At 40.3% G+C, this 69,839-nt stretch overlaps 7 protein-coding genes across 9 annotated transcripts in view; 3 read left to right on the top strand and 4 right to left on the bottom strand.

Moving 5' to 3' along the window:
* Positions 1-8,865, top strand: part of LOC306824028 (uncharacterized protein) — a gene marked incomplete at its 5' end in the record, with an annotated part of 14,701 nt that extends 5,836 nt beyond the window's left edge. The window contains 7 exons of the mRNA XM_079343985.1: positions 3,703-3,975; positions 4,404-4,736; positions 5,428-5,679; positions 6,159-6,443; positions 6,569-6,683; positions 6,941-7,010; positions 8,142-8,865. Coding sequence (XP_079200111.1) covers positions 3,703-3,975; positions 4,404-4,736; positions 5,428-5,679; positions 6,159-6,443; positions 6,569-6,683; positions 6,941-7,010; positions 8,142-8,486 — 1,673 coding nt within the window. The 3' untranslated portion in view covers positions 8,487-8,865. The remainder of the gene's footprint in view (positions 1-3,702; positions 3,976-4,403; positions 4,737-5,427; positions 5,680-6,158; positions 6,444-6,568; positions 6,684-6,940; positions 7,011-8,141) is intronic.
* A 1,375-nt stretch (positions 8,866-10,240) lies between these two features.
* Positions 10,241-12,115, top strand: irgq2 (immunity-related GTPase family, q2). Its single transcript, XM_079344447.1, has 2 exons — positions 10,241-10,342; positions 10,830-12,115. Exon 2 carries the CDS (start codon positions 10,832-10,834, stop codon positions 11,969-11,971), a length of 1,140 nt encoding a protein of 379 aa, XP_079200573.1. The 5' UTR covers positions 10,241-10,342; positions 10,830-10,831; the 3' UTR covers positions 11,972-12,115.
* A 33-nt stretch (positions 12,116-12,148) lies between these two features.
* On the top strand, positions 12,149-23,338 carry LOC306823757 (B-cell receptor CD22). The gene is made up of 17 exons (XM_079343573.1): positions 12,149-12,453; positions 13,255-13,322; positions 13,436-13,837; positions 14,628-14,906; positions 15,501-15,755; positions 15,920-16,183; positions 16,311-16,607; positions 17,250-17,543; positions 18,285-18,554; positions 19,444-19,713; positions 19,894-19,969; positions 20,055-20,118; positions 20,219-20,361; positions 20,581-20,638; positions 22,118-22,212; positions 22,305-22,374; positions 23,119-23,338. The coding sequence occupies exons 2-17, from the start codon at positions 13,274-13,276 to the stop codon at positions 23,335-23,337; spliced, it is 3,105 nt and encodes a 1,034-aa protein (XP_079199699.1). The 5' UTR covers positions 12,149-12,453; positions 13,255-13,273; the 3' UTR covers position 23,338.
* Positions 23,339-23,345: 7 nt separating this feature from the next.
* LOC306823758 (myelin-associated glycoprotein-like) lies at positions 23,346-33,449 on the bottom strand. Of its 2 annotated transcripts, XM_079343574.1 has the most exons (13): positions 33,360-33,449; positions 30,571-30,664; positions 30,406-30,448; positions 29,006-29,074; positions 28,394-28,762; positions 28,013-28,309; positions 26,686-26,943; positions 26,341-26,601; positions 25,484-25,750; positions 25,088-25,384; positions 24,900-24,993; positions 24,615-24,684; positions 23,346-24,493 (listed from the first exon to the last, which is right to left on the bottom strand). In XM_079343574.1, the coding sequence occupies exons 4-13, from the start codon at positions 29,049-29,051 to the stop codon at positions 24,182-24,184; spliced, it is 2,271 nt and encodes a 756-aa protein (XP_079199700.1). In that variant the 5' UTR covers positions 29,052-29,074; positions 30,406-30,448; positions 30,571-30,664; positions 33,360-33,449; the 3' UTR covers positions 23,346-24,181. The 2 variants fall into 2 exon arrangements, with proteins under 2 accessions (XP_079199700.1, XP_079199701.1); XM_079343575.1 differs by lacking the exons at positions 30,406-30,448; positions 30,571-30,664; positions 33,360-33,449 and adding an exon at positions 29,333-29,436.
* On the bottom strand, positions 31,540-59,505 carry phldb3 (pleckstrin homology-like domain, family B, member 3). 2 transcript variants are annotated; one of them, XM_079343576.1, is made up of 15 exons: positions 59,485-59,505; positions 52,839-52,987; positions 52,534-52,644; positions 51,796-51,933; positions 51,270-51,398; positions 46,525-46,701; positions 42,192-42,302; positions 40,195-40,296; positions 39,519-39,603; positions 38,841-39,000; positions 38,366-38,447; positions 37,853-38,002; positions 37,333-37,543; positions 35,993-36,078; positions 31,540-34,141 (listed from the first exon to the last, which is right to left on the bottom strand). In XM_079343576.1, the coding sequence occupies exons 2-15, from the start codon at positions 52,983-52,985 to the stop codon at positions 34,007-34,009; spliced, it is 1,824 nt and encodes a 607-aa protein (XP_079199702.1). In that variant the 5' UTR covers positions 52,986-52,987; positions 59,485-59,505; the 3' UTR covers positions 31,540-34,006. The 2 variants fall into 2 exon arrangements, with proteins under 2 accessions (XP_079199702.1, XP_079199703.1); XM_079343577.1 differs by lacking the exon at positions 59,485-59,505 and having other exon boundaries at positions 37,333-37,540; positions 52,839-53,172.
* Positions 59,506-64,318: 4,813 nt separating this feature from the next.
* Positions 64,319-68,614, bottom strand: ethe1 (ETHE1 persulfide dioxygenase). Its single transcript, XM_079343591.1, has 7 exons — positions 67,995-68,614; positions 67,157-67,301; positions 66,635-66,783; positions 66,267-66,396; positions 66,020-66,109; positions 65,020-65,136; positions 64,319-64,904 (listed from the first exon to the last, which is right to left on the bottom strand). The coding sequence occupies exons 1-7, from the start codon at positions 68,208-68,210 to the stop codon at positions 64,858-64,860; spliced, it is 894 nt and encodes a 297-aa protein (XP_079199717.1). The 5' UTR covers positions 68,211-68,614; the 3' UTR covers positions 64,319-64,857.
* Positions 68,615-69,439: 825 nt separating this feature from the next.
* Positions 69,440-69,839, bottom strand: part of LOC306824487 (chymotrypsinogen B) — a gene marked incomplete at its 5' end in the record, with an annotated part of 5,619 nt that continues 5,219 nt past the window's right edge. The window contains one exon of the mRNA XM_079344661.1: positions 69,440-69,505. Coding sequence (XP_079200787.1) covers positions 69,455-69,505 — 51 coding nt within the window. The 3' untranslated portion in view covers positions 69,440-69,454. The remainder of the gene's footprint in view (positions 69,506-69,839) is intronic.

The raw sequence follows: 69,839 nt of genomic DNA, 5'->3' as shown, positions 1-69,839 counted from the left end.
ATCGTCTTTGGAAAAATTGCAAATGAAAGCTGTTGCTAGCTTAAGTTTTTATTATTATTATTTGTTTTTGCTTTTTAGAAGAATTCAAGAGTAAATCAGTGTTGATGTCTTATACAGGATTTTATATTTTACATATCAGAATGTACATCTTTATGTGCTGTTAAACTTTGAATGTTCACATTTTATATGAATACTTTATTTTTTAAAGGCTTGCAGCTGAATTTCTTTATTTTTATTGCCATTGTTTGTATAGAGACTTTTTTGTGATTTGTTTGTGATAATGTGGTTGGTCTATGTTTTATTTGTTTTTGTGTTTTTAAGGTTTCTGTATAATCTTTCTGTAGAGTCGTGTCAGGCTCTTATTAATATTTGTCAAGAAAATAACTTTACATAAAATATGATTATCAAAACACGTTTACGTTTTTGTTATTTTTTGTTACAGTAGTAAAGTGCAACATGAAGGTTTATGAGACTAAAAACATTTCACAAATCAAACAAAGAAGTGCTATATTAGAGTCCGACGCTAAAATGGTGAAACAATGTGAATGCAAACTGCACAGCATTATACACTTTATAGTATGTTATATTGTGTACTGTTGGTTAATCAACTGCAAACTTTCCCTGTCTTAATATTTTGCATCTGTAAGTCATGATTTGGTACAAACAACAATCACAAAATATTCTCCTCAATGGAATTTGTTTCCAAAAAAGGATATAAGATTCGCTGCATAATATTGTGTAAAATGCAGTCATGGTGGCTTTTAAAGAAATGCAACAACTGCCTACGTGACAATTTCTGCATAATGAAGGTAAAAAGGAAGAAAGAAGTGAGAGGAAGAGTCTGTTGAGAGCCGAGTGACTCTGCAGACAGTGGAGAGAGAAGAGAAGAGGAAACAGACAAACAGGTACCACGCATCATTTACTTTATTTTTTAGTTTGACTAATGGCTGGAAATGGTTGCTGGTTTCAGTTTCTTCAGTAATATAAATAAGGTCCAGATTACCGTAAATTCCGTACTATTGAGCGCACCTGGATATAAGCCGCACCGGCTAAAAATAAGTAAATCAATGTATTTGTACATATATAAGCCGCACTTGATTATAAGCCGCAGGTGTCCACGCTATAACAAGAGCTATTTACACAGACGTAGGCTACCGGTAACATCCGCAAATACTGTAGCGTCCGTACGGACGTTAAAGGACGACGAGAGCGTTCAAATAATAACTTTTACTTAACCCGATCACTGTCGGCCGTGACCACGCCGTTTACAGCAGAGAGCAACACATAACTTGCCGTAACAATCCAACTCTCTCCCCCAGCGTTCTCTCATACAGCCACTCAACACGTTCGCGCTGGTGCATTCACTGACTCTCCACATAATCGGAATTATGAACACATTATCAACTACTGACTTTACAACATGAACTGTTACAATACGAAGCCTAGCCGACGGTGTCTGTAACACGGCTGATGAAAAAGATGACCGTAATATATTTCACAAGAAAAAGTCCATCCATTCACTGCCTCAGAATGACTTCATTACTCACTTCCTCAGTCTCTGTTGTCGCTGTCAGTGTCATCTTAACGTGCAGCAGCTCTGTTAGCTTCTTTGACAGCCAGGTCGATCGCCTTTAACTTGAAAGCTACATCATATGTATTTCTCCGTGTGTTTTCCATCATGAGGGTGCGTGCATGAAGCGCAAAATGACTGATATTAAGATCCGACGTGACGAAGTCAAATGTTTTTGCGGCAGAAGCTCATTGTCCCCCATAAAAAATCCATGCATTAGCCGCACCGGAGTAGAAGCCGCAGTGCTCGAAGTGTGGGAAAAAAGTAGCGGCTTATAGTCCGGAATTTACGGTAATAAAAAAAAAAAAAAAAAAAAAAAAGCTTTTTTCTGAGAATAAAAGGAATAGTAGTTGTACTGTGCTTCATAGAAGAGTTTAGGGTGAAGATGAGGTCATTAAATATATCTGAGGTTCTGTTTGTCACAGTAAGGGATCAGTGCTTCAGTGGCACAGAGCAGGGTATGTGCAGTGACAGAAATGTATGACTTCCGACCAGCTGTCTAGATGTTTTAACTATTTAGAGTCTGTATTGAACGTCTGCCGAGTTCGCAAAGTTCTCCACATAAAAGTAAGAGAATAGCTGCACTCAGGGGAAATGGGTGACCAAAGTTTAAACAAGTATGTTTGAGTAACCAAATGTGCAACATCCTGTTTTAAGCTCTGTGTACTAAACTGTGGAAGTATCGGTTCATCAGCTGAATTTCTGACAAGTTTCACTGTAGCTTTAGAGTGAAACTTGTCCTACAGAGAAGAACGATCAATTAGCATTTATGTTTACATTAAAATCGCCTTTTCTGTTCTGTCTGGGGTGCTTTCACTAAAATAGTAGGCTATTGGTTCTAACAATGTCGATTTGACATCATTGTTTACTTGTCATGCTCAAGGGCCATGACAAATATGAGAAAGGACACCAGTTCACTTCATAATAACAACTTATGGTAACAAAGTAAACTAATGACCTTAGAACAACAAACATAGAGTGTGTCCGTCAGTAAGGTCAGCAGTGTAGATGTGTGGCATGAATGAAGTGTGGGGTGTTGTGAAGTTAAGTGTAACAGTGTGCTAAATGTGCAAGTGATGATTCTGTGGCATGAGAGAGAGAGGTCAGACTTTTATGCCCTGACAGCAACAGCCCACATGCTCTACATTGGACCAGCCCAATCATCTCGTAATAAGGAGACAGACCCAAAAAAGTAATAGCTGTTTTTAAAACCAAGGCAGTGACTGTCACATACTGCATCCAATAAAGTAGTTCTTAGTTTAATCTTCGTGTAAGGGTCCCCCTTACAGTAATTTATGACTGAAGAGATGGACGAGGGACTTGAATAATGCAAAGACTGGGGAGATGTACTGTGGAGACTGAGTTTCCTCTTGAGCTCAAACTCGAGCCTCTGAGGTAGGCAAATGTTTTTTCATGAAGCATAGTGAAAATGTAACTTCCTGTATTAATGTCTGTGCCGCCAGCTACTGTATAAGGCTTTTTTTCTTGTCCGCTTCAGTTACTACCAAACTTCCTGTTTTTAGGGGTTTTAAAGTTCTTCAAAAAGATTTTGGAGCTCTTCCGTCGCAATCAACCGTAATAGGATGTTTCTCCTGATCTGGGTGATCCTGCTCTTCACTGTGGAAAATAACGATGCCCGCACAGGTATGGAGTTAAACTATAACGCTGTCTTGTTTTCTGCTCCTTTTAATTTTCTTACACAGCTGAAGAATGTTTTACCTGTTTAAAGCTAATTAAAATATCAGTCTTGCACATCAATAAAATAATGTGCAAATCTTTAAATATGTAATGTTTTGAATGAATTTTGCTCATTTTCATCTGTATTTTACTGTCTTTGGTTGTATTCAAAGAGGAACAAGGTGTTAGTGAAATGGCAAATTCATATTAGCCTCATACATTAGGAAATAGTTGATAAAACGTGTCACATCGCCTTGTTTGACCTCACAGAGTTTAGCAACATTTCAGTGCAGTTCATTCTGTCAGTACTAGAAGTCCCGATATATACTATACTATACTACGTACTTTTTAAAATCTTCCTTTACTCCTGTTTTTATTTTCAGGTGCAAACACCCAAAACATAGCAGCAGAGGCCGGACTCTGTGTTGTGATACCCTGTCATTTTTCTGATCAAGGCTACAAATTGGAAAATGCAATTTGGTACAAATGTGAAGATAAAGGAGAATGCACAGAATCTGATATAATAATCCGCTTGAATAAAACCGACCAACACTCTCAGTCAAAGTTGGCTGGACGAGTATCGCTTCTCGAGCCTGTTCTGAGTCAGAGGAACTGCAGCATCGTCATCAATGACCTCAACAAGTCAGACTCTGGATTGTATCAGCTGAAAGTCCTGAATGGAACGACAAACGTACTCACTGATCACAAAGCAACTATCACTGTCGAAGGTGAGAAAAGATATATGTCAAATGCTCTGTGTTCACTGAGGATGTCTCTATATTGTTGATGAAATAGTGTTTGGCTTTTATCAGCTTCTATTGGAGTGGAAACGTGAAAACAACACTAAAAAGCAAGAAAGCAAAAGCTTCTGTTTACCAACAAGGCAGTTTGCTCTACAAATACATCAAACACCAAAATATTAAAAAAAATCCCTCTCGCCTACACTGTCAAACCACAGGAGAAAGATAATGTATTGGTTGTACGATAAAAATCCTTATTGTTTCTTTTGTTTGTTTTTATATAGCTGCTTAAGATAATTACCTCTACCACTCCTTCTGTTTTTTTATTTTGATATAAATGTATCAGTCAAATTTGAAGTCAGCAGAAACCTGCATGAGTTTTATTCTTCTGTATATTTGCTCCCACTGTTCTACAGATCTGAGTCAGAAGCCCACTTTGACCATTCCCCAAACCACAGAGGGACAGCAAACCACGCTGACCTGCACTGCTCCTGGTCTCTGCTCTGGGCCTGCTCCTCAGTTTTCCTGGACTTGGAGAACACCAGGAAAGAATGTAACTCCTCCCACAGGAATCGCCACAGGAGTCACCACAGGAATCACCACAGGAATCACCACAGGAATCACCACAGGGCAAAGCTCCACTATCACCTTTACATCCTCTGCCACACACCACAACATGGAGGTCACCTGCAAAGTCACCTTCAGAAACAACTCAACTACGGAGAAGACTGAGATTTTAAAAGTGAACTGTAAGTAAAACAAAATGAATTTAGTACAGTTTAAAATGACCTTTACTTTGAAAAAAGTGAAATAAAGATTCCCTACAGCTTACTGCAGGTGTTCTGAAAACTTAAGCCTATTACCTGAAGATGATTCTTTGGGCCATTTATCATCTGGATAAAGGTCCCCAATATGTTTTTGCTAACATTCTCTGAAGTCTTTCATGTTATATGTGTATATTTTCTTTCTTTTTTTTTATTTTTATAACCATTGCCTGTATGAAGCCCACAACCAAACTGAAGGTTGTAGGGTTCAAGCCCCAGCTCCGGGAGTCACATGTTTGATGTGTCTTTGGGCAAGACACTTTAACCCAAGTTGCTCCCACTGCTTCGTCTGCAGTCTGCAGTGTGACGGGTGTCAATGAGTAGGTGTGACCTGCGGTGTGAATTGTCAGACGATGAGAAAAGTGCTATATCAGCTCAAGTCCATTTAACATTTTTCTGGAAAACAGCTGAAGTACAAACGATGTGTCACACAGATCTGACTTCTCATTCAGACACGTATGGTGTCTTATTGTGTTGGATATGTTTTTGCGATCGATGATTGAGGCCTTATAAGAAGTTTTGTCTCAGAAGTTTTTGTTTGCTCAAATTTTCAGGTTAATTACAGACAGATTTGTGTGATTTTTTTCTAAAAATCTTTCCAAATTTTGTCTCCAAGATGGCATGAAACCAAAGATCACTGGAAAGACAACCGTGACAAAGGGCGACACTTTGAATCTGACCTGCAGTGTTGACAGCTTCCCTTCTTCTGACATCACATGGACTAAACACGGATCAGATGAAACCCTAAACACTGGATCAGCCACACTCGTCATCAATATGGTGAATTTGAATCATTCAGGACTGTACACCTGTACGGGGAAAAATCTCAACACCACTGTGAAGGAAGACGTGAACGTTACCATAATGAGTAAGCACACAGTTTGTATTTTAGGACCTGAAGCTAGATATTCTACTAATTTAAAAAAAAAAAGAACAACCTTTTCTTAACATCCTTAAAATAATGTGTATGACTTTGTATAATGAACTCTGAAAGTTTTAATATTTAAATTGCACGTCTTGGTGGATTAACTCACATTTAAAGACTTTGACAGTGAAATAAGGATTTCATGTAACTCTTTAGGGAAATACAATATCTTTGTCTATGTGATTACCAGAATCCTTTTTAATTTGATCTCTCTCAGGTCTGCTGATAGAGGCGTAGAAGATAGTTTAATTTATATTGTTTTTTTTATTATTTTTTTATTCAAATGTGAGTTGATCTCAAATATCTGAAAGACACTTAAGAGAGAACTCATACTTCGAATCTAACTTGCAGTCTTGGACATATGATTGTTTTCTACCGACTGCCCTTCAGTTGATGTTGATGTTTTTTTTTTTTTTTTGCAGAGCGGCCATTGATCCTGAACAGCTCTGGATGCATTAATGACTTAAAGACTCTGACCTGTACATGTATCAGCAGACGGGACCCCTTACCCGCCATCAAATGGCCACTGTTGGCGAGCTACACAGAGTTTATTGTCATTACCCAAACATCCAAGGACACAGTCAACAGCACATTCATCCTCGCAGTAAACAACCAAAGTATTGCTGATGTCGAGTGTGTCAGCGGCAGTGAAAATGAACAAGTAACAAAGACACTCATCATAATGAAAGAAGAACCAAAAAGTGAAGGTGCCAGATCTTCTCTTTAATCTGCTCTCTATTCACAAAGCCTTCGATCAAGCTGCAGAGAAAAATGCTTAAAAAATAAATGTGCCGTCAAAATAGTTTCTAACATACTTTTCTTTTGATTCCAGGACAAGTCATTTTGAAACTGCTCCGAGATTTTGCACGGCTCGATATTCTCATTGCCTTTTTGATTGGTGCTCTCCTTTCGACAGTCATTTGCTGTTTGGTGAGAACATGCCACAGGTACACCAAGAAGTGCTTGTTCTTCTTTTATTTCCTCATTTTCCTCTCTTGTTTTTCTCCATGTCGAGACTTTCTGCACACATACTGTATATTGTCATTTCATGAAGGAACTGAAATTGATTAGCAGTAATGGAAATGTGTTTATGAATTGGTTTTTGTGGCTTAAACCATGATTGAATTCTGAAGCCTGACTTGAAGAATCTGTGGCTGTCATTCGGATGTAAATGCTTATCACAGTTTTTTTTTTAAAACCTCAGGAAAAAACACAGGACCAATGGATATCTGGCTGAGACTCTGGAGATGGTGACAAGTCAAGAAGCGCCACTGGTAATCACTTTCTAGTTAAAGCCTGAACATCTAGGAGATGCAACTTTTCTGACACCTAGTGGTAAAACTGAAAACTGCCTCAAAATCAACCGTAGTTCAAGAGCTAAAAGATACTCCTGAAAGAAAAAACGTTTTTGTATTTCAATCAGTGGAGTGAAGCTGTGGAACTCCAGCAATGTCCAGACATGAAGCCGATTAAAAAAGTTTTTAAAAATGTGGTTTTCACGACTGCCGTGATAATCAACAGATGTTTACAGGGATTATTGTTTGAATATTTTTTATCTTTTAAGATGTTTTTTTTGTCTCTTTCCTTCTGTGTTCTTCACTTTTATTCTTTTGCTTCTCTAGATAGGAAAGAGTTCACATGTAGATATGTGTATGTATGTGTATGTTAGGGGCTGGACAATATATCGACTTTTTAAGATATATCAATATACTGTATTTTCAAACAAGAAAACAATATTGTAAATATCCATACAGTTTAATGTTGTATTGAAAAACCCATTATAGAGCTGCCAGTGTGTCTTTTTCTCCTCGTTGATGATGACTGACTGTCCCTCTTAACTCAGCTCCTCCTCTCTGCCTTTTATTATATTTAAGTAACATTTTTATTTTATCCAATTTCATTTGTTTTTACTGTATATTATATATTAATATATATATATATATCAATTATCGCCATTCAGTTAAACAATATAGAGATATGAGCTTTCGTCCACATCGCCCAGCATGTGTACTGTATATACATAAGAATCAGATGCAACCATATTTAAACTTATAAAAACATAATGTTTATACCAAGATCACTTTAATATGTATGAATTAATGGAGAAGGGGTGGGATTAAATAAGTTTATACTTCTTCCCACTCCCTTTCAGACGTGTTACTTGATGTAGAAAGTATCTGAGAGCTTCTTTTGTATGTCGTTCATTGTTTGTAAATGTTACTTTTTTCCTCTCTTTCTGTCTCAGTTTTTTCTTTCCGTCTCTCTATTTTCCTTTCTTTAATTTTATGTGGCCGATATAAACAGATGAACAAAGCTGAATAAGCTCTTTGAGTTTATTTACATATTTAATCAGGATTGTTGCTGTTGTACCTGATAAATAACTCTTACCGTGTCGCACCTGACAGATACTTGTTGATCAAGAAGTGGAAAATGCTCAGGCCGTGGACCAAGAGGCACCTGAAGAAGGTGACGATGTGGCAGCGGGGAAATCCGATGTGAATTATTCCAACCTGGATTTCTCCCGGGTCAAAAAAAGGACTGTTGCAGAGGATGGGAGGACACAGGAAACAGAGACAGAGTATGCTGAAATTAAAAAAGAAGAGGTGGAGGCAAGGCTAGATGAAGAAGGCAAAGAGGAGATGACAGGAGAAGATTTTGAGTTTGAGACAGATGGCAGGGAAGATGAGGATGTGGCTGTGTATTCCAATGTGGAGGACATAATGGGTCAGGGAAATGAAAGTGATGCTTAAGTGTTGAGGATGACTTCTGTAATGTGTTCTGACATGATGGCTTCATTTTCCTGTTTGCAGTTTCGGCTACAGCACAGTGACTTTTTTTTTTTTACCCAGAGTTTCAGACAGTAGAACAACCTATTGTTTAATCTTTGTAGAGAAATAAGCTATTTTTTCCAATAGCACTGTTTCCACAATAGTACAAATCACACGTGTTCCTGAATCCCTAAAGAACAGAAAATGATATGGAAATCTTTCAAGTACAAGTTCTCAAACTTTCTTCATTTTATATTGCATAATGATTATTTTAGCACGCAAACCTGTACTGTTGGTTTTGACAGTGAATTATTGTACACTGTATAATGTTGCACTGACTGTTGTAAAAAACTGAAGCTTCTTTTTTTTTATATATATATATGATTTTTTGTGTCATATACGTATTATTGGCAATTTGTTACCCTGACACATAGTGTTTGAAACGGGTACTGCAGTCCAAAGTCATCACATTGGACAGAGCTGCTCACGTGCATTGTTATGTTGCTGTCATGGAAGCTTCGCTCCTCAAATGTCGTTGTACTTAAACCTGCAACAATGACAATCTATTCTACCTAAACCAGTGTTGACACATCACCCAGAACATATAGACTTTGCGTAAGTTCTAAAGTTCACTATTTACACTTAATGTTTGATTTTTTTTATTATTATTTTTTTTTATTTGTACAGTTAACATGCCTTTTATCTCCAGCTCACTGCACCCAGGCGTTACAGTTAGTTAGAAAGCCTGTGCAGTGGAACTGTGCACCTTCAAGCTTGAATTTCCCTCAGGATCAATAAAGTATCTATCTATCTATCTATCTATCTATCTATCTATCTATCTATCTATCTATCTATCTATCTATCTATCTATCTATCTATCTATCTATCTATCTATCTAACTGATTTACTATCACAGTTAAAAGACCAATACAATCAGCTGTATTTCAGTGGTAAGTCATGTGAGCTCTTTATTTAAGTTTGAAGCTGTATATTTAATCTACAACAATGTTCCCTCCCATGAGGCCAGAAATCATTTGGGGGATGTTGGCCAAAAATAGCACCTGAGGTTTGAGATGTTTTGAATAGTTACTTCCTCTTAAACCAGATGAAAGAAAAAAAACATCTGCGACTTGACTCATACAGTGCATTTCTCTCATGCAGTATGCGTTCCCCCTTTTACTCTTTTACGATAACTTTGTTCCTCTTTATTGACAATGCCCCTTTTAAGCATTTACAAGAAACTGCGTTTTTTGTAACAACTTTAATAGTTAAAGAAAAGGAAATCTAACCGTCATATCGCAGATTGTGCTGCTTGTATGATAACAGGGAGTAAAACATACTTGCATTTCCAGTGTGTGAACAATATAAATCAAGGACCACATATTGATGCCTAAATAATGATTGTTGACCATTTGGATAGTGAGGAAAAAGGGGATTCTTGTTTTGCAAATAAATTTGTTTTTAAGTTAATGTTTTGCCAAAATAGCGATGTTGTCTTTATAATCATGTTTTTGCTTTATAAATGTGATAAGCTCTGCAGAACTTAAATAAATGTAAAGAAGCGATAATGCTTTACATGTCTGGATGTCCGTTTGTTGTACTTGTAAACATTCTGTGAGAAGGCTTGTGCATGAACACAAGCAGTACACAATAAGCACGTGTGCTGAAAGTGAATGTGGATTAAGGCTAAGCTAACAGGATTACAATGTTCCACTTGTGGAGCAGACACTTTAAATAGATCAAGCTGACTCTGTCGGTGCTTTGGGACTGCAGAAGAATCTGCATTTGAAACTGAGAAGTATTTTAACCACATTGGTGCACCTTTGCCAGATCAGGAGGTGAGTGTCTGCAATATTTTGTTAAACGATTTAAACTAGTGATAAAAAGATAATATTGATTGGTTGAGAGTTTGTAAACTGCAGGGAAATTACTGATTATATTTAAACTTTTATATGATTAACTAACAGCTACAAATGTAAAACATCACGTTTCTGATTTTTTGTAGGGGATACCTTGTTATATATTTTTATTCATGGACCATCAGGTTGAGTGTAAACAAGATGTTTACTAGTGCTGAATAAGCAGGTTCCATCCCACGTTGGATGATTCACTGACTTCCAGGCTTTATGTAGGAGGGTGTAAATGATCGTGTTTGCCATTTTCATTTATTTGTGTTGGTGTTTTGTTGTTGTTAGTCTATTAGCACACTTGCTAAATGATTGTTTTGTTGATCTGATCAGAAAAATTATGTGAACTACAGTTGATAATTGCAAATTAGCCAAAACTTCAAACGACTTACAGGAACGCTTTTTTGTCTTTATGCAGAAATGGCTGATGTTTTCAAAGGCCTCAATCTTCTTGAGACCCTCAAAGAGTCCATAGACAACAACAAGTTATCAGATGTCAAAGATGCAGTGGAAGATCTCCTGATCAGTAGGATCAACTTAGCTGTGTTGGGGGACCGTGAGGATGGAAAAGCCACCTTCATAAACTCCCTCAGTGGCCTCAGTCCTGGGGATGAAGGAGCGGCTCCATCTCCATCCCCTGTTGCTCCGGAGGAACTGACAAGCTACCCGAACCCTAAACACCCGGATTTTCGCCTGTGGGATCTACCACCTGTCCCTTCAACCTCTCCTTTTGAACATGAGGGATACATGGAGAGGGTGAAGTTCCTCCGTTACAACGCCGTCTTCATGACATTCACACAGACACCCCGAGCTAACTCTGTGAAGGTGTTCCTGGAGGCCCGTTCTCTGCAGCGACAAACTGTATATTTTGTTCTCCTGGCTTCAGAGAAAGACACAGAAAAAAGCCTTGAAGAAAAGAGAAAAGCCAGTGTGGAGGTGCTGAAATCACAAGGTGTTCCTCAGCCTAAAGTCTACCTGGTAAGACCCTCTACCCTGGAGAAGTCTGACTTCCCTGGCCTGTTGGAGGAGATGGGAAGAGACCTCCCAGAAATCCGAGCCCATGCCCTTCTTTTGGCTCTCCCGACGCTAACCTCCACATTGGTCACTCAGAAAAAGGACGCATTCAAAGCACTTGTGTGGGCAGCTGCATCACTATCTGGTGGGGTGTCAGCTATTCCTGTTCCCTTTGTGGCCTCCATGGTGGACTCAAGTGTGGCAATGCGGATTTTAACAAAAGCACAATTATCTCTGTGTCTTGACAATGAATCAGTCGAGCGTCTGGCCCGACAGCGAGGTATCGAACCCACGCGACTTAAGGGGCTGCGGACTTGTGAACTGTCAGTGGAGGTCACGAAAGGTGAGGTGAAAAGGCGTCTAGCAGCTGCAGAAAAGGACATGGCCACAGTTTCTTCTAAGTTTGTGGAGATGGCAATGCCGAGACACGCCCGTTCTGTCAGCCGCTCCTTTGCTGCCATGCTGCAGGCCCTAAATGGCGCAATTGATGAAATGGCGGCTGATGCTGACAAGATAGTGGCTGCTGCTGTTGGGGAGGAGAAGTGAACTGAACTGTTTTTTTCACTGTTTCCTGTTTATGCATCGTTCATCTCATCTTGAATGTTTTGGTTAAGACAAAGTACAACAATACTTTGAAAATCTTTTGACAAGTGTTTTCTCTTTTAATGAGTGTGAAAGGATGTGGTTAAATCTGTGTACGCTTGCATTCTGCAAAATATATTCCAAGAACTGTAAGCTGCTCTGTGCCTGTTAAAAGACTTGGCCCACCCCGAACAGTCTCTTTCACTATCAGCAGAAACGTGAGATTAGAGGAAGTGAGAGGACGTTCAAACACATGCTTACTACAGAAGCCAAGAAGAACTCAATAATATATAATCGGTTAAACTATAAACAACTGTGCGCTGTCAGCTTGCATGATTGCACATGCAAATTTTTACAAGATTCTGTAAAAACTTCCATTTTTAAATCTCATCTTAGTTGGTGAGGAAGGGCGTAAGCCCTGAACTTCTATAAGTGGATCCTCTGAGGTAAGAATGAGTTTATATTCGTTAAAATATTATATATATATATATATATATATATAATATAATCTAAAATATTTATTGTATTTGAATGCATGATATGAAAGTACTCAATTTTGTCTTAAAACATCATCTCAATCTTCAAGGTGTTTAAATCTAGTTTTGATTCCAAATAAAAATGTTAATGAATTTCCCATATTTTAATAAATCTTTCTAAAACAAATGTTGAAGTCCCATGTACACTTGGAATTTAATGGCGTTGATAACTATTTCCGTGACCAAACTGCCAAATCTATGAAATACATTAACATGTAATTTAAGTCAGTGTATTGAACGTACAGTGTACATCAGAGTATACTCTGGTTGGCACATTATAGGTACAGTATGTGGCAACGCTGGTGAGGTCGACTGAAGTGATTTAAATAAATCGGAGATTTTTATTTTTATTTTAAGCAGCTGTGAACTTGAGAGTGCAGTACAAAATTTAAATCAAAATATCTGTTTTCTTTTGTTTACTTCAACTGAATGATCAATTCTGCTGGCTGTGTAAGAAAAACGTTTTTATTTCTTGCTGTTTGCTTCACTTGAGAATTCATCAATCTTGATATGAGAAAATAAATCCCAAATACTCAGAAAAAGAGGAACAAGAAACACTTGACTAGCAGATTTGCAGTAAAAAAATAAAAGAGCACACTGTGTGTGTGTGTGTGTGGGGGGGGGGGGGGGGGGGGGGGGGGGGTTGGCGGGCTGGTTAGATACATACTACTGAACAAAGTTTACGATCAATATCTTTGATTCATAATACAGACTGAAGTGCTACTTAAAGATGAACGCACAGACATTCGGGTGCTTGGTATTCCTTGCAGTGATAAAAGGTAGGATTGGATTATTCCATTATGATACACATTATAAAATTTACTTTCAAAAAACATTTGAGTATTGTTCAGAGAAAAATACCTGACTTTCAACTTGTCTTTCAACACCACAGAGTTTTCCTCAGAGTCACCCCCCTTCATACTAGAAGAAGGTTCACTGACGGCTATTGAGGGATCCTGCATTGAAATCAAGTGCATTGTAACTCTGCCTATCAGTGATAATCATGCACACTGGTTTTGGATTAAGGATGCAACATACAACGACTCGAAGAAAGAATTTGTGGGCACTGTAATTAACAGCTCAGATAGTAAGATACGTCCTGTAAGTGGAGACTACGCTAACAGGGTGACATATACTGGCTCACCATCTTCAACCTGGAACCAGAACTCACTGTTCAGCATTTTAATCTGCAACCTGAGCAAATCTGACAACGGGGATTATAATTTCAGATTTGTAAGAAATAATTCATTTGAGAGATGGATAACTAAACCAGGTGTAGTCCTAACAGTAAAAGGTAAGTAAAAAGTCTAATGGATATCCTGAAAAAATACAAAACAGCATGAGATAACTTAAAATTGAGGGGCAGGTATGATTATATTACCTAATGTAAATTAAGATTAAACTAATGTCACATAAAAAAACTAGTGTCACAATACTACAGGTAGAGTCTGTAGTATCTGTCACATTTTGATGATTGGGTCACAAGTTGGAATATGTGAAAATAATAAAGACAAAATACACATTAAATGAGTATTCGTTTCCTTGTATCCTCGTCTTACCTGTCCTGTGTGACCTCACCTTGATAACATTTATGCTAAAGTATAGATGTTTCTGAAAAGAGGCGCTAACTGCACCTGTCCTACTGCAGTATATAACTAACTAACTTTATATTTACCTGACCCAACTACAAACAAGCTCTTCAAACTCACTCGCTTTAAAACATTACTTCTTTAGCTTTCTGACTTTTTAGAGTCAGAAGTCAGGGACAATGAGAGAGGGGAATGACATGAGGGAGAGAAGCCAAAAGTTAGAGTTGAACCTGGGCGGCCCGCTTCGTGGACTATAGCCTCTGTACATAATGTAGGATACGCGCCCTAACCACGAGTCCAACCACACCCAAGTCCTGATTACTTTTTCCAAATAAGCAATAAAACTCATTTTTAAGTCAAGAAGTAAGTAGGTCAGCACCGAAGATAATGTTCATGGTTATACTGTTTCATTGCTTACAATTGCTTTTCTGCACATTCAACGTTACATTTATGTATTTCTGTTTGCTTCGTCTCATTTTCTTTCTTTTTTTCCAGACAACCCATGTCCAATCACTTTTGAGAAACCACCTGTTGTAAATGAATCCGGTGTGAGCTTGCTCAGATGCTCCACTTTAAGTTCATGTTCTTCAGACCTCAAAATTGAAGGATTGCCAAAAGGGCCTTTAACAATGGCTTTAGACACAGAGGGAAACCAGAAACATTTCTCTACCAATTTGTCAGTGACCTGGAAGGACGATGGGAAAGAGTTTTCATGTCAAACAGAAGATAACAAGGACACCTATTTGATTCAGAATATCAGCTTGACTGTCAAATGTAAGTTCATGATTGCATTGTTCAGTAGAGTCTACTGTCATCTATTAACCATATAGACTACTATTTACAGTGACTATGTTAAATACAGTTACCGTCTATCTTGAATCCTTCTCTGAAACCAACCTTCACCAAAAATGTAAGAGCCGAGAACTGTTTAAGAGGTTTTTCATAACAGGGGTTAAAAAAAGGTTGGCTCTTTGTGTTGTGTGATCCGCTTCAGCGCCTGGAGCAGAAATAGAACAATAATTTTTATGAGCACATTATGATATTGTTTTAACATTCATCCAAATGGTCCATGTGCGTGTGATGGGTCGGGGACTCTTCTATGAAATAGGGGTAGGAATTGCATGCTAACTCACATCCCTACGAAATACAGTATGTGACCCATGATACAGAAATTCTGTATTGATATATTGCAAGTCAATCATATGTAATATATTTAGAAACGATTATGTTAGATCACATGATAGTTTTTGCTGCTACTGAAATCAAAGTAAACATTACAAATTGTTTTGTATTGGATTTCCTTAAACATCAACCAATGTGTATGCTGCAAGACGATTTCTCCTTACCGTTTTGAATTTGTTGACACAGATGCTCCAAAGGAAATATCAGCTGTAAGTTTGCCGGAGAGAGGCACGGTCAAGGAAGGACAATCTGTTACTCTCACCTGCTTGGCCAAAGGAAATCCAGATCCCACCTTTACCTGGTCTAAAAATGAACTGAAGCATCAAGGGTCAGAATGGACGTTCAGCTCAATAAAAGCCTCAGAAAGTGGAGGTTACCGATGTGAAGCTAATAACACACATGGCATACTTCCATCAGATCCAGTCACAATTGATGTTCAGTGTGAGTACGCCATATGTTCATCGATAAATGACTTTATCTTAATTCGGTTTTGACTCAAATATCAATACAAATGTTTATACATATAAACAATACAGACATACTTGCGCTTGTGTATTTTTATTAGATTGTCATCGTAGATAAACGAAATACATCTTCTGTTTCAGATGCACCTGTAGTTGAGGTGAAGACTTCAAAGACTTCATATCTTTACACTTTTACGAAAAAAGAGAAGATGACTTTAACATGCAATCTCCGACAAAGCAATCCAAAACCTACATCCTATGTTTGGTTCAAAAATAATACCCGTATTGGGCAGCAAGTAAATTATGTTAAATATATGATACCTGATGACGCTGGTTTCTACAAATGCCAAGCCACCAACACAGTTGGTACTGGAACATCAACAGAGCTTCAGATAGTCGTTCGATGTAAGTCTCACAAATCCTTGTACTACATGTATGTCTGCTAACTGTTGACGCCAGAGACAAAAACACCCCAAAACAAATACAATGTTTAACCATAGAAAACACACTTAAACTCTTTACTCTCTTTCAGACAGCCCAAGGAAGACAAACATTTCCATCAGTGAAAAGGATACCAAAGTGAAAGTGGCTCAATCGCTGATATTTACCTGCAGTACTGATGCCTATCCTTCCCCTACAAGCTTCTACTGGTACCGTCAGGACAAAATCAAAGGGACTGACTCCTCACTGTCTAAGTCTTATGAAACTAAAGAAAACAGTCTACGATTGGAGAGTGTACAAAGAACAGATGAAGCATGTTATACGTGTAACGCCTTCAATGACATCGGTGCAGGGGAAAGTAGCAAACCTGTGTGCATACAAGTTCTCTGTAAGTAATTGTGAGGCAGATTTTTATAATTCTCTTTTTTTTTTTTACTTATACTTGTAGAATATACAGTTCCATTTTAGCTCTTTCCTATTTTAAATGTATAAAGTTCCACATTCGGGAAATACTCTTTAAGTTTCTTGATGAAAAGATCTAAACACGCATTAATATAAATGACGAAAGATGCTTGTGGGTTAGCTTAGCCTAGCATGAGACAGCTGGCCAAACGCTGCATCTTGAAAGATCCTAAGTTAACCTTTGTATCTCTATCTCTCTTTGAATTTGTGCAAAACAAAGTGGAAAAGTGACATTTCGCCATTTCAGTTTCTTAAAGAATTGTGTGCTATAATACGTGTTAACAAGTGAAATATAGAAATAATTAATAGCTTACATTATGGTGTAGTTTTGGACCAATCCAGGCTGGTTGTTTCCGTCTTTTTGCTGAGCTAACCTCGTACTGTTTGTGCCCAGACAATGGACATACATAAGATTGATCAGGTGTCATTCTTTTCATCTAACTATTAAAAAGGAAGCACATAAGCTCAAGTTGCAAACTGTTTTTTTAGACAAAAATGAAACTGCTGCTTTAATATCGCAGCATTTCTTTTACAAACAACTAAATCAATGGCTGCTTCCCCTCTGCAGATTCGCCGACCACCCCAATGTTGTCCATGGATGCTGTTGTCATTGAAGGTCAGCTCATCACCATCAGCTGCACTGTCGAAAGCTCCCCTCCGTCACAGCTCACCTTGGTCATGGCTTCCACATCAGACCCTACATCTCCAAAACGGGTTTCCACTCATTCTAACAATCACTGGCGGACCAACAATCTTCAACACAAATTTAATGTCACTTCAGCCGACAAAGGCTTTTACACCTGTGAGGCAGAGAACAGCATCGGATCGAACAAAAGTGAGAAAAAGGAGCTGGTGGTGAAATGTGAGTTATTCAGCATATTATTGTCTTTTTGCTTATGAATCAAATTAAAAAAAACCGTTTCCAAATGTCAACTATCTATGTTCGAATAGACAGTTTGTAATCTACTCCTGCCTGGGGTGTTTGGTTATCTGATGACTTGTGATTCTAATCTTAAAATCATGTTAAAAAAAACAAGACAATACCTAACACAGAGCAGATGATCATGCATTTACAAAACCTGTGTTGATATTTTAACAAGAACTTTGAGTCATTTGTCTTTCTTAATTACATTTGTATTACACCACATTTATTTTAATAAAGTTTTACTTGGAAGATTCTTATTGAACATTCTAACACTTGATCAACCAGGAAAACCAGATGAATTGTTATGGTGGACCAGACAGTGAACCTGATGGTTAACTTTTGGGGACAGAGATAATGGAGTTTAATAAAGATTGAATAGTTTCATTCTTAGTGAGATACCATGTCAATGATGGAAGCTTGTCTTCCAACTATGTAAAGCCTTTGTTTTAAACAGTAAAATAAAAATGACCAGAAAAGCGAACTTGAAGTTATGAAGATGGGTTTCTACTTATAAAGTATTGATTAGATTGGCTCACTTTTTTAAGTAAATAGGAAAATAGGATTCCAACAATGGATGTGTGATAAATGTTTAATAGTTTAAAGTTTTCACATTTTGTTGAGATGAAACATACACAGTATGAGTGACACTATGTTAAGACTTTTTTTTTTTTTTTGCAGATCATCCAAAAGACGTGAACGTAAAAGCTGACCCAGATTTTGTCGTTAATGAAAACAGCTTATTGACACTGCACTGCAATGCCCACTCCCACCCAGAAGTGACTTCTGTCACCTGGATCAAGACTACAGATGGGAAGAGTGAAATCATCAGGGAGAACAAGACCTTTACTGTAAAATCTGTCAGCCTCTCTGATGAGGGACAGTACAGCTGTAAAGCCACTAATGAAATGGGAATCGGAAAATCAAAGCAAGCTACAATCAAAGTCAAATGTGAGTACAATTGAACACTCTTTAATGTTGTACAGGTGATCAAGGAGACAATACAAAACCAGGGGCAACTGCTCCGGGCTCCAGGCCAGAAGCCTGAAGTTGAAAAAAAAAAAAAGTTCACCTGAAAATGTGAGGTGTGCTAAAATTTTAAAATGTGGCTGCACTTTACCATTTCATTTTAACACTACTACGTCCTTAGTCTGTCTACAAACCCCCCAACAATGAGAAAAGTCCATATTCTCTGTTTTTTCCTTGCTCCACTTGTCTGATAATGTGTACTTAAACAGACTGTTTGGAGATGTTGCCTTTGTGACATCACAAAGGGCAGTAACCCCTCCCCCAGGTGGGTGACACCCCCACAGCTAGATGTTTGTTCTGCCTTCTGAGTCTGCCTTTCCACTGTAAATGGTGCAAGAAAAGGCTGAGCCACATCCCATTAAAGATAGGGGGCATGGTCAGACACAGCTCATTTACATTTAAAGCTACAGACACAGAAACAGCCTGTTTTGAGCAGGGCTGAAATAGAGGCATTATTTAGAACAAGAAACTTCACAGACATGTTTTGGGAGCTAAGGGTTTTTCAACCTGGTTGGAAAGGAGGATAATATTATGTGACCTTTAACTTGTGAACATTTAGTCAGAGGAAAGTATCCAACATTTCAATAAATGTATGTTTTTATCTTACTAGAACACTTTGTAAAGTCTCTAAAAATGATGAATGAGCATAACCTTTATCAATTTGCTCACAGCCTTTTGTCTTGAAGCAACTTCAGGGGTATGATTTAATAAAAACACAATAGGCTTGTTCCAGTTATTCCCTTTAGTCCTTTGAATGTTTTAAAAGTAGATAAATTATCTCACTTCCCTTCTTCCTTGATGGCCTGTCTAGATGCTCCAAAACGGACAACGATCATGAAAGGACCAGAGCAGCAGAGCCCGGATGGGAAGAGCTCTGTGATGCTGAGCTGCACCAGTCACAGCTTCCCTGAAGTCACAGACTTCAAATGGTACAAGAAAATCGAGGGCGAGGAAAGGGATGTAAAAGTGTCTGATCATCAGACTTACACCGTGTTTTCAGACAAACCAGGAGTGTACTACTGCATCGCAAAGAATGAAATCAATCAAAAGTCCTCTGAGCCTGTCCAGATGTTTGTTGACCGTGAGTGCATTACAACTTGGCTAATATGTGTACTTTATATTTTCTGACGAGAGACGGTGGTGACGATTTTGTGGAACCAGATTTTTCAAAACACTTTTTTAAAAATGAAATCACAATAGTTTCAAACAAAGCCCCCTTTAGACGTTTCTTCATTCACCTGAAACTCTTTTTTAACCACAGGGGGCTACTTGAAGGTCTTGATCGTCATCTTGCTTCTGATCGTCCTGGTCCTGATAGTTGTTTTCTTTGTCTACAGGTGAAGTATTAAAATGTGCTTTCCACTGAGTCAGTTCCAGAGATAATTTGTCCTGTTTTTCCACCTCTGTCCTTTATGTCTTCAGGCACAAGAAGAGCAAATCTATTCGAAGAGGACATGGAAACACTCAGACCCTCTTTGGTCCTCTGGTAATGATTGATTTGTAAAACATTTCAAACAATAAACAAAAATTTTGACACAAAAAAACCACATCTTTACTTTTGTGTGTGAACGTTTAAACCAATTCAGAGTTTGTGGATTGGCGCCAGAAGAAGGAATCTGATGACTGAAGCGGTCATGGCAGAGCCTTCGAGGAGCAGGGATGACCTCTTGCCAGAGCAGCCGTGCCGCTCCAAAAACCAACGAAGACAGCAGCCTCGTCCAGACAACACGTAATAGACAGCCACACACAATCTCCCACACAGGACAAAGCACACACTGTGACTGTGAGCAGTAAGCTGGAAGCTGCTGCTCATCTGGAGTCAAAGCAGCCATTTAAGATCCTTCAGACAAGAATGACACATTGAGAGTCTGCCCAGTCATTAGTTATAGCCAATTACTGTGAGTATGCTCTTTTTTTTTTTGTTCTCATCGTCATTATTGTTCCACAGACCGGCGTCCAACATCAGCACAGTTTACTGCACTGTGAAGTATCCTGCAAGAAATCAGGTACAGCAAGCGAGCCATTACAAATATCTCTTTACAAATAAATAAAAGCAGCTATGCTTTATGGACTTGCCCTAAAAAAAAAAAACCACAACTTAAGAAGATAATGCAGCAACATTTTAGCCTTTATTAGAAGGACAACCTGTCAATTGTACACAAAAACATGTCATGAGAACATTTTCAGAGTTCAGAAATAGACACGAGCTCCACTTTGGCTTTATGGAGATGTCAAACCAAAAGCTCACTTAAACAGCTGGGCGTACATCAATTATTTAGTTGGGTAAAAAGCAGGAAGAGTGAGTCTGTAAAAACGAACATGGGGAACCATGTGTGTGCAGGTTAACTCATCTAGGCACAAAAAGGATGTTGCAGCCTCTGCTGCATTACTGCTTAGATCTTACATCTTACTCCTCAGATTTGTTTTTGTCCTTTTATTTTTACAATGAAAAACTGAGAAACGAATAACACAATTTTTTGTTGTTATTGTTAATTTAGCTACGTTTAAGGTCCAGTCCACATGTAGGCGAGAGCCTTTTAGTGAAACACACTAGGAACTCGTTTTTGAGCTTGTAACGTCACATTGCATCTCTTTCTCCTTTATTTCATATCATTTTGCGACGCTGTCACTTTTCTTTACGTGACATTAGTGCCGTGGCAGACGTAACCAAACTAGTGCTGGTGTTAACGTTGCTAACTGGACTTTTTACACGTCTACACATCCAGACACAGTTACTCTCCTACTATGTTAATCAGCAAAGACGCATTCATGGACAACTTTGGAAAATAAAATGGTCATTGCAGAGGAATGTTGTTTGCATGTCAAGGACATTGTTTTTGACTTGGCATGCTCATTACAGCTGTAAACGTTTTGCCATTTCATGTGGATGAAGGATGAAGTTTCTGAGAACTTGTTTTTTGAAACGGAGGAGAAAAACCTCAGTTTAAAAAAACACCTGTGCAGTCTTTCTCACCCGTATTTCCCCTTCCGAGTAAAACCGTTGATCTAAAATTAATAAAAATAGTTTTTAATTTGAGCAGAGTTATTGAATAATTTTTAATATTTAAGATTAAATAGCATAGCCCTCATGGTGTTTGACTTAAAACCCCCTAAAGTCCAAAAGTTTTCATCTTAGAAGCACAAGGTACAAATATGTCGAACAAGACAGTAACTTGTGTCCAAAAGAAAGAAAAAAAAAATACATACAAAATAATCTAAATGTTCTCCACACTACCGATCAAACATCTACACTTGCCTCAGTATGTGTCTATGTGTTCTTTCAGCAGGCGGATGTGTCGTTCAATGATCAAGCTTGCTGTGATGTAACTCTGTCTTCAGTGCTTGTCAGAACACTAACCATTTAGCGCTCAGTATTGTGGAGCAATGAATCACCGGACGACCACTCAGCTTTCATTTAAGGCATGAATGAACTGATTCAGTTGCTACTGTACATTCACTGATGTCTTCTGTCTGCATCTGCTCAGGGTCCTTCTGGAGCGATGCCAGCCAAACAGAAAGCTGGACACACACAGGACGAATCTCTCAACTACTCTTCTTTACACTTTGGAAAGAAGCAAAAGTAACAACCTACTGTTTGTTTTTTCACGTTACACCAAAACAAACAAAGGTTTAACTACATTTCATATTGAACTCTATAATTGTTTGTTTTAGGAACGAATTGCCAAAAGCAGAAGTTGATGTTGTGTATGCTGTGGTGTCCAAAAAAAAGCCACCAGTAAAAGTAAGACGCCTGTAAATATCTGTCTCTTCACGTGCCATGTTTAGATTCTTACATTATAGCACTGAATAATGTTGGTTCCTTTCTCCTTAAAGGAAAAAAGGGACAAAGTTTACACATAAATAGAGAAGGAATCAAGTATATTCTCTGTAAATGTCTCTCTGAGTCTGTTACAATGAATCCTGTACTGTTGTTGGAACCGTGTTTACATCGACGGTCCTGCGTATAAATCTGTTTCAGTCAAGGACTAGAGAAACAAAGAAAAACATACTCACTGCTTATTTGGATGTCACGCAAGCATTTTTAGATAATAATCATTTCATGTCAATTCATGTGCAACGTGAAACTTAAGAGCTAACTAAAGAGCGCTAACTTTAGCCCGCTAACACAACAATGTGAACCACAAGCAACGATTTTGTCCACTGCTTGAGCTTATTGGTGCTTAATTAAGGTGTGTTTAATTTGATAATTCTTTTATGTAAACACGAGGGGAGAGGGGATTTGGTCTTGTGTCGCTGGAGGAGAGCGGAGACTTCAGAATAGCGATCAACCATCAGTTTGTTTTGGTGTCATGCTGGTGCTCAATGGTGACATCTGCTGGATCAAGAAGTCGCCCATTCGTCGTTTTATTCTATACCATGCTGTTGGTTAGACCAGAGCTACTTTGTTTCTCTGCTTTTTCTTCTCCATGTTAATATTAACGTTGCTCAATCCATAAGTAATCTTCCCTCTCTGTCATGTTTGTAGACTGAACAAGAGAAGCTCCATGACTACGAGAATATACGGACAGCAAATGGGGCCAAATCTCAGAATCCACCAAACTATGACTCAGACACCAGTGAGGATGAAGTCGAGCTCAATTATTCCCAAGTGAGTTTCAAGGCAAAGTCTGGACATCAGCGAGCCGTCAGCGACTCCAGCAGCTCTGATGAAGAAGACACCCAGTACTCGGATGTCAAATTCTGAGTTTAAATGTTCTCATCCTATCTTCCCTGGAGAAATGCCTTTTTTTTTCTCAGCCATAAAAACACATTTAGAATCAATGGTTTCTTAAGTAAGGCTGTGTCTCTGTTCTTGAAATGTTTTGTTCCTTTAATATTATTTGTAAGCGTACATTGTAATCTTTTTGTTGTGCTTTATATGCGTGTGTGTGTGTGTGTGTGTGTGTGTAACAGGTAGCAAACAGAGGGAAGAAAACTGATCAGTGAGCTTAACTAAATAATTAAGAATCATAATTTTAATATCTATTTACTCAAAATCTTGATTTATGGAGTTTTAATGTTGACACGATGTTACGCTGTGTAGCAGTTGGCTGGTTTCTGAATTATGCAGATGCTTTTAGCATATTGATCGCACCAATAAGCCAAGCGATTCATGGTTGCACTCTCCACATATAAAGCTAAATGTTGATTAAAACGGGGTGATAAATGGTTCATCATTTCTCTCAGGCAGTAAACCACATTAAAGAACTTACTGCGGGCCGTGAGTTTAGAGCGAACAAGTTGAAGGTTCGTCCAAAGCGTACCGATAGGATTATTATCTATGTAATGAGCTAACTATCACTTGTGTTTTTTAAATCCGTTTTTTTTGTTAGTCTTCACAGTTTGTTTTTTTCAGTCAAGATAAAGGACGAACAGGAAATCAGTTAGCAAAAGTTAAAATCCAAACTGAAAGCCACAGGTGAGTGGCACCAGTCACTGAGAATAAAAGTCGCCTGCGGTGCAGCTGCTACCTCCGACGCTGCAAACTCAAAGGGGTCAAAGGACGAGGTGAAGTCCTGCATCTTTTTGAAGCCCAGAATCCCTTTTCTTCAGAACTCTATTTCACTGACCTTTTCTATCAGACCCTCAGTGTCATTCTCTTGTCCCAAATTACCGTCAGACACAGTCTGTTCTTCCTTTGCGTCTCCTTCGTTGTTTTCTTTGGAGTGCGGACGGATCTCTGCGTACTCTGTCGTCTTGGAGACCAGGCCTCTGATCTCCCCTTCTTCAAGCTGATCCTCTAAGTTGGTCTCGAGTTTATCAAAGTCCACATCGGCGTAGAGAAGAGGGTTCTCCTTAACCACTCCTTCCTCCATGATGGCGTTATTGATATAAACCACATCCACCTGTAAAGAGTTGGTCTGCAGGCAAACAAAGATTGACTTTAGTAATGTAATGGACACGTCTGCTTCAGAAGCCAGGTGAGCAGGAGAGCAATGTTACCATAAAAAACATAAAAGTAAAGACTGGAAATAAACTCACCTCGTTATGACCCATTAAGTTAGACGTTTCCATGTATCTCTTGTTCGATAAAAGCCTGTCTTTTCTTTTCCTACAACCAACAGAAAGAAATACAGTCATGCTGTATACATACAAGTGTTAAGCAGGCTTCTTACAGTTACCATGGTTACCCTCTGAAATTGACCCCTCGCCAGGTCATAGTAAACATTTAGGCCACACCCCTTCCATTATGAAACATGTTTGACGATACTGTATGTACTGTAGAGCGGTGGCCGCTTCTTTTCAGCCACGTTTTATATTCTTCACCTGACCACCAAGAAAATCACCAGTGGGACACACACCAAAAGCATTCCAACTGCTCCCACTGCAGAGCCGATCAAAAGAGAAAAAGTATGGAAACCTGTAAAGTCCACAGTAAACACAAGAGTCAGCCAAAAATCAGAAAAAGAAGGGGGAAAAACGATATTCACAAACACAGCATCCTGCACATTTACCTAGCTCCACTTCACTGGAGGACACGTTGAATGCAAACCTATCAGAGCCCAGAGAGTTGATGCTGATGCAGTAGAGAGATGGCAAGTCTTCGCTGACGTGGTACAGGGTGATGAGGCTCGTCATCCCCTGGCTCCCCAGGGGAACTTGTTTGATGGGGACCTCAGCAGAGTGATTGACAGGCATTCCTGCTAATTCCCAAAGCAGGGAGGGGAGGGGGTTCCCCTGGCTCTCGCAGGAACACCGAATCTGGGATAAAACCTTGACGCAGCGAGAAGAGGGCAGGATCTCTGGAGCAACTGAGACAGACGAAGAAATAGGCGATTTATATAAATCTGCTCAAACTTCTCTGGAAGTATAAATGTGTACAATTAGAAGAAGTTATTAATTAAGCTCACACGTGACATCAATGCTGGCATGCTCTGATTTTTCAGCTCCGTGGGCATTTCGAGCTTCACAATAATACTGATCCTCCGAGAGTTTGGTCACGTTGAAGGTGAAGTCTTGCTCTGAGCCCACCAACTCTTTTCTTCTCCCAGACACTCTGAACCAGGTGTAGTTAAGCACTGCTGGATTTGCAGTGCTTGTGCAGGTCAGAGTTACAGGGTTGCCATCCATTACTGCACCTGAGGGGTCAATTGAAAGTGAGGTGTTCTTCGGGGGATCTGGCAAAAAAAACAAAAAATAAAAGAAAGATGTTTTTGTTAGTCCTGCTTTCAAGGTACTTGCATCCATGTTGGGAATACATGATCATATCCTGCCTTCATTTCAAACACATGGGGATGAAGTCAAGTTACCTTATGAGGTTTTAAAGTTTAGCAACACATCATCATGCTTTCCCAATAATGTGTACCTTATTCTATACTGGAAGCAAATGCAAAGAAATCAGTTCAAAATACGTTCAGGTTTTTTTTTTAAAGATTCATTTTAATCTTGAAATGCTGTTTCAACCTTCATCCACACCAAACAAAACATCTACACACTGATGAAGACGCTGGCAGACGTGAAAACAACCGAGCTCAGTCATGATGGACCTCTGACATAGAAGGCTTAAGAAGTTGTCACGCTATGCGACAAAGCATCACTGTCCTCAGTGTAAACACCCAACAGTTGCCTGGGACTGAGTTTTGGCATCAGATCATGTTTGTCTATAAAGTGGGGACATTTCCAGAATATAAGAACACTGTAAACATACAGTTGTGTTGTTTGTTGTTGGTGTAAAACAATGTCTTTAGTGTGTGTTAAATGAACTTACAATGAATATCCAGCTGTACTCCTGCTGAAGTTTCCTCTCCCAGATCATTTTTTGCTGAGCAGCTGTAGCTTCGACTATGGCTTGTGTCGACACCCTTCATAACCAAGGTGGATCCCGGCTCCTCATCCTGCTCATCGTCTCTGTGCCAGGTGTAGTTTGTCACAGGTGGGTTTGCACGACTGATACAGGTCATAGTAACAGAGCTGCCCTCCAGTAATGGACCAGTGGGGTTGACGATTACCACGGTTTCCTTGGGAGCAACTTGACACGGAAGTAAAAGTGTGGGTTCAGTCCATGTAGCTATACAATGTTTTTCATTTGTGTTTCTGTTGGACACTGACTTACATTGTACATCTATCTGAACGATGGATGAGTTCTGGGTTCCCACTTTGTTGCTGACTTTGCAGTAAAATTGGCTGTCGACTTCTGAGACTGTAGTTGAAAGCATTTTCTTTGAGCCCACTGCCGTCACCTGATCCCCATCCACTTTGTACCAGGTGTAGCTGTCTGCATCTGGGTTAGCACTGGTGTTACAGGTCAGAGTCACTGAGCTGCCCTCTTGTACAGGATCAGAGAAACTGACTGAGGTGTTATCTGGAGGGTCTGGAAGACAATTTTGAAATTCAGTTTGTGACGTACCTGGATAAAGAGATCTTTTGACGACTTAGGGACAGCTTCCAAACAAACATTGATATGGTATTACTTTAAAAAGTTCCAACATCATTCTGAAATATGGAATCGATGCGGAAGTGAAAACTGCAGATACTCAAATGTCCACTTGAGGCTCATTTAAAAAGCCCCCTAAAAAGATTTCGCATTTGGTCCGATGTTAAAATGCCCATTTTTAGAGAAGACATTTTTTGTCGATTCTTTGCCTTCAGCATCTACATATCCAATAAAATTCACCAGCGACTTGCTCATTTGGTCCTTCTCCCAGGCATTACATTTTAAGGGTGTATTCTGAGCTTTTTCTCTTAAATCAGTTTAAAAGAGTTGGAGTAATACAGCTCAAAAAAAGTGAATATTAAGTCACAGCCAGGAGAGGATTACCTTTGTAAAAAGATTTGAAAGAAGGACAAACAGTTAGACCGGCTCTGTCTCAAGGGTCAAATTTAACCTTTCAGCATCCAGTCCACGTATTGACATGCTAAAGCTAATTTGAACGGTTTAAGGATATTTGCCAATCCATTTCTTGACCGTGCAGGGAAACTTCCTAGAATCTTGAGGCTACCAGGTCATAGGTAAGAGACTGATACAGATTACACAAAGACATATAAGATAATCTTTAACATGTTAAGTAATGAGCTTTAAGGGTGCTGGAAGGTGGATTCTTTTGTATTTCGACGGAGGCAGGCGAGCGGTTACCTTGTTTACACTCTTTGTGCTGAGCTAAATCAAGCTAACCAGAACATGGCTATTTGCAAAAATGCAAAGAAGTGTATTCACCATGATTTTTCACTTTCACTTCAAGATGGATTAAATGGCAACATATAAACACACACTAATGTGAAACAAGCAACAGTTGCAAATAGCCATTTAATAAAGAGTTAAACGGTTAATAAAGATTTTTTTTCAATCAATCATGGGGGGAGCCATGCCACCCCTAGAAATCATCCAAAAGTACAATTAACACAACAACTGGAAATCTCAAAGAAGCCAAAAACAAACTTACAAAGAACTTGGAGGGTCAAACTTTGTTCATACTGAAGGTCACTGTTGCCAGCTTGTCGGGTGTAGAGTACGGTGCAGAAGAACTTCTTTCCATTTTGGAGGTAAGAAGCGGTGAAGTTGATGACAGAGGTCACAATATTACCTTCCTGGTGCTCCTCAATGTCTCCTACAAGGGGAGCCCAAGTCAGGGCTGGAGGAACAGCAAAACAAGGAGCGAGAGCTGAGCAGTTGAGCCTCACTTGACTCCCTTCTTCTACCTCCAGCCTGGATGGAGTTATGGTGGGTTTGGGCATTGAATCTGAGGAGTAAAAACAATGAGGTTATGGTTAGAGAGATAGTGAAGAACGCTGCACGTTTCAGAGCAGCAGGACGTAAAACAAACCTTGAGCCGTAATAAGGACACTTGTTTGAAAGTTGAACTTCAAATCGTTGTCACACTGCAGCCTGAAGTAATAGTTGTCGTAGTGGTTGGATGGCAGGTTGCTGAAGATGGTGGTGCAGTCCTTCTCCCGCAGGATCCCCGTCAGGTTTCCCTGCAGGATGTTTAAGCCTGTGTTCACTCCAGTGAGGCCGGAATCAAACACCTGTGTTCGACTCCAGCTGCCCCTCTTCCAGATGGCTTTACAAGAATCATCCAGGTATTGATCCCAACCGGAGGGCAAGCTGAACGTGCAGGGGACGGTCACACAGGATCCACTCAGTCCGTCTACTGCCTGAGGCATGAAGGCATCCCACTTCTGGGATAAGCTACCTGAGGTGTGAAACCAACGACAAACATGAAGATATTCCTCCACAGGTCCTGTGAGTGTTTCATTTGATCAGGGTCTGTTCTTTAACTTTAACACAAACTTTTTACGCCTTCACAACATTGCAAAAATCAGATCTTTCAAAACGAGGCAGAAAATCTGAATGCCGTTTATGTCAGATGTCTGGTCACAAGATTCTGTTTCTTCTGCAAGTCTTTCAACAAACATTTCAATGTTGAACAGCTCACCTTGAAGTAGACAGCATATGAGCAAAATCGTTAAAGTAGCTGTCATTCTTTACTGTGAGGTTGATGATCCTGAAGAGAGGAACAGGACACACAAAGACACAAACTGTTGTTTCAAGAAAATCCCGGGAAACGTTGTTGATTTACAATCAAAGGTTTCTGATTCCTTTCTGTATATTAAAGCACACAAGCATTGATAAAAGTATTTTTAATCAATATTAGCATGAAAGCATTATCTTTATGCCTTTAATAAAGTTAGTAATCTTAAGTTAGAGTTTTAGTTAGATTAGTGTTGTAGTCAAGACCACACGAACTGAGAGCGAGACAAACCTGAGACCAGAGTGCTCCAAGGCCAAGACATTTAGGGATAGAGGTCGAGTCAAGACCAAGAGTATAAATATGTAAATGTAAATTCTGTCATGCGTCCAGTCTGAGACCGAGACAAGTCCGAGTCAAAATGCTTTCGATTCCAAGACGAGACCTTTAAAAAGACCAATTTCAAATTCTACAACACTAGATCAGATGTTTGTCGCCATTCACACAGGTACAGGACAGTAAAGGTACACTGGAAAGTTCTGTGCATGTCTCCAAGAGTCAGCTTTAAAAATAGGAAAAGTTGAAAAGTAGAAGAGCAATGAAGAGAGCAGAAAAAAAAATGGAATCAAAAAAAGTACAAAGGAAATATAAACTGCACAAAACAATGATCCAAAAACGTATAAAAGGAGACACTACAGTAAAATAAAAAAAGTATGTTTTCTTGGCCTGACAACATTTTGAACATCAATAACCTTCCTTGTATTAAACTGAAAAAAGTCGCAGAATAAAAATGTGCAAAGACTAAAATTTAAAGGAAACCACCAAACTGTCACACAGAAAATGTCAAAGACAAAGAAGGTAACGGATACTGAGTAAACAGCAAAGTTTGTTTGCATTCAGTTATTCGCTCTAGTCTAATTTAATTGTTTAATTTAAATCGGATAAGATTCATGGCAACCTCCCTCCTTACACTCATCAATGCTCTGCATGTTCTTGTTGTAACACAATAAATGCCTTGAAGTTTTACTATCAGAGCCCTTAGTCCTTTAAGTCCAGGGTCCAACACAAGTCAGAACACATCACTAGATCAGTCTAACAAGTGTTAATCCCAGTACTGGCTTACAGAAACAGCGATGGTCAGAGGATGGACACGCTAACAATCACTGGTTTCATTTATATTAATCACAGTTATGACTTTGTCAGCAAAAAAGAAGATTGCAGACACAACCACAGAACGAATACACAAAAAAGCATGGGTGCAAAATAATGAAATTCAGCGAGGGATAAGTTAGTAAAGACTAAAAAGGCATTAAATAAAAAGGTGAAGCAGCATCAATCTTTCCAGAAGTTTGAGAATGACCTCCTACCTTACAGCGAACAATGATGCTCAGCATGCAGCGTCTTTGTTTTCTGTTGGAACAAAAGCACATTGGACATTTAAAGCACAGCCCCTGTTTTTAGTTTGAAGTGCAGAATTACTGATATCCAGTCAGAAATGATTCAACTGCTAACAAAGCAAATTCACGTTTTACCAGCATTGAAAGGTCAGTGGTTGTAATCCAATTACTGAGTCATGTCAGAGTGGCGGTGAGTTCGGGTGCCACCCTCAGCTGTTGGACGATCTGTCTGGGGAGTGGCACGACACGCAAGAACAGAGACGTGATTCTCTCTGTGTGAACTACACAAATGTAAATCACGTTTCAGTGAGGAGGAGGAGACGAGCATCTTAGATGAGCCAGTTAATAAACGTGTGTTTTATGATGTCAGTGGACTATCTGTGAAAACAACAGTGTCACAAAAATGCAAACGTTCACACATAAACACACCAGCACACCAGAAGTCACTGACATGAACAGGACATGGTGCGTTGGAAGTGAACACAATGGTTGTACAGCGGGAGGAAAACAATGGCAAAGCGACTACTTCAACATGCAAGTAATCTTATTAAAATGATCTGCTTACTTAAATGGACGGGTGAGAGCAGTTCAGTGACAAGGTGAAGGTACGATTATTCAACTCGCACCATTAATCATAAAAATGGCAGTGGACATGTTTCGTTAATTATCTGTGGCACTTGAATGCATCAAGCAGAAAATGTTTGAAAACACTCTTTGAGGTCACTTTAAAAGTCTGTTAATAAAAGACTAATATGCAGAGAACACCTAAAAGTCGTCTGAAAGCAAAATGACATGAAAAAAATGATGTCAACAAAATGCTGCACAGACAGGTCGTGTGTGCTGTGCTTAACATTTGTAATTACGAGGTCAATCTTAAAGGTCACAGGGTTAAATATTAAAGTCCCTGCAGAGGACTGAGGAGATCTTAATCAGATAAGTTCATCCTTCATTGATCCCCAGCAGGGAAATTTAATTCAAGTTTTGCAGAAGTCAATGTAGCAACCAGTAAGGTGCTTTAATCTGCTCCGTTGTGAAGTGTCAAGAATACTTTGTTTTTAAAGTAACACATAATGTTGAAAGAAAAAAAAAAAGAGAAAAATAAAATACTTTTTGATTAAAAATTTAATATTGCATTCCACACAGTGTATGCCTTCATTCATTTGCATATCAAACCAACCATTATAAATTATTTCATGAAATAACATTTCTGATATGATAAAAATGAGAGTGGAAACAGGTGACAATGTAGAGCAACCAAATAATTACCCAGAGCTCTGTGAGCGTCTCATACAGGATGGTAATCACTGTACTCAGTGCTTGACTTCATTATATATAACAAGTGTCGCTGCTATTGTGTCCATCCCACTTTGTTGTGTGCAGGGATTAAAGCGAGCATCTTTTGAAGAAACTATGAATTAATCCTGAATTGGGGGGAAACCAAGTCGACCTCATGGCGAATTTCAACATATCTGTGGTTGTAAAGGTCAGCAGGATGAAAGTCAAGTTGTTGTTAAATGGACATGACAGCTTTAGGAGCATTTTGAGAGCTAACAAGAAATACCCAGTTATTTCAATGTTGGCCTAAAAGGTGTGATAGCACGTTGAATGGCTTTTGTGTTATAAAGCCCTGCATCGTAAAAGTGACTTAAAACTCCTTTAAGGACAATACTCAAGTCTGCAGATCATGTAAAAAAAAGCAATCAATACCATTTTGCAACAACGCTGATTATTTCTAGTTATTTTTAAGGACACTAACTGCAAGCTGCAGGAACAGACTTTTTTTTACATTAACCATTGCAGAGATTGACTGCTGAGTTATAGTTGGACCCTTAAAGAAAGGCAGGATGAGGTTTTTAAGAACATTACTCACGGATCAGCAGAGACATAAAAGGAGCCACTCTGAGGTCTCCAGCGTCCATGAAAGTTTCTTTCACAGGAGCTTTAACTTACAGTTCAAAGTAAGAACATCCCATGGTGCTTTAAGGTACCTAAAGAGGAAATACTCTTTAAGTGAAGGCCATCTTCACTATGCATTATATCATATTGTTTTTTCTCTAATCATTTCTTAAAAGTAATAATCCTGGTATATATGTTACAGATGGTAATGGAGGAGCTCTATGAAATATTGAACATTTTGTAATAAATCAACATTTTACTGAGCTTGTGAATTTTGCCAGACAAAAAAATTAAGTCTCCTTTACTCAGACAAGAGGAAGTGCTGCTGCTGTGATTAAGTAATACACACAGATATTAATACTTATAAGTTGCTTTTTGAGGTAAATAGTTGTTTAAATCCTAGACAAAGACTGTTAGCTTTATCATTAGGTAAATATAGAGTGATACAAAGTGAAGAGCACCAGTGATGTAGCCTACTGTAGCCTGTCCAAAGGATTACTAATACACTTCCTGTTGTAAATCAAAATATCTTTAATAAGTTACTACGTGTTGTTATTCTGAAAAGTATTTAGATACACGGTTTATATAAAATCTATTCGAGGTACCTGTAAAAGAAGGTAAGTACAGTACTTGAGTTAATGTGCTTAGTTACCTTACACCACAGAGTTGAAAACACGCCAAAAGGAAGCTATTGATAGTTTATCTTGTATATTAAACGTCAGTCGGGTGGGTTTAAACGGACTAGTGCAGCCGTGGTTTATTTCACGCTGTTTTTGTTGACACTCAGATGTAACACCTGTTGTGAGGACGTCTACACACACACACACCGTCTTTCTAGAAGCTCTTATTTACTCTGGTGACAGGTCAGGCTACTTAAACGTGTCCACCTGGAAACTATCATGTCACGAGCAATCCTTCAACTGTAATTCACCTGAGAGTCACAAACTAAGTGCTGCCATGATATATCCTCCAAACATTAAGCGAGCAATGCCCGGTAATGTTTGCTACGACATTTAAAGCTTATTTACCGAGGGCAGACGGAGTCTTCCAGCGGGCGTCACGGTGGAGACGAGAAGACGGATCTGATTGGCACATCGACATCAACAGAAATGAAAAATTACACCTCTATGCTACAGGATTGATGTGAAGGAGCTGTCTGACTGTAAAAAAAAATAGCCCTGCGATTTGCAGGCAACGTTGTGACACTCTTCTGCTCCCTTTGATTTGTTTTGTCCCGCCGGATAGACACTGATGAAAACATCAATCCAATTATCAAATAGACGAACTTTAATCCCTGCACAGTGAGCTGTAGTGAAGTCCACACCAGTCAGGCTTTACATCATAATGACATTAACATGCTGTAATGGCGGACTCTGACCAGCAGGGGGAGGTCAGACTCAGAGTGAATGAAACCTCCCAGTAACAGGCATCCAGTGAATCTCTCCTCTCCACTGAAGCGTCCCTCTCTTCAGTAACACGATCCTCTGCTGTGTTTGAGTCCCAGGAACCAGTCACCTCCGTGTCTCCTGCACAAAACCCACGTTCCTGAGTTCAGGTAGAGAATGAGTCCCTGAGGTGTTTTCTCAGTCACGCTTGCCCCTTACATGGGGTGAAAAAAAAAAAAAAAGTCTCAGTCGCCTTTCCTCAAGCATTAAACAGTCACACAAGCCGGAGGTCAATATCGACTGTGCTCGTCTGTTGCTGTGACGATGACATCCATCCAGATCCGCATGGATACTGCGTTGGAAGCCACCAGAAAGAAAAGACGGTCGTATGTCTTCACACAGAACGTAAGACTGGGCCGAGGAGACTGTAAAGAAGAGACAGACAGTACAAACATGTGATGCCATGATGGGTTTTTTTCCCTCATCCTAAAATAAAGAAATACAAGTGAATAAATTCCTTTACTTACGTTAAAAGGTACAAGTACATTGATTAACTTACATACAATATTTCCAAGTTAATTTCTATGTTCAAATTTAAGAAGCATCATCCTGAAATTAAACTTAAACCATTAAAAGTGACCTTCCTGGATTTTCAACAAGCAACACATTCTCCCTGTGCTGCAAAAAGGTCTTACGATTATCCTCTATATCAGTATTTATAATGGTATTTCTCACTCACTTAGACATGTTAGGAGACTTTAGGAGATTAATCTTGGATAATAATCAACAGATAACCAATGGGAGGTAGTGGCTGGCCTTATTTGTGCTTGTACCGTAAATACAACTTAAAATGATGATGAGTTCGTCTGACCAAGACAACATATTTTGAATTGTGTTCAGAATTGAGCTCTCCAAAAACAACCACTCAATACAGTCCGAGAGCTGAAGAGCTTTTTTCACGACACCTTTCCATTTAATAAATGGAAAGGTCATTTAATAATTATTATTGCATTTCTTTTTTCATTTGTCTCCCCCTGATTGAAATGTTCACAGTAAAACACTGATTTAAAACTACACAATGTTTTATATTTCACATGTCTGCGATCAATAATCTTGTTCTCATCTGTCTAAACTAACTGTCAGAGTTTGTCACTTTCCACAGCTTCCTCTGGAGGATTGATGAGAAACTAGAACCGAGGGGTTTTCTCAGGGTAATTGTAATGTCATGGTAAATCTACAGTATCATGTGACATGTTATTTAACACCTGAGACAGATTAACCTCCACTCAGCAGATCTTGAGAAACCGGACACCTGCCTTTGATTTCTGATTGAATAATTATAGAGATCGTCTGTGTCTTTTAATCCCACACGAATCGTCCAGGTCTATAATCAGTCCGCTGACCCGTCTGGGAAAAAGAGCGACCTCGAACCATTAAAATAATCTTCAAGTCATTTCAAAAACAACAGCAGAGACAAGAGGAGTCTGTCCTAACACCACGAGAAGTCCAAGAGTCCTGAAGTGAACTCCTCCAGAGATAAATCACAAAAATAGACTTTTATTAAAACCACTTTCTTTACAAATAGAGTTCATGACGGTCACGCATATCTGTAGAAAAACAACAACAAAAGCCACATGACACCAAACACCAGACTTTTCATAGAGTTTAAAGATATAAACTTGTACACACAATGCAAATGATATATTCTGAATATATATTGATTTGCATTGTTGTATTAGGCCTTATCTGTGCACTTAGAGACATTTTTCTCTGAATTAAACTATGTGCTCCGAGTCTTTCTTTGGATCGTGCCTGAGATACAGAGTCCACTGAGTTATATTTTTTCAACTTCTAAGATTGAACATGGCGCTGCCCGGCTGGTTCTTTCGATTCTGTCTTTTAAATGTGTGATGTGATTGGATTTTGAATGCGAGTGTTTCTAAGCGTCTTGTGATGCAAGACAATTCAGCGTGCAAACGGACAACACAGCATTATCTTATCTCTTCTCTGGGAGCACTGACCTCCATCTGTAGAGAGCGGCTGAAGTGCAATAATTTCCTTCTACTTTGCTTTATTTACCTGCTTATTCACTTTTATTGACTCATACATTTTCTCTAAATATTGTATATTGTTGTCACTGTAAAGCACTTCATTATTTGTTTTATAAAGTGCTCCATTAATAAAGTTTTTATAATGTGTCAGACTTCATGACAAATGGCTATAATTAAGGATTTATATTTTTCCTTTCCCGGTTGTTTCAGTGTTTGAGAACTCACAGAAGTGGCTGTTCGTAGATGGTCGTAGTAAACTTCTTCAATGGCCTGAAAGTAAATGACTCCCTTTAGCTTCCTCTCATCACACTCTGCAGGAAAGGAAGAAGAAAGACAAACATGCGGTTCATTAGGAAACAAAGGACATATTTTAGTCACTGAAATCAACAGCTCTCTGTTGCTTCATGAGAATTTAAAAACGTTTTTTTTATTATTATCAAAAATTCTGCCTTCACAATAGACCGATAGAAGTTAAATGTTTAACTTCATTACACAGCTGTGGGAAATCAGAGAGGCCAATTACATATAGCAACAGTCCTGATGAGAAGAAGACAACGTTGCTAAGAGAAGCAGACGGTTGCTAGGGACACAACTCTCATCACAGACTCTGGAGGAATAACTCTAATCATATCAAGCCGCTGGGAGAAGTCCACTTAATTAGACTTTTAGGTCTATTTACTGTGGGCAATAAGAGAAAGAAGAGGATACACAGCAGATAATGTAGAAACTGAACGCTAGGACAGAGAAATCTATGAAACTAGAGTAAACACATAACTTAACTTAGCTGTGGGAAGCGGTGGGGTTTAAAGACAGCTGAATGGAAAAGACTCAGACGTAACGAGGCAGAGAAACGCACTGATTCATCCCGCTTCACCATCAGCAGAAATGTTCAAAGCTCCTAACGAAAGCTAGTTTAGCTCATTTTAAAAAGGCTACAGAGGTGAACGTTGCTATAACAATAATAATAATAATAATAACAATAATAATAATAATAATAATAAAGCTTTATTGCAGACACAGGTCCATATCATACATATACACAATAAATAGTATAAAAAGGAGATACAAAATACATAGGAAATCACACATTAGCCTATATGACAAACAGGCAATTGCACCAATGTCTTCTTAACCTAGAAGTGAATCTGTAGCAGCTTTTCAGAGGGCTGACTAAGGCTTCAATTATTTGGTTCTCTGACTTGTCCAGGTGGCACATGAAGCTAAACATCGATTGTCTTAAGAGTGCCTCACAGGTAGGGACTCGTGGACACAAATAATTGGCTGGCACTATGCCACCTAGGGACCTGAAGCATTGCATCATTGTATGCTACCTTAAGCCCCTGCATGCTCTTTTTCTTATAGTTATGAACTGACTTTTAGTTAACCAGAAGAATAATCTTTTTAAATCAATAAGATAATTGTTTAGAATTATTGATTTTGTTTAGTAAGCAGATACAAACACCTGACTTCCTTGAGGGATCAGGGGAGACACACAGGGCTTTCATATGCAAACACTCAGCCAGTATTTGCACACACACACACGCCACTCTCCCAGCCGGTCTGACCTGTATAGTAAGCTAGTCGTCGGTGGTCCATGTCAAACAGGAACCACCTTTTCTTCCAGGTCTTCACCCTCCCCCCTCGTTTGGTCAGGAAGCCCGCGCAGCGTCGAGGGGTCAGCCGGAGGTCTGTGCAGCCGGCTACTCCGTGACCCAGGGACTCCAGGTGTGAGCGCAGGTCGAAGTTAGGGGAGAGGAAGAGAGGCAGGCTGCGCTGCTGGAGGGACAAGCTGAGTTTAGATTTAGGATAAAAGAGGCAAAATCAGAGGAAACATTCAAATCGTCAATCAACGGTCTCTAGTTTTTCTGACGTGATCCAATGAAATCCATTGATCTGTGAGGGAGTTTTGCTTCTCCAGCACATGTATCTCAGTGTGTCTGATTTACCCTCTCCTATTCCTACAGTTTGAAATCAAAATAGAGTGACCATGCAAAAACATGACGTACTTGAACTCTACGGGAGCCCTGAGAGGCCAGTTTCTTTTGGTCCCTAAAGATGGCTTCATTGTAGATACTTCCAACATACCTCGGGGGACTTGAGGGGAGACCTGGTCTTTGGTTCCTCCTTTGGTTCTGGTTCTGGACTGCGTGTGGTCTCAGCCTCGACTGGTTCTTTTCTGGGAGAGTTTAATTCTCTTTGCCTCCTCTCTTCCAACAACAATCGCTTTCGCTCTTCCTGGTTGCACACGTGAATCAGAGAAGAATCACAAAACTGTTACAACAGATGTTACGAGACTTTTCGGGGTGTTTTCAATGGACTGCTTGATGTTTGAAGAAATAAGACAGCTGGCTTTAAAATGCACACTGAACGTTCGTTCAACTCTTACACGCTCATCTTCACACTCACATGGCTTCACATTTTTCTGCCTTGGTATTTAACTGTGCATCACAAGCATTCACACATCTGGTGGCTGTTCTCTAAAGGCGTCATGTGCGAGCAGGGTGGGTGTCAGCGATCGGACAGCCGTGTCTAATGCAGGGTGTCGTGGGTGATTAGAGGTGTCAGTGAATGTTTTTTTTCCCACAGCAGGTGACTCACCCGCTCTCTCAGCAGCCTCTCTTTCTCGGCTTTGGCTTCTCTCAGTTTCTTCTCGATCTCCACCAGATCGAAGAGAGACGGGCTGACGGATCAAGAAGTTATATATTTATCAGTTAATTGGCATAGTGCATTCAACATAGTTTTAACCATGCAGATCCTGAGAAGCACACAGAATAACACATATGCACATAATCAACAAAAAAAGGAACCAAGAAAGCTCCAGAGAGGTCAAATCAGAGGGGTTCAACATACCCAGGGGTAAAATCGAAAATAAGACAAAATAACTCAATAAACTGAAATAATCGTTTAAAGTAGCTGCACCTTACACAAAAAAATGGGTCCCTGCATCTTCTTAGTATGAACTATAACGAACACATCCCTGCCTTTACTGTTGCATGCAGAGGTGAAATGAATGAAAGTGAAAAGTCTTCCTCTTTAAGAAAGTGCTCGTCACAGCAGCGGGGTCGTGACTGACCTGGCAGCGCGAGAGCTTGTCGTGCTGTTGCAGGGAGTGATGAGCCCTCCACCGTTGCTGCTCGCAGGTCTGTAAACGCTGCTGTGCCCGTTGCTGAGCCGGTGGGAGGGATGTGGGGATGTGGAAGCCACAGGGCTGTCTGGAAGCGTCCTCACCAACCCTGAGAGAGGACAGTAACAGAGACAGACAAGGACATGTCTTTCTGGATTCTAGTCTCGAGATAATGAGTTGTTTTTATCTACCATTCTTCGGTTTTATTTCTGCTTTTGTACTTTGTGTGAAAAGGAAAGGACGACACACATGGAAAGGACGACACACATGGAAAGACTTGAGCCAATCTTTTAGATCAGGCTCAACAGAAAGGTGTGTGTGTGTGTGTGTGTGTGTGTGTGTGTGTGTGTAAAAAACAGACACTTATGAAGAGACTTTGGGCTTGGGTAAAGGTGAGCTCCTCTGGCTCACCCGGTCGGTTCAGGTAAATCCTGCTTTCCACCAACGCTTAAACAAGTTGCAGTCTGACACACCTTTGATTTGACTAAATGGGAGGGAACTGAGCAAACAGTCGCCACAAAAGGAGGACATGAGCGCAAAGAGAGAGAGAGACGGTTTATTGTTCCATCACATGGTGATCTCAGCATGAACAATCAAGACCACAATAAGAAAGTCATCAAAGCTCACCCTGTACTGACAGCGGCCGGTCGTTCGGTCGGCTTCGGTTCGAGCTCCGTCTTCTGGGCAAACTGGCCGAATCTTTGCCGTGGTCCTATGACACAAAATAAAAAACAGTGCTGCTGAAGAAACATCTTTATCTCATTTTAAATGTTTTGTGTTTGTATATTTTACTCTTAAAATACTAAATATCGAAGGCGTTCCCTCAACCATCCAGTGTTTAAACAAAGGTTCAATGAATGAGTGAAAACTTGTTTTTCTCGGAGCTAAAACAGTAAACTGATCATGAAACATTTCTGCCGTGGTAACATTTAAATCAACAATATTGATAGCTACATATTTTATTATTTTTAATATCATTCTATACACTTATTAAACTCACACCATGACCCTAAACTGAGGTGCGAACCGTGACCTCTGTGAATCTTTACGCCCCGACACCTGACACGGAAGGAGGACGATTATCTGACAATAATTGAAGTTTAAAATGGATAAAATAAGGTCAAGAGTTTTTATAAAGGTAGCCTTTTATGAGATATAAACTGAGTATATATACATTTTAGATTAGCATTCTAACTATGAACTAAAACATTTAAAAACCTCTGTAGAGAAACTACGGTATTTGTTGAAATGGTTTATTTTTGTTGCTCAACAAGAGCTGCATCCATGGCAACATGTTGCTTACCTGCGGAGGCTTGTGAACTGTCAGAGGGGAGAGTGACATCATGCAGGGGGCGGAGCCGGTGACGTTCGACCAATCAGTGAGCGGTTTCTTCTCTCTGAGAACCTGTCGGACCAGATAACGTTTTTATTTGGAGCTCAGTTTCATAAACGTGATGAAGCAGAGCGGACAGACTCATTTATTGCTTGAACAGAGAAATATGACACGTTTAAAGAGCGCAGCAGAGAAGACTGAGTGACTGATTAAAACCTGCTGCCTTCAACATACCACATCTGACCGAGAATGAAAACTGCCACTGAGGATCCTAATGAGTTAAATTATCATTCCCTCACTATCTTTCCCTCTAACCCTCCCTTCCCTGCTTGACTCACAAACACATGAGCAATTCAGACGCCGCATGCCGTCCACAGTTTAACCCTTATCTGTCTCTTCCCTGCTGCACACTCACACATGCTGACGAGGAACGTGTGAACAGGGACGATTTAAACACAGTGTCTGACCCTTTGTATTTCTTCTCTATTCAGTGACAAATCCAGAAATAAAATATACCTCCAACATTTTTTATTCAATCAGACTCCATATTCATAAACTTTCTGTTGAGTAAGTTTCTCTCCGTCACAAAGTGTAAAGTTCTCCGACAGAAGTAAAGCACATCCAGCATGCAGTCATATTGGAGTCGTACACACTTGGTCATGCTGTCTGAACTGTCTCGTCCGTCTCTCCTCCTCTGTGCTGCCACTCCCTTCAGCCCTCCCTCCAGCTGTTCCTGTTCTCTCATTTAGAGGAGCCTGTGATCTAAATGTTACGCCACTTTTCTATAAAAACACCATTTTAAAGGCTGTCATCTGCTCCCATTGATTTAAGCTCTTCTCCCTTTTTAAAGCTTACCGCTTGTCGCAGTGATGTGGAACTTCTCCCAGCTTTCCTTCTCTCCCTCTCACACATCCACACACACTCACATGTACACACATTCACAAAAGCAGCACCCGCCCTCCTTTGCTTACTCCTCCCTCTATCTTTCCCCTCTCTCTCTCTCTCTCTCTCTCTCTCCCCCTCTCTCTGTTTGATTTGCTTGTTCCTCGTCTACATGTCCTCTCCTCAGTTAAACTGGTGCTGTCATCAGTCTGATAAAAGTCACATTATGGCCTGTGTGTGTCAAATCAGGGTTTAGTAGGCAGTAAATAAGTAAGTGAATCACTCACTTTAGTAGATAAGCATTTATATTTCACTCTGATAGCACATGGCAGCGTGGGCCGTCCTCTAAATGATATTAAGGTAGCGCTCACACTGGCAGTCCGTACCGTGCCCAAGCACCTCAGATCGTTCTGTACCGTTCTCAGGAGTGGTTTACTTCATGCACGAGCACAAGCACGCGGGTGCACAACGCTGACAGCCGTCATGATGAAGAAATCCAGAGTTTTATGTCTGTATCTGATTAAAAGGACTCAAAATAAGTCACAAAGCAGTGGTCATGTTCTCCGATGTGCGTCTCTTTTATTTATTTATTTTAATCAATTTGCGGCTGTCGCTGACTCAAAATAAACTGCAAACTCAGTAAAGTAGTGCAGACACTGACTCGACTGCACGTCCATTTATATATTGTTTGTAAACTGAGCACGCTTCATAATAAATCATTCATTAAAATAAAGTTGGTGATTGGGAGTTGAACAGTGTGTTGCTTGTATGCCTGTATGCACCTGTATGCCATTTTGCTCGGATGTCCGCCCACTAGTTTTTTCCTCTGCATCAAAGCCAACACTACATCGGCCTCAGTGAGGGATTATCCGAACGTAATACTGTACTACATTAAAGAAAATACCAGACAGTAAACATTAGAAAGCATATTGGGGTAGGTAATAATTAATCACCATCTTTTGTAATATAATAATGTTATTATCTGAAATCATTTCATGAGAAGCATGACTTCTGATTAAAGCATCAGAAGATGTTGTGAAGAAATATTCCCAGTTGTGGTGCAAGTGATCATAAATCCTTCTTACTGTCTGAGTTGTGTGGACGAGTTCTCTCTTCTCTTTCCTCAGGGCGTTCAGCTCCCTCTCCTTCTGCCTCTCCATCTCCTTCAGCTGCCTCTCCAAATGCTCCACTCGCTCCTGAGGATTAAAGACATGATTCCCATCACTCCTCACTGCCGTGTGGCTCTTCCTCCTCAAAACAAGCGCCACTTGCTGGCTGTGATTCATTTTCATTGACGTGATGTGATATCAGGTAGGTATCCCTGTTGTGACCCGTGTGTGTGTGTGTGTGTGTGGTGTGAGTGAATGCAGAGATGCTCTCCTCAGCGTAGACACAATGCAAATCAAACGTCCACTTTGCAAGTTAATGAGACGCAGGAGAGACACGTGACGGCAGAGCTGAGAGGGAAACTACCATGATAGACTGATATCTAACTAGCATTAAGGAACGCTTATAGCACACATTTTACAAGCAGGCAGACAGACAGACAGACAGACAGGCAGGCAGGCAGGCAGGCAGGCAGGCAGGCAAGCAGGCAGAGATGAGCTGTCATCTGCAGCTGAGTCAACCATCCTCTCACACAATCACTCTCTTCATCTCGTATACTCCTCCTTCTACATACTCGAGCCGATTGAGGAACAATCATTTCCTCATAACTCAAAAACGTTCATCATGTCTTCAATTATTAAGGCGTTTTTGTTTCTTTTTTTATCTGAAAAAAGAAACCCTGAAATGCCTGAATCATTTCCTCAGTCTGTCGTCTTTACTCATAACAAATTGTGGTATTAACGTGCTATTGAAAAGCGAGCATTTTTTATGTTTTTTCCAGGATGTAATCAAAGAATTTAAGGGATTTTTCCTCCTGGCTATGAAGAAAAAAAACTTGTGGAGACTTCAGTTAAAAACAATCACATTTCAGTAATGTTGAGTTACACAGGAACAAGAGTGAAGGAGCACTGCTTTTAGGTAGCAGAAAATCTGTTAGCATTTTCCAAACCATGTGTGCCGGACTGTCGATCCAGCCGTAAAGGTTCAAGCTAAGAGAAACTACTGGATGAATGCTTTCATTTATCGTTGTTTAATTGACTTCACTCAAATTTCACCACGTGTTTACGTGGACATTAGCAGTCCCCCGTTTTTGTGTTTGTTCATGTAGTCATCATATCCCGATAAGTGAAACCAGATTTTTGCAACCTGGATAAGTCTGAAGGAAAAACATGATGATGTGGCGTTCATATGCATTACAACAGTTTCTGACAGCTGCAGACTTCGTGCTTAGGTGTGACCTCAGCCAAGTGACGGAGCAGCAAAACAAACACAAAGATAGGCTGACAACGTCCCACTTGCTGGAAATGAGGTGAATACACCATATCTGCAACACGATGCTGGCACATAATGGAGCTTAGCTAGCAATAAGCCACAGTGGACTCATATTTCTCAAATTTGTGTATTCAAAAATAAACATCACAGGCACTTGCACTAACAAGGTTTTAGAAACTAGGATACTAGTATACAAGCACTGTATATGAATAACCAGGTTTGTCTCTGTGCCTTTCAACGCTATAATCCCAGATATGATCAAAACTGGGATAAGGCTTATAACCAGGACATTTAAGTCCATGTAAACACTCAGTTATGCTTTCATTTTTCTAATGGTGGTACCGGATCTAGTTTCTAATTATTCATCTTGTTTTACTCTAAGCTCCGCCTCCTACCTGTAACATCACCCGACTCCTTGAGGGGGGAACTTATGACCACCAGTCAGTCTGTCCTGCATGACATAATTATTTAACATCCTTGAGGCAAAGAAGATGAGCTCTCAGGCTAAGTTTAGACACTAAGTATATAATCAATCAATTAATCAATCAATTGTTATTTTCATTGTGCCTAATCTCAACAAAAGTCCCCTGAGGACACTTCACACACAGAGCCAGTCTAGACCGTACTCTTTAAAAAAAAAGAAAAAAAATGGATACAACTTGATCAGCCAATGAGAAATCAGCTGGCAACAGTGTGCCTCTAAACGGGCCGAAACCTCGAGCAGAACTGGACTAAACTGGGTACAGATATCTGCCAGGAACCAGCCTGGAGTGTTTTTACAATAACCAAGAAGAGAAGAGAGAACAGAAAGGACTCATTCACAGGATTTAGTCTCTCTTTAAGCACGTCAGTTATGTGGCTGTATGTGGTCTGTAGTTAAATCTTTACTTAAGGGGCGTGCAGGAGACTGCACCACTTTCATTTCTCATCTTTTATCTTGTGGACTTATTTATAGCTTTAAAAGCTGGTGTTATTTTTGTTTTAATTTCCTATCCTTCTTGTATGTGTGTGCTGTTAGGACAGCTTTAAAAAAACAAGGCAAACACACACGACTTGATATTAATGTTTGCATTTTCTTTTCTTTGTTAAAGTTATGTTTTGGTTCATAATTTTATTTACTGGACTGGACAGCTGAAGAGAGACAGGAAATGTTAGGAGCAGAAAGCGTGGGGTGACATGCAGCAAGCAGGGGACGTCAAACTCGAACCCAGGTTCGGGTTTTTATAACCTCTCTTGATGGGGGGAAATAAGTAAATAGGCTATCAAGCATTTTCTCTGTCAACACTTTTCTCATGGGTTTGTCTGATGATGGGATAAATGTGTTGTTTTAATCATCACCATGTGGAGCGACATTACCCAACACTTTTAAAAATAAAATCTCAGAGCTTTGAAAACGCACATAAAGATTAATAATCTCTGAAAGCACTCTGTGCAGGCTCTTTGAGCTTCTAGAAAAGCTGTAGATTGACAGTCCTGCAAATAAAAAATAAGACTGAAAACAAATGTTCACCACAATAAATCACCATCAGGACAAAGAACACACTCGGGTCGAGCCTCTCTGCTCTGCTGTTAGAAATGTAGGATTCATCACAGATGTGTCAACATGCTCCAGGTCTCTTCACATCGTCGTGTGAATCCAAACCTTTTTTATTTTTTTATTTTATTCTAACAGATTCTCTCCATCATTAAGCTGCAGCTTTTATTTTGAATGTTCACTTTAAATCAAGCTTCCTTTGCAGCTATGTTGTCAATCTTTCTTTAGAGTGCCTGAGAGGGTTTGACAAAAGAGGCCCGCTCTTTTCAAAAGTGAACAATGTCCAATCAGAGGCTGTTCACTGGCACGCTGCCTCTCAAAAAAACCGGTCGGACGCTCCAGGTGATGACTGGGATTAATCCTTTTCAGTTAGTGGAAAGACAGGAAACCATGACCGTTGTTTTAGTCGTCAACGGTTTCGCTTTTATTTACTCTGAATAAAGGTCAAGAATAATTCTTTATAATCTGGTCCCTTTTCTCCTTAAGTGCCCAGCTTTAGCATTAAGCTAACAAAATGCATGGGTGTCATTGTTGAGATTATAAAAATCCTCCTGTAAAATATTTTCCCTGTTGCTGCTGCTCTGCTCTGTCCCGCTCCTTTAACGCTCGGTGGCCTCTGATGTAATTAAGCCTCACACAGTCATGTGACTGGTGCGAGTGAGGTAAAGAGTTCACACTCGTGTCAAGGCCTAACCTGGAATCAGAATCAGAATGGTGGACTGCGACAGGACATGTGACATGTGTGTCATTTAAAGGGATACTTCACCCATTTACATGAAGCTGTGTATCATTAGAAACATGGTAGTAGTGTTGAATGGTCGTGAATCCAGCCCTCATTTTGCCCTGAGACGAGAAAAATATGATTTTCTTTGCCTGGAAGTTTTCTTCATGTGATGCAATATGACGCTTTTTGCATCACATGAAGAAAACTTTCAAGCAAAGAAATTTTACACCTTCACATTCACACACTGATGCCAGAGGTTTCACACACAGCCGGTGACGGAGCAGCAGAGGACACTCAGGGTTACGCGCCTTGCATCGACGTGTCTTTGGAAGCTGGGGATGGAACCCCCAACCTTCTGGTTAAGAGACAAAAAAACTTTACCACTGAGCCACAGCTGCCCCAAAATAACAATCTGATGTTATTTGTGTTCCAGTATGTTTGTTGGAATCAGATGCAGCACTTCTCTCTGATAAAGTTTAACAAAAACATTTATTAATGGTGGTCTGTTTCTCTTGTAGTCAGAGGAACAGAAAACTCGAGCCTTATAGTCAAAATCCAAAATCAAAATGTAAAAAATGAGTTTGAAGTCTACTTAAATTGGTTTTGAATCTTTATCAGGGCTCCTTCATATTTCTGATCCAGTTTGAAGTTGACAGAAGTCTGAATTGACTGTCAGCGTAAACACTGACGTGAAGCACATGACAGGCTGATAGGACATGAACCTGAAAAACACGTCAGGAGCAGCTGATACAAACAAACTCCTCCAACACACTTTGTGTACCTGTGCTTTGTTGACTGCATGCTGCTGACACGAGATCTCCGTCTCCTCTTCACTCTCTCCCTCCTTCTCTTTGTCCGTCGAGCTCTCGTCCTCCTCATCGATGCCGCTCTCCTTCTCCAGAACACGAAACTCCCAGTCCTCAAAGGCCCGGGCTGCTGCTTCCATCGCCTCTTTCTCCTGAATATAAACACAATGATCAGTCTAATATAACAGTCTTCAGTAGGAGTAGGTCTAGGTTGATTAAAATGGTATATATATATACTCAACAAAAATATAAACGCAACACTTTTGTTTTTGCTCCCATTTGTCATGAGATGGACTCAAAGATCTAAAATTCATTCCAGATACACAATATTACCATTTCTCTCAAACATTGTTCATAAATCTGTCTAAATGTGTGATAGTGAGCACTTTTGCTTTGCTGAGACAATCCATCCCACCTCACAGGTGTGCCACATCAAGATGCTCATCAGACACCATGATTAGTGCATAGGTGTACCTTAGACTGTCCACAATAAAAGGCCACCCTGAAATGTGCAGTTTTTGCTTTATTGAGGGTCTGGGGACTCAGAACCAGTCAGTATCTGGTGTGACCACCATTTGCCTCATGCAGTGCAACACATCTTCTTCGCATAGAGTTTATCAGATTGTCAATTGTGGCCTGTGGAATGTTGGTCCACTCCTCTTCAATGGCTGTGCGAAGTTGCTGGATATTAGTGGGAACTGGTACGCGCTGTCGTATACGCCGGTCAAGCACATCCCAAACATGCTCAATGGGTGACATGTCCGGTGAGTATGCTGGCCATGCAAGAACTGGGACATTTTCAGCTTCCAAGAATTGTGTACAGATCCATGCAACATGGGGCCGTGCATTATCTTGCTGAAACATGAGGTGATGTTCATGGATGTATGGCACAACAATGGGCCTCAGGATCTCATCACGGTATCTCTGTGCATTCAAAATGCCATCAATAAAATGCACCTGTGTTCTTCGTCCATAACAGATGCCTGCCCATACCATAACCCCACCACCACCATGGGCCACTCGATCCACAACATTGACATCAGCAAAGCGCTCACCCACACGACGCCACACACGCTGTCTGCCATCTGCCCTGAACAATGTAAACCGAGATTCATCCGTGAAGAGAACACCTCTCCAACGTGCCAGACGCCATCGAATGTGAGCATTTGCCCACTCAAGTCTGTTACGGCGACGATCTGGAGTCAGGTTAAGACCCCGATGAGGACGACGAGCATGCAGTTGAGCTTCCCTGAGACGGTTTCTGACAGTTTGTGCAGAAATTCTTTGGTTATGCAAACCAATTGTTTCAGCAGCTGTCTGAGTAGCTGGTCTCAGACGATCTTGGAGGTGAACCTGCTGGATGTGGAGGTCCTGGGCTGGTGTGGTTACACGTGGTCTGCGGTTGTGAGGCCGGTTGGATGTACTGCCATATTCTCTGAAACGCCTTTGGAGACGGCTTATGGTGGAGAAATGAACATTCAATGCCCGAGCAACAGATCTGGTTGACATTCCTGCTGTCAGCATGCCAATTGCACGCTCCCTCAATGCTTGCGCCATCTGTGGCATTTTGCTGTGAGACAAAACTGCACATTTCAGAGTGGCCTTTTATTGTGGGCAGTATAAGGTACACCTGTGCACTAATCATGGTGTCTGATGAGCATCTTGATGTGGCACACCTGTGAGGTGGGATGGATTGTCTCAGCAAAGCAAAAGTGCTCACTATCACACATTTAGACAGATTTATGAACAATGTTTGAGAGAAATGGTAATATTGTGTATCTGGAATGAATTTTAGATCTTTGAGTCCATCTCATGACAAATGGGAGCAAAAACAAAAGTGTTGCGTTTATATTTTTGTTGAGTGTATATATATATGTGTATATATATATATATATATATATATATATTCTCATCTGGTGTGCAGCAGGCGTGTCACTCAATTAGACGAAAAACCTAATAATAAATCAATCTAAGTTATTTGTTCTAGAAAGAAACGTTCTCTAATTACAGCAACAACTTCAGTCGTTCAGTGTGCCCAGTCTGAGATAAGACCATGTAAAAAAAAAAAAAAAAAATTCCAAGAGCTGAGCGGGTCGATCTGTAGAACTGTAACACTCGTGTCTGCTCTTCCTGATCGTGTCACTCTGGAAAAAGAGACCTGAGATCTCAATGGGACTCAGCTTGTTAAATCAGTAAATAAATCAACTAATAAAAGATGTATGTTCACCTTGGATGTGTTAACACGAGCTCATACTAATGTGATGAACTGCAGTTTGATTTTGATCTGCAGCGAGCAAGCGAGCAGTGAACAAGCCCAGCTACTTTTTCCCTACTGAGAGATTATTTAAAATATGTTCAAAGCAATATCTTAAAAAATGAAATGAAAAAAAATGTGGATTTTTTTTTTTTATTGACTCAGTATACAATGAAAAGTGCCTCCACCAAATCCTTATATTCTATTTTAACATATTTAGTAGTTTCAATAAATCTCCAGATTTTTTAACCTCCACAGATTAGTTGTGTATTTAAATAACTTCCCCCTCTACGGGAGCAGCCGTCTTAATATGAATATAAAAGGGCTCCAGGAAGTTTTAATATGAGGAAAATGCAACTCAATTCCACTCATTTTATTTACAAAACGGTCAGAAGATGGAGGTTGTAGTTCTTTGTCACTATCAGCACTTCAATGCTTTGATGCAAATCATGTAAAATGTTCCTGACAGTCCAAACTCGTACAGTCCTCGCTGTTCTCTTCTGAAACACCTGTGCTGCTGTTCTCCTGCACGCCGTCCTCTGGATGTGAACACGTCTCCGTCGTGTTCTCAGTGGCGCACACATTTTTGACAAACCAGTCAGTGGAGATCTTTGCACATAAATCTGACATGTCCCAACAACAAACTAACAACCTGCTGCTGGAGGTCGTAAAACAAAGCCGTCTATTATCCGCTTGTGTCACATTCACAAAGACCACATGTCTTTGTGAACACATGAACTATGTCTGTGTGTAATCTAACTGAGCAGCTACATATCAGGTTGAACAGGAACTGAACAATCACACACTGTGCAGAAAGAAAAAAAAACAACATTCACACTGAGCCCTGATGAAACATGTCGTCATGAGTCAAACAGCACCGTCAGTATCGGTGTCAGATTTTTGCCCCCTTTAGTCTAATTATTAGTTATTTTATTTGAGCCATTTGTTTTTAGATTGGTCCATCTGTTTACCTCTGTTCCCTCTAAATGTTGATGTATTTGTTTTTATATGTAAAGCACTTTGTAAACAGTTGTTTTTAAAGGTGCTATATAAATAAAGTTATTATTATTATTATTAATTTTTTTCCTAGAGATTGCAAGGAACGACATGACTACATAGATTTTCAGTTTCTATGTAACTAAACTGTGATTCTAATGCTGAGCTTGTTGTTCTCAGAAATGGTTGTTTGCATCTGTAAACAAACAAGAAGTCAGAAGAAGCAGAGACGAGGCCATGTGCTTGTTTTGACTGCTAACTGAATCACAGCTGATCTAATAGATTTGCTATTAAGATAGCTCGTTTACTCGTTTGCTGAACAAGAAAAACCTCGGCAGCTCATCTGTCAGTCTACAGCTGAACTGATCAGTGCAGTCGGGCACAAGTTCACCTCCTCTCAAGGCTTCAGTCTGAAGAGGTCGAAACTCTCCGACGTTGTTGAGATTTTTGCTTTCATCAGGAACATCCAGAAACACAACGCTTGGTACGATGTGACGTCTTTTTAATGAAACGTACAGCTTTGAAAAATATGTGATAGCTGGAGCCAGTCAGCACAGGTTGATTATCTCTTCCATAGTTGTTAAATATTCGATGTCAGACTTCATCTCTCTGTCAGAGGGACAGCTTTAGATTATTCCGACATGAACACTCACATGACGTGTTTTTCTTATGATCCTTCCAACGATGGCACATTGGGTCAAAAAGCAGCACAGTGGTGAGATAATCAGCAGATTATAATTTGATTATCTGACGTGGGAAGACTCTCCTGAACCTCTCTGGTAAAGTGATTGTCCCTTTGTAACGTCTCTAATAATAGAACAACACACAATTTGACGTTTCTTCTTGTTTCATCTCGAGGTGCTGCAGCCTTTAAGCTCACCTGAGTTCAGACTTGAGCCGCGTTAAAGTAAACGTTACATCAACGTTAAAAGGTCGGACGTGGTCAGACTGTCTTTAACACGGAAATGACCAGCGGGCTTCTTCATGAGAGCGACATGTTTAAAGTGTCTTCATGTTAAAGCAAATAAAGTCAAATTGTGTTTTCACACAGATGCACAAAATGTGTGCAGTATGTTTGAAAGCAGCAAAAAATATTCAGTGAAATTCACCGGAAGCCAGCAGGCATGTTTAAAACATGAAACCAGTGAGGTCATAGTGCCTGCAATGAAGCATCATACTCTTTTCTACTGAAGTATGTTTGACTCTTTTGTTGACTAAATGTGTGGCATTACACAAAGCATTGATGTAAAGGCAAGAAAAAGCCATCATTATACTGTCGCCTCGTCTGTCATCTTGATTTCTGCAGCAACATTTGAATTAACAGCTCAAGGTGATGGACAGCCACCAGTACATGTGACTTAACAGGGCTGCTCTCAGATACTTTTCATATAAGATGAAGCAGAACCTGTCAGCATATAAAGACATTATCCGATCCTTTTTGAATACGCTGCGTTCAGCTCAGCCGCTCACCTGCTGCAGCTGCTGTGTCAGTCGTTCTCTCTGGCTCTCAGGCTGACTGGGGATCAGTTTCTCCTTCTCCTCACACTTCCTCTTGAGTTCCTCCACCCGGCTTCTTTCCTCCTCCAGCCTCACTCGCTCCTACGAGGTCACAGTCAAAGAGAGAGAAAAAAAAAAGGGTAAAGGATAAAGAAAACAAAAGCAGGACAGAAATCATTTCTTCTAAAAAGAATACAATGAAAAATCAATTTCACAACCATGTTTGTATTGTTAGTAGTGAAAGACCGCAGACCTCTAACTCAAACCAGCTCTGCTCCAGCTGTAGCAGCCGGGAAATGATTTATCACTGACAACATTTTGTGTTGAGGTTGGTTGAATGTTCAGAGCTCGCACATTTCGAAATAAAATTCCTTCAGCGTGCTGTGGCGATGCTGGAAGTGTTTCAGTGTTACAGAAACTCCGTGCAGCTTCATTATCATAGGAAACAGAAGAGTTCATAAATACTGACCAATCAAACACATAACCAGTGTCAGGTTACCTTTTGTCTGTCTCTCAGTCTGTGCTCCTCTCTCTGTGTGGCGTGCTGCCGTAGAGCCTGCAGCTTCTGTGCGTGTTTGAGCAGCTGGTTCTTCTCCGCCTGCAGCTCTCCCTGCAGCAGAGCGATCTCCAGCTGCAGCTGAAAGCACAGCACACGCTGCGCTGAATCATACTGACCAGAGGTTGAGTAAGTCACAGATATGCATTCCTTTAACGTGGCTGTGCCGGCTCGGAGATTAAAATGTGCAGACTGCAGCAGAGACGCAATCAAAATCATTTGAGTGTTTCCCTGAACTCTTTGTTGTTTTTGTTGAAGAAGTCGTTGAGTGTTAAAAACAAACAAACAAACCTTTGCAGCCTGATGTAACCTTAACCCCCTTTTTGCATTTTCATCACATGTCAATGTGGATTGTTTTTCTTAATTTGTCATCAAGTCTCTGAAATCCTTAAAAGTAAAAAAAATAATAATTCACAAGTAAAAAGGAAGTTCAGATAAAGTTTTCTCCCAACAAAAGATAATCTGTTTACGATTCTATATATTTGAATAAACAGATTGAGTATCGCATTGACCGAGCACTTTAGCAATTGCCAATTAACTATCTCTCAACAAATAGATGATCTGTTAATTGAAATAATTAACCATTCAATGATGAATTCTGTGTAAGCCACACAGACTTACACCACATGAGCTGATGAGATACTTTGATGTTTTTGTGCGGTAATGGTCTCACACGCTCACCTCGATCTTTAGTTCCTCCTTGTGTTGGTCGATCTCTGTGATCCGTCGTTGGATCATAGACGGTGACTGAAGGATCCTCAGCGAGCCGCCCTCCAGCTTTTTAACGCAGGACTGACAAAAAGAGGGAATAAAAGAGGACAATGTCAGCACGGCCACGCTCAGACCAACAAAGCGTTCAGTCGAGAGATGCGTGAGAGTTGATCTTTTCAATTTCAAGGAGGAGGAGATGCTCTCTCTCTTCTTTCACGCAGTTGAAACTGAGGATAAGTTCAAATACTGCATTATCATTAACAGCTGCATCGTACCCGCTCACTCTCCGTGCTGCTGCTCTCAGTATCTGACTCCGCCCCTGAGGAGGCGGGGCTCTGACCGTTGGCCACTCTGGTGATCCAAGGCGGCCTCGGACCCTGCTGCCACTGACTCCTGGGGCTCTCCATGTTGTGTTGGGGCATTTCTGAGAGGACAGAGAGAGTTAATGAGCGACACAGAGCTGGAGCAGATGAAGAGGCCTGTCTGACTGTAGGGAGTAACGTCGTAGTCTAATCTGCTGCACGGTTGGAGGCGTGTAAGGGATCAGCTGATTGTTAACAAAGATGACATCACAGCTGACTAGTGCTGAATTGAAAATCCCCCCTCGGCTTTCAGGAACTGGTGTGTGAAGGAGGAGAAACCCTCCCAGTGAAGAGAAAGAGAGAGCGAGGAGATTTCAGGATGTGGCTGATGGTTTGTGGTTGTGTTTCAGAGTTTCTTTCAGAGTGAAGGACTCTGGTGTTTGTGCACTGATAAATACTCTTTTCTTTTCGGAGGCCTTTGAAGTGCATGAGCAGCAACAGAGTAAATGAATGGAGCGAGAACAATCGATACAAAACTACAAGGAGGCATCGCCCATAAAAATGTTGGAGCACATGAGAGGAGTCTTTGAAGTCTTTCTGAGGTGTTCTGTTTTGTCCCGTCTGTCAGGTGACACTGCTTTACATCAAAGTGCTTCCCAACATTTAGGAATTTGTCGATCTATAGCTTTTGTATTCTGCTCCCTTTAAGGGATCCACCCTTTATTTATTCCTCTACCCTAAAACAGAAACACAAACCGAGTTGTGGGAAAATACTTCTGATTCCTTGTGTTCAACCTTTTCCCACCATATTCTCTCGCCCCCCCCCCCCCCCCTGTGCCCTCCCTCTCCTCTTTAGTCCAGCCCCAGCCCTTATTAGGGTGCAGTGGATGGAGGCAGAGCGGGAACAGAGATAAATACACGGACGAGATAAGAGTGAGGGCTTCCAAACATCAGCTGGCACTGTGACATCCTCAGACAGAGACAGACAGAGACAGAGAGAGAGAGAGAGAGAGAGAGAGAGAGAGAGAGAGAGAGAGAGAGAGAGAGAGAGGGGGGTGGGGGGGGAATATAAAAACTATTTCTCATTATGAAGAAAATCTACATACTATACATTTTCAACTACAGGCTGCCATCACTGGTGAGGCCTCGCGTTAACACCTCTATACTTTGGTCTGATGGGGACATTCAACAGTGACAGTCTGTGGACAGGTGACGAGTCAGGACTGCAGGAGGGGCCAGTTGATCCCCCGCACTCTTTAACTACAGAGCCATGTTATGTCGCTCCATCGGTCCCTCGACTCTCACTTGCCCACCCGTCCCGTCTCTCTTCAGCTGTCCAATCAGTGAAGGCAAAAAGACGCACTAATCATCTTCAACATACAAGATCATTTAAAAAATGTTTTGTGTTGTACTTACTGGCTTTGCACGTCGTTTTGCAGAGAGGCCTCTGCTAAATGAAGAGAAGTACATGCTTATACATAATGGAAGGATTGTATGTCATCAAACATCCGTTTCTTTTTATTTAGTAAGAACCCGCTGACTAAGGTGAAAGTAGGGCTCTCGCCTCTTTACAGAGAACACAGTTAAACTGTCAGCTGGCTACCTGTACTGATCGTTTTGAATAAATCCCGCTGCTCTTTGACCCTCTACTTTCCAGTAAAAGCTGTCAACTACCAGAGAAATCCCACAGAGAGAGCTTCACGCTGAGTCATAAAACAAACCGCTGCAGTCTGACCTCCAGCTAAAGTCCACTCAGATACCCTATCAACACCACACAGAGAGAGAGAGAGAGAGAGAGAGAGAGAGAGAGAGAGAGAGAGAGAGAGAGAGGTGGAGGAAAGTCCAGGATGTCATGTTAACAAAGATGTTTTGCAGCCAACAAAAGGTTAAAGAAACAAAACCTGAGCCAAACGAGAGCGAGAGAGAGAGAGAGAGAGAGACCGTTAGAAGAGCTCAAACTGTGGATCTCAGAATCCGCAGATCGAGGAAAAACAGTGTAAAGTTCAGCCCGGGAGCCAAATCGAAGAACAAAACACAGTTCTGTGCCCAGAATAATTAGGCTCGATTGTAGGGAGGGAAGCGCCTCTGGAGAACAAGATGAGAAAACAGAGATTCAAAAAGACAAGTCTATGTGTTTAATGTGTGTGTGTGTGTGTGTGTGTGTGTGTGAGAGAGTCCGAGAGGACTTCATGAGTCTGCAGTGCTAAAGATCAACCACTGATAATAACCAGCAACAGCTGATTCACCATCACACGGGGGCAGAGAGAGAGAGAGAGAGACTCATATTATCTCACCATGTGCTCGAGTATTCTCTCTCTGTCACGCTGAGCTTTCAGTCATACCACTGACTGTGTCTGATGATGAATGATGCACGTAGCAGTCAGTTTACATGTTCTGTTGCTGTGTGGGCGAATACAAACAAGTCTATTATATCAATGTGACTGCTGCTGAAGCTCTCCTCAAGGGAACAGGAAGAGAGAGAAAGAGAGGAGACAGCTTGAGGCGTACGTTGTGTTTATGAGGATATACCGTCTTCGCTTACTCTCAGATATACTTCACTTTGGTGTTTCTACATGAATCGTAAAATTAATTTAGTGGGGGAAAAGTGCGGCTGGAGATAAGAGAATCAAAAGACCGAGAAGACATTCACTCGTGTTTACTGAATAAAATGATGCTTGTTGTGCTTTTTTGGATTTGTTCTGCTGCTCGGACTAAACTACAGTACAATGATATCACCACCCGGTGTGGCAGATACACCAGGGAAACATCTGGATCTTAACAACAGATTTGAGGTCTAATGTGTTCCTTAAACTGAGAGCTGAGAGCGCACCTCTAACCGCAGCAGCCCGGTGAAATGACCTTGACCCTGTATGGACCCCTCGGTGGCGAGAGACAAAAAGAAAAAGTGTGGCTAAGCACTGTGTACACAAAACCATCAAGTCAACACGGACAACAGCTGTATTCCAACACGCAGGACAAAAGGCCTCTGACGGAGGCATGCGCTGTGTGGCTGTGAACGCAGATTAAAGTCTGTGCTCTCAACGCTCTGTACTATGGAAAACATGTCACACACCGAGCACGTGAGCTTAAACGCCCTGTAAAACAAGACGCAACGTACAATGACGAATTAATCCACAGAGGCCCGACCAAGAGGTCAGGTCAATGCAGCCCTGTCAGATCTGTGACAGAAATATCTAATTAAATGCAAGCTTGTGAAAACTCTTTTGGAGATTTGGCTCAATCCGTACGGTGTTAGCAAACAGCGAGCGAGGTGATGCAGCAGTGACGGGGACTATCCTATGTGCGCAGCACTGTAATCAGCAGAGAGGTGATGTGTGTGAGCTGTGTGGGAGGAAACACAACTGTTGGGTACAGCGAGGAAGGACTCGCACACAGCGGGGTTTTTTTAGACACACCAGACATTTCTTTCTAGTATACAGCAGACAGACGTAGAGCGTTATTTATTACAACTCGTCTCTTCATCGTTTTTGGCGGGCTTGATGTCCAATCAGAGGGCTTCGTGCCAACCCCCTGCTAACATCTATTTAACTGATCTTCCTTGACGTTTTTCTCATTACTTTCCCGATCAGTGGAGAATAACTATTTTTCATTTAACCAGGTTGGTCACATTGAGATTCAGAACCTCTTTTTTCAATGGAGACCTGGCCAAGACAGACAGCAGCAAAAAAACACATATATACACAAAGGGAGACGAGGCACAGTTTACTAACATTTTGCGTTATAATGGGAACATCTTTGAGTAAGCAGTTCAAGCACTCAAGCTTAATTATAGAATCAGCTTCCAGGTCTTTCATTTTAGAACTGAAGAACACCTTCACAGTCAGTCTGATGAACTTTGACTCAACAGCTCTTTTTTTTGCCGCCTGTACAGAAAACATCCAAACACAGAATAACTGACCTGCTTGGTGATGGACTGATATCCAGAATAAAAAGATACAACATATTCATGGTTGTAAAAGGGACTTCAGCTCTCATAGCACTTTACTAGTCTTCTGATGCTCAGTGGACATGACAGCTGGGGGTCGAACCCCAAACCTTCAGTTTGAGACAACCGACTCTATTCACTGAGCCACAGCCGCCTGTTGTCCACTTGAAGGTATCTGACATTCTGAATATTATTACAGACAAAAATCAGATATACACACAATGTAAACATATTGTGGAGTAATGGCTTCCTTTGTTGTTCTCGTCTCTCTCTGTGTCCACATGGATGTGACGGCACTCTCTTCAGCTTGTTTATGTTTGGCTTGGAGGCTCAGTTGACAGTAAAACAGAGACATAAAGCATCTATCTAGATAACAAATGAATCTTTAGACTCTGTCAGCGGAGTCCTCTCATCTGCTTGAGGCATAAAACCAAAAAACCCCAAACCAGCCATTAATCTTCAGATCTAGTTTGACAAGTCCATGTTATTTCCCCCTCTACAATTACAGGCTGTGGGTTCCTTCAAACAGGCCGAATGTGCACTCTTTAAAACTCTGTGATCAGCGGCAGGCCAGACATCATCACAGCTGTGTCGAATGCACAAAACGTTTCCAAAGAGGAGAAGATGTGTGCCCTTCTTCTTGTCACTTCCTTTATCTAACCACTCTTCACTTTGGGTCTTCTGACAGGAGAAAACACAATAAGTCCATAATGTGTGATTTTATAAGGCTTGTGTTTAGATGATAGGATGTAGCGTTGTGTCGCTGGCATACACACTAATTGGTTTGTGCTAGATTCTTTGAAAAGGTTAAATAACGACCACACCTTCTACATGTGTGCACGTGAATGCAACATTTAATTGCAATGATTTTTACTGGCCTGTCTTTGCATTTGTGCAAAGATGATACTGTCATTATACGGATTAATAAACACTGGGGACTCTCCAGCAGTGACCTCTGGACCTGCTGCATGTTGCTCCCGCTGGCTCGGCGCCAAAGAGCAGGAAGCTGTCACCACGGTACGCAGTTGTGAGCCGAGAAAGCAGGTGAGAGGAGAGTGTTTTGGCTTTCATTCAGCTGTCAATGTGTGACTGCCAGACAAAAGTGGCAAGTCCTGAATGGCACCTGGGCGGCAAAGCACAAGATCAAATACACACCCAAGCAGGAAAACAAATGTAGTTCAATGGATTCTGAATCATACAATTGACCCACTTAAAATCCTCTGACTATCAAAAGGGAAAAAGAGAAGCGAGACCTCAGCTGCAGGGCTCATTTCTGCACTCACACTCTTTGTTTCCTGGTGGGTTTTTCTACATTCTTTCTGAATTCTTCTGACAAGCTGAAGTGTTGTGCAGTGACAAAAGTTGCTGTGCGTGTAGAAGATTTTATTCTGCACTTCAAATGATCAGTTTGTGCAAGGTTATGGAGTGAGTCTCACACAAGCCAGTATGGCAGAGATTATTCTCAAGAACAAAGGCTGAGGACGAGCAGAGATTTAGATAAGAGAAAACAGACAGCAGAAGTAAGGCCTGTGCATTGTTTGAGAGTTTTTTGAATTGTCTGCAACATATATTTGTTTTGTTCCCAATACCAAAAGAGTATTTTTTTTGTAAAACAATGGTCTGCACTTTTTGAATTTAAGCAAGAGAGGCAAGTTTCTCGAATGTTCAGTGAGACAAAAAGCAGCTGTTCAACAACTCTGATTGATCATAAATCTGACCAGGAGTCTGAGGCTATTAACCAATCAGTCAAAGTCAAATGAACTAGGAATATTTTACAACCACAGTGAACATTCAGCTCCGTAAGTAGCCTCACAGCTGCCCAAAATTCAAAGCTATACCCTTAAGATATGTTGCAACTCAAGACATCGACTCAACCTGCCAATGTTTAATCAAACAATCTGTCTTAAAAAAAATCAAGTGCATGAATTATAAAAAAGCCAAAAAAAGTTCATGCTTTGTCACTCAATGAAAGGAAAGTAGAGCTTAGCCTTATCAATGAGATGTAGTTATAACACTGTTGCAAGTGAAGTTTTTAAATGATGGTCAGGGAAAATTACCAGGCTGCTAAACCAGAGATGACAATAATAATATTATTGATGGCTTAATTCCATTTATCTTCTAAACCCAGGTGTCATGTGTCACACTGTTATGGAAAACTGGGACACGTATAAAACAGAATCAAACCATAATTAACGTGATTGGACACACCTGTGAGGTTTTTTTTAAAACTGTGACGAGTTTAAAAATCAGCTGTGTAAAGTGTTGCAGCGCATATGAAATGCATTAGATATACATTTAAACAGAGTTAAGGATTGAAGGTGTGTTATGGGAAAGGGCAGTTCTCGTCCCCATCTGTATGCTGTCTGAAGGTTCAACTGCACTGTCAGAGATTCCTTTGGCGTGAGTAAATCCCTGGGAATCATGATGCAAGAAAAGAGTGATCCATTAATGACAGCACAGGACGCAGGGCTCAGACACAGATTTGGCCAAAGGGCGGACCCAACAAGGCGTGTGTGTGTGTGTGTGTGTGTGTGTTTGTGATTGTGTATGCGAGTGAAAGACAGAAAAAAAAAAACTAAAGACAGAAGTCCCCAGACAGCAGACCCTCCCAACAACAACCCAATCTCTCCTCACAATCCTGCCTCCACCTACACTCCCACCAACCCTGTTTACCCTGTGCGAGCTGATGGAGGGATAAAAGGAGAGATGTCCCAGGGTCACTGTAAACAAAAGGGGAATTTATGTAATCTGAGGTTTATTATCATGGGACATGGTTTGACCGAGAAGCAACTGAGAGAAAGTTACTTTGAACATTTTCACCAAAAAAAAAGGTATCAATAATTCTAATTATGAGGTCTATATGCAGTTCAAAATAGGAAACATTATTTAAGATGAAACAATGAACTAGGAATATTTTACAACCACAGTTAAATAATTAATAGTTTTAAACAATAAGGAGCTTTATATCAGGGAGCAAGCCATACGTTGTTGTTTTGCTATGGGTGCAGATGTGATTCTACTTTAAAAAGCGTAACTAACTTTTACCTATAGCCTCCAAACACAAAGTAAGTCCTCTATATTGAGCACACTTGAACTTTTCCAGCGTGGGGAAGTTAATGTTTGCCGGATATTTACAAGAGGAACTGCACGAGCTTTGTGTTTGTATAGGTGGAAACAATGTGTCGATTAGACATGTGAATACAACTCTTACCTGAAAAAACGTGCTCCAACCTTTAAGGATAACAGTTGTGGCTCCTCCAGATGAACAACATGTCACAGCCGGAGAAAAATTAAAGAGAAAGGAAACGCGAAAAAAAAAACCCCGAGAGAAACGTCACTTCAGTAAACTTTTTTTTTTGAGGTGCTTTCACTTTCTGAAAGCTCGAGCCTGCAGCGCGTGAAGTTGCCTCGCGCTCGCTAAGGTTTTATGTGACGCTAACAGGCACGTCGGGTTTGTTTTATCGCCACCTGGTTTGATTCAATAGCTCCCCGGTGACATGACAGCTCGGTCTGTGTGAATAGCTCTGCTGTCGGCGCCAACAGGTGAGACTGTAGTGAGAGCACGCGGAGGCGGGCGATGACGGAGGCGGGTGTTGACAAATAATGCAGCCCGAGTGTTTTGAAGGTGTAGCCGACATCAAAAGGCACGAACTCATCTGAACAGGCTCCAGTCCACTTCTCCACTGGTCTCAGCTCGGCGCTTACAGTGAGAGAGTCTCGTTCAAGTCCAGCACCGAAATGGGATTTCTATTCTGGGAACTGACGAGGCTTTTTCTTTGTGGAGTGCTGAACCAAAGAGTCATCCAGGCATATTGCCAGAACACTGTGAAGTTAGACCTCCTAAATACTTTTCATGCAGGCCTCCCTGGAAAAAACTTTAATATTGTAACCTTCAAGAGGAGACTATAGGGTGAAGGCTATTAATCAAAACGGAGTAGGGGAGACCGGGGTCAGTTGCAATATTTTTAGTCTTTTCCCACAATAAGAAAACAAAATAAAGCACCTGGTTTAGTCTTAGTTGGGTTTAAATGTAAGGGCTGTGAGGTGAACATTTTAAATGACTATAATTATGGTGGTTTTACTATAGACATGTACATATAGTATGTGGTGTCACCCATTGGTTACTGAACATGGCTTAGGAAGCAGTCAAAAGGCTGGAAATGTTGTTTAAACCTAACTTTCATTCAACACGAGGCAAAGAGATCGTGCTTGCAGCTTGATTTCACCGTAAATTAATTCATATTGAGTTAAGATCTATCTTCAGGGGAGTGGAAGTATGCACATTAAAAATTATAGTGAAAAAGTTCAATTGATTGAGACCATGAACTCATTCGGGAAACGTCAATTAAGGTAATAAATTAAGCAATCAGGGGAGAGAAGTAGTGATTTGTTATGCCAGCTAGCATCTGCTTCCATCTCTGAAGTCGCCCCCAGCTGGCCATTAAATATAAAGCGGATTTTTGGCACATGCACATTATAGCCTCACTCTTCAGAACCCTTGGCTACAATCACTTCTTGTGACATTTGCTCAGGTGGAGTGTATCTTTAGCTACAGGGAGGTCAGCACTGACTGTTACCAATAGGAATGTCAGGGCTTCATTTAAGGCAGGCGTGTTATGGTTGGTATTACGTCTGTCTTCTTATAGCCGACAAAAAGGGGAGGCAGTAAAAAGGCTGTAGTGAACTTACCTTTAGTCTTTAAGAGTTTTGAATAATGGCAAAGTCCCTATCTGTATTTGTATTCTTTGTTTAGCTACTACATGACGTGAGGTTTTATGATGAGGTTGGTGCACATGATGGAGTCGATTCTTCAATGGCGTAAATGCCACATGGATATCAGTGTCTACTGAATTAAAAAGGAACTGAAACGCCGCTTTCCAACAAAGTGCAATATCAATGAGATTATTGCAGTCAAACTGTTGCAGTACATGTTTTGTTCCTCATTCACTCATTTTAGACAACCTATAAAAGGCCCGTCCATAAGTTGTATATAGTACAACAAGTCAGTAGTTATTCAAATATCATAACACAAATTGGATATCCAACATCAATATTCAAAATGTCTTTATTTGTATCGCCTTAATTAATAACACCTGTTATCTCAAGACACTTTACAAAAAGCAGGTAAAGGACCTTACTCTTTGTCTATCAATATTACTAAAGAGCTTCCTTCACAACAATATGACTGAAATCAACGGGGTACTAAATAATACGCTTTCTGAGAGTAATATGTTTGTTTACATACTCTCAGTCTCCATCACCCTGTCATGGGATTTCTCAAACGCGGTGTAAGTCCCTTTACAGTGGTCTTACATTGATCCCAGTGGAGATTAAAATACCATAAAGTATTACAGTCACTGTAAACATACCAGTGAGTACCTCAGTAACTGATGTTTGTGCTACTTTAAGAGCTTAAAATACCAGACTTTTTATTGGCAAAAAGAAGTTTTCAGTAAGTTAAAGACAAACTCCGACTCAGTCCTTAAAATCACAGAGACACTGAACACTTCCCTCAGGGTCTAATCTGTTGTAAGGGTTTTATCGCTCTGACTGGCCTCTTTGCAGCTCGCTCTGAATGAGCTGATAGTGTAATAGATTCTTTCCACTGACATGTGGCCGGTGTGAGAGAGAATGGGCAGCAGGTTTCAGTGTGGCACAGTGTAAGTGGGCTGAGGGGGGGGACTGAACGAGGACGGGCAGATGGGTGACACAGACTGGGTGAAAGGACAGCTGGCAACTTCGCTTCCCGCCGGTAAAAAAGAAAAGAAAAAGAAAAGGCAACAAAGAAAGGGACTATTTTATGTAGAATCCTCTGCACCTCTGAAGCAACATATCTTCGGTTAAGGACAACAGCAGTCACACGCCTCCTTCCTGGAACAAATATAACAATGCAGGTGTCTGTTAGCGAGGACACAAAGTCAGGCAGAAGCTGCCTCATAATGTTGTTTGTCTCAAGTGCTGACATGGACATCTGGTGGACGATGTGAATGTGTGTTGTAATAGTATTATCTTGCATGTGACCGTGCAACCCCCTCTCTCACACACACACACACACACACACACACACACACACACGTAACCTCTTTACCTACAACTTTAACTTAACGTTATTGACTGATTTCAAGAGTCTGTGCATCTTTAGTAGAAAATAAAACCCTGCAAGCAAAAAAACATCACAGATTGTCAAACAATGAGCCATCAAGAAACACAAAGTGCAGATGGATCAGATTAAATACAGCAGGATGAGATACAGGACAATATGGGCTTTGTATTGAAGGGGATGCAAAGATCCAGTCCTTTTGTCGTTGCTCTCCTACGTACCTGTCTTATGAAATGGATCTGCAAAGGTTTTTTCTACTTTGTGTACTCATTGCAGGCTTTCTGCAGATAAAAATACCACCAGCAAAAAACACTATCTGAGGAAAGCGTCAGTGTAACCTTGCACAAGGTCGATACATTTTTGTTATATAAGCATAATGTTAATTGCACAGGTTTAATCTGTAATTATGTTTATTCTAGTCACATAGGGGGCTTCTAAATCTTCTATCTATCTATCTATCTATCTATCTATCTATCTATCTATCTATCTATCTATCTATCTATCAACATTTTCATCCATTCAAATGATGAAACGTAACCTCGGGATAATACAGAAAAAACCTGAAATTTTTTAGTTCAACTTCAGCGATTTCATTTTGCGGCATCACATACAGTATATAACTCACTCCAATCTCCAAAATCTTTACAGCAGTTGTAGAAATATGACAACTTTCAGATCATCAGGTATAAATCCAAACATGCTCAAAACTACATTTCCCATGATGAAAGTGAAAAACAAACTTTTCTTTCTTCATCCCCAAATGTCACTCCTCCTGTTTGCAACTAAACTTGAAACTGTTTATAATCAGTTGAATTTACTTTCTAAGAACTGTCGTTGTAAAAAATAAATGTGTAGGAGTTCAGTACTTTAATCATGTGCATCATGTGTCTTTGGAAGAACCACGTGGCAGTCCGGCGCCGTGCCTCCCAAACAAACCTGTCTTACAGGTTGATGAGCTGCTCAGTCACGCTGAGAGAAAACAGACATTTAGAAATCTTCCCTGCCAAGTTGATTCACACCAGCACCTCTTGATGACTCCACATGGTGGCGGTCTTCCCATAAATAAAAGTAATGAGAAAAAAAAAAGGTGTAATGGCTAAAGAAAAGAACCACAGACGTCTCAATGAAAAAGGCATGTTTTCATATTCCTGCCATGCAAGAAAAAAAGGGCTGTGGTTGGCAGGAGTGGAAATGGACTAAGTGTGTGTGTGTGTGTGTGTGTGTGTGTGCGTGTGTGTGTCCTTGGCTAAAGGAGTCCGGAATCACTGGAGAGGCCATGTGGAAGAACCGAATTGTTCCAGTTAAGCATTCATGAATACTAATCCGAACCTTGAATGAAAGATTCCTTTTCCAAACTCTCTTTCTTCGACGTTTCCTCTCCAATTCAGAAAAAACAACACAGCCGAATGAAGGTGAAATTCATTTAGATTTATTTAAAATACGCTTTTTTTTGGTCATTTACAGATCTTCAGTTCTAACTTTCTGTTGATTAAAATGGAAGTGATGGCATTTTTTAATTTTTAACAAAAACACACGAGGGTTGTTGTTTTTGCAGCTCTACAGATTTGGATGAACTCTTGTACAGCTGATTTCCTCTCGTGTATTGCCTCCATGGCCAACATCACCTCTGTTTCTTCGCCTCTGCCACGAAGTCTGTTTTACAACTGACCAAGACACAATCAGGGCTTCATGGTGCGGAGACTTAAAATGAAAAAGGTGCAGTCCAGTTTACAAGTTTCAAGTATTTCTCCAAGTTTGATCACACTAAAGAATGAAGCTCCTGATCCAACATCTATTGAAATATACATCTTTATATTTACATAAATACACAGATTAATGCACTAAATGGTTTTGGTTATTCTTGATTAGAGACAAACATGTAAATGTTTATGTTTCACTTTAATGCAGCTGATGTGATTTAAATTCTCCCTCCCTTTAGAGGGAACTCAGACTTGATGGACTCCACAAACCAGATTGGCAGGCACTGAAACATCTGCAAAGAAAGAAGAGAAAGAAACTGTTATCAGGGTAGACATGTAGTTAGGACTAAAACAAATTCAATAATCTTATTAAAACTCTTCAAAATAAAATATGAACGTTTTAAATACCTATTTTCTTCGGTTTGGGGAGATTCAGGTTGTCCATGATTTTTATAAACTCGTCCTGGCTCTTGGTCAAGCGTGGGTTAAACCTGCGCTCCTCACCCACTGTAGACGCCGTCTGACCTGATGAACGACAACAGACAATATGTCATCATGGAAGTGGTAGTGTTCATGAGTACAAACTGCAGAGAGACCATGTGTCGCTGACAGACATTTAAAACACTTTATGTGGGATCATTAATCTTCTCTCACGCCAGTATCACATGATGATCTGAAATTCTAATTACATTAGACAGATTGTGGAAAGGCATTTCTTTTCATCTCTCTTTACTTTGTTTTGCATAAAACTTCTATTAATAGCCCAACAAGTTATTTCCTTATTTCAATATGAGACAAGCTTTTAATTCATTACAAACAAAACACTTCTGGTGCTCCTGGAGCCACTTCTGAAAAACACTAATTTGATCTGGCTTCGTAAAACAGCACACAGACCAGCCTTTTCTATCTATTTTTATGTATCCACAAACTGTCTGGGTCCTCTGACTGAGACCAGCCTTTGTCTTCAATTAGGATGAGCTTTTATTTATAATTTTTTGTTCATCAAATTACCAAAAATATAAATGATCAACTGCTTATTATTAAAAAAAACCAAAAACATTTATGTTTGAAAAGCCTAATGTGTTCATATTTGTAATAATAGTTTCATAATTAGTAATTATTTGCTGCAAAAGGGAATTTTTTTAAAGATTTATTTTGGGGCTTTTAATAGAGAGATAGGACTGTGAATAGAGTCTGAAATCAGGGGAAGAGAGAGGGGGGGGGGCAAGGGTCAGATTTGAAACCAGCCGCCTGCTTGGAGAACTACAGCCTCCATGGGGTGAACGCACCACCAGAGGGGAGCTTTTTTAACACTTTACAAGCCCTGAAAGTTTGTATTCAACTTGGATTTCCCACCAGTCTGAAATATGTGATAAGCATGACTCTGAGGTGAGGATCTTTAACTTACCTAAGTAGTCATGTGCCGGGTAGATGAGGCAGTGGTCAGGCAGGGAAAAGATCTTCTGATGGACGGACTCATAGAGCCTCTTAGGGCAGCCTGAATTAGAGAGACAACTATTAGACTGCCCCCTTGTGTTCCTTTAGCAGCATTACCAAAATAAAGGTTGTTTTTTTTTGTGCCATGCTGCCTTTTTGGAAATAAAATGAGAGACACACAAAACCTTTAATGTCAGATTATAAAAGTGTGTCTCTACCCTGCTGGAAGTCCGTCCTGCCACAGCCTCTGATGAGCAGAGCGTCGCCAGTAAAAGCCATACTCTGATCCTCTGTCACCAGCGACACACACCCATCTGTGTGTCCCGGCGTCTCCCTCACTGTCAGATGCTAAAGGAGAGAAAAGACAGAAGTCAAATCACAGCATGAACACTTCCTTTATGAAGCCGTTTTAATTAAAAAGTTCCAAATTAAATAAACCAGAATACAATATCTGAAATTCTAAGTTGGCTAAAAATTGCATGTGAGTCATTTTGACGCACTGATACATTCATACACAGACAATATGTCTGAAATAGGGATTTAGGATTATATTTAGACGTTTAAATAAGTCGTATGTTCTTCTCACATGTTTTCCAAAGGTGATCTTGTCACCCTCTGACAGGAGGATATCAGCAGTGGCACCGCTGAATTTCGAGATTGCACTCTTCAGCCCAAGCAATCTTTTCTTCATCAGCCCCGTGCTCGTGATGTGATCAGCGTGGCAGTGGGTGTTAACTGTCAGAAAAAAAGATAAGAGATCCTTATTGTACACAATGAAATATTGATGTTCACAGATTCAGATATGGATCTCTTCATCTGTGTTAGAGAGTTAGTTTATTAAGTGCTGTGATTGGAGAAAACAACATAAAGTTATTCTACAAATTTCTATTTTTCCAATTTGATGAAATAGACTAACTCTGAAAAAAAACTAATGATTCAAAGTTTTCAAGTTTGGACTGTTGTGTTGTGTGCTGAGGTATGGTTTTATCATTTCATGTGTAATTCAAATTTGCAATAATGTTGTAATGAAACCTGGAAGTTGTCATACACAAATGTATGCTGTCTGACTTCATGGAGACGCCACAATATGTCTCTTAGCAAACAATACCTGCCACTTTTAGATGAAGTCGCAGTTCATGTATGAGCTTCAGGTCCCTCTCAATGGTTTCCAGCACTGGATCGATGAGGATCGCCTCCTTGGAGTCCGTGTCTGCCAGCAGGTATGTGTAGGTGCTGCTCTCCTTCTCAAACAGCTGAACAAAAAGGAAAGGTGAGGAGTGACCGAGCAGTACAAAGCAAAGCAACAGGTGGTAGCTTATAACATTGTAAACAAAACAAAGTCTGCTTTTTTATGATGTTATGGACCTATAGGTCAAGCAAGCAAGCAACCCTACTTGTTCTTGATAGCATGAAAATGTATTTTTGACACTAAAATGTTGTAATACTTTTATGGTGAAACCCACAAGAAGATCAGGACTGGGCCTTGAGTATTGGTTGTTTTGGTGACTGTTCTTCTCAAGGTCAATAATAAATAAGCCATAATACATTGATTCTCCACTGTAGAAGGTGGATTCACATACAGTAAAGAGAAAATACAGTAAATACATTAAACATAGTGAATACAGTCACATACAGTAAATACAGGAATCGGGATTGAAGGTATTGCAGAAACTAGAGACTATTTTTTTTTATCTTAAAAACACTTCAAATCAACAGGATAAATCCTGTCATAGAGTTAGCTCATTTCAAATCACTTTAAATAATTCACAAAGATAATTGGAGCTAACTGCTAACTCTATCTAACCAATGCTAGTGCTAGCGTTAGCTTGTGCTAACTGGTACCAAAATATTTACAATCTTTACAGCTTTTTCTGTATTCTTTATCAAAACAAACTTAAACTTAATTAACTTAAATTGGGTGGCAAACATAACATATATTGACGCACCTGTCTGAAGAAGAGTCCTTCCTTCAGCGCCATCCCGGAGCAGTACGACCTCCTTGGAGATCGCACCGGGTCGTAGCAATAACTCACGCCGGGAAAGGAGCGCCTGCTCTCGGCTGCTGCGTAACTCCAACCCTCGGTGTTTGGTCGGAGGCGGAGCGTGAGAGCCAGAGCCCGGTGAACTGCTGTCACCCTGCGTAGCGTTATCACCGAGCACATTGTCGTTCCTCGGTACTATCCTGACCGTCCGAGCAGAGCTTAAATGGGACAGACGTGTTATTAATGAGCAGCTGGAGCCTTTTGGGTTGCAAATGTTGGAGTAACGTAATGTGTCGCCTCGTTTTCCTGCAGCCTCTGGAGGAAAAAACTAGAGTCGTCTGGCTGGCTGCTGTCCTGAGATGAACTCAGAGATAAAAGTCACACTAGCATTCACTTTAATGGCAGCTGTAAAGGCACCATAACCAATGTTTATAACTGAGCAACCAAAGGTGCGTTATTCCCACTTCTTGTCCACTACAAAGAGGCAAGTCAACTTCCTCCACCTTCATATCTCTGCAGGTCATCAGCAGCACGAATAAGCAGGAAGAGCACGGGCACGAGCGCTATCATCTCTCACGCGCACACTTCATTCACTGCAGAGAACAACTACGTGACTGTTATCATGAAGCCCATTGTACTTTGTAAAGTAGTCTCACAGACTAACAATGTGATGTCAGATGACTGCTGTCAGTCACCCTGCAAGGTGTCACCTGTCAAAATACAAAAGTTTGCTTGCTGAGAATATTTTACTGCTTAAATTCAACAAATCTAGTGTGTATGAAAAACCAAATTGATAATTAATATAGATATATGTGTATGTGTGTGTATATTCAAGAACCCTTTAACCTGTATAGGCCAGTGTTTTCAAATTCCTCTAAACATCGCTTAATAACTCCAAATGTGTAGGTTTGTTTTTTGTTGTAATTAACACATTGTAATTTTCTAACAAGGACTTAAAAATGTTGAGACCTTGACAATTAATAGTTTCACTCAAGACTTATAAAGGATTATGTCTAAAATTGAAATAAAAGTTTGTTTATCAAATTGTAACTGCGTGAATGTGACAGGGATTATTGTAACAGTTACTGTCAATTAAAGGACAGTAGCCTAACAATACTGACCGTTACATTTTAGAGTTTATATAAAACTGAACAAACCTGTGAGCTTACAACTGCCTCACAACAACCAAATAAAATGACTAAAACCATAAAGTTCCACATTGAAAAAACATCTACTCAAATATCATCCATAGTGTCAATCACATCAATTACTTTTTAACATGGGCTTACGACATTGATGGTTGTTTTTGTGTATAAAGAGCAGGGCTTGATGGGATGCTTTGTAAGCGTACCATGATATCAAAATGACTTTTGTTCAGTTGTTCATAAACAAGCAGAAACAAGTCATTGCTTCTTAATTCTTTATTAAATGTTCAGTCTTAGCGTGTTGGTCTCGTCCAGCTCTTCTGGTTTCCCCTTCACCAAAAACAGAGAAAGGAAAACACAAGCTGCATGAATATACAGTATATTGCATAAATGTACCGTTTGTATAGAGTGCATCTTGCCTTTAAATGTATGTTAACAGGGTCTCTGTCTGCATCTTACTTATATTTTATGTAGCTACTGTTTTATTCATTTGGTTCCTCATTGTTGGTTACTTGGGAAACATTTAAGTTACAGCCTACAGAAAGTTTATTTAAATGTGCAGAAACTTTAGTTGTTGTTACTTAAATGAAACACTTAATGTGGGGGCTAGAGCAAATAAAATAAACTTATGCAATTTGTTACAAAATATTGTGTTTATACTTCA

The sequence above is a fragment of the Symphodus melops genome (genome assembly GCF_947650265.1).
Source record: "Symphodus melops genome assembly, chromosome: 5".
NCBI classification, from domain to species: Eukaryota; Metazoa; Chordata; class Actinopteri; order Labriformes; family Labridae; genus Symphodus; species Symphodus melops.
The sequence above is the reverse complement of the archived record's forward strand: the minus strand, read 5'-3'. Positions and strand labels throughout refer to the sequence as shown.

Coding starts and splice junctions, on each gene's coding strand:
- LOC306823758 (XM_079343574.1), bottom strand. CDS start 29,051: ATGACAGCTACTTTAACGATTTTGCTCATATGCTGTCTACTTCAAG. Junction 26,602..26,685: donor CGTTCAGATAGATGTACAAT/GTAAGTCAGTGT, acceptor TTCCGTGTCAAG/TTGCTCCCAAGGAAACCGTG. Junction 24,994..25,087: donor CTCCAGTGAAGTGGAGCTAG/GTAAATGTGCAG, acceptor TGGACTTTACAG/GTTTCCATACTTTTTCTCTT.
- phldb3 (XM_079343576.1), bottom strand. CDS start 52,985: ATGCCCCAACACAACATGGAGAGCCCCAGGAGTCAGTGGCAGCAGGGT. Junction 38,448..38,840: donor ACAAGCTCTCGCGCTGCCAG/GTCAGTCACGAC, acceptor TTGATCCGTCAG/CCCGTCTCTCTTCGATCTGG. Junction 37,544..37,852: donor CTCCCCTCAAGTCCCCCGAG/GTATGTTGGAAG, acceptor TTGTCCCTCCAG/CAGCGCAGCCTGCCTCTCTT.
- ethe1 (XM_079343591.1), bottom strand. CDS start 68,210: ATGTGCTCGGTGATAACGCTACGCAGGGTGACAGCAGTTCACCGGGCT. Junction 65,137..66,019: donor CCCGGCACATGACTACTTAG/GTAAGTTAAAGA, acceptor GTCGTTCATCAG/GTCAGACGGCGTCTACAGTG. Junction 64,905..65,019: donor CCCCAAACCGAAGAAAATAG/GTATTTAAAACG, acceptor CTTTCTTTGCAG/ATGTTTCAGTGCCTGCCAAT.
- irgq2 (XM_079344447.1), top strand. CDS start 10,832: ATGGCTGATGTTTTCAAAGGCCTCAATCTTCTTGAGACCCTCAAAGAG.
- LOC306823757 (XM_079343573.1), top strand. CDS start 13,274: ATGAACGCACAGACATTCGGGTGCTTGGTATTCCTTGCAGTGATAAAA. Junction 15,756..15,919: donor AGTCACAATTGATGTTCAGT/GTGAGTACGCCA, acceptor CTTCTGTTTCAG/ATGCACCTGTAGTTGAGGTG. Junction 20,639..22,117: donor AGTATCCTGCAAGAAATCAG/GTACAGCAAGCG, acceptor GCATCTGCTCAG/GGTCCTTCTGGAGCGATGCC.